The sequence below is a fragment of the Pinus tabuliformis genome, chromosome 2_2, assembly GCF_031772625.1.
Source record: "Pinus tabuliformis cultivar Carrire ecotype Pingquan chromosome 2_2, CPIR1, whole genome shotgun sequence".
In the NCBI taxonomy this organism is placed as follows: Eukaryota; Viridiplantae; Streptophyta; class Pinopsida; order Pinales; family Pinaceae; genus Pinus; species Pinus tabuliformis.
Window position 1 is genome coordinate 642,500,236 of NC_142300.1, and position 72,089 is coordinate 642,572,324.

Here is a 72,089-nt window from a genome sequence, read left to right on the forward strand (position 1 = left end):
AGGGATCCATTTTTAGCAGCTAGAGGTTACATGTAAAAATCATTTTACAAACCTCCCGTCAAGTGTTGCTTTTTTCCTAGATTTGTGGCATGCACGTCATAAGCCTTGATATTATCAAAACTATTTATTCGACACTTCAGAGCTCATTCCTCACATCAATATTGGAGTTTTGGCATCCAACATCGCTTCTAGGACCATTCAGTACACTAAGCTCAACTTTTTCCGAGTAAGTCTTCTTTTCATGTCTTTTGCTGCTTTTCTATCACATTTTGCATTTCGGTGTGTGTGAATGTTGTTGACTTGGTTTTGTTAGACGCTTACTATTGTTTTAATACATGTTAGCTTGTAGAAGCACTGTTTCAATTTTTTCATTGCATCTCACTATTGTCGCATGCATGACACTATTTCTACACTGACAGTTGTTATTTGCAGCGACTCGCTTGACACACTTGCTTGTTTTCCCATTTTTTGAATCTTGCACTCACTATTTGTATGCATGATCATTCACTCTTGTCTGCAATTAGCTTCACCATGCATTTAGACTTTACATGTTTTCAGTCGCCGATCAGTGGGTGTAGGTTGCCTTGCTCGGCTTGCACTGCGCATTTCTGAGAGGCAGTGCCTTGCTAGCCCCCAGAATTGCGCATATGCCATTTTCTGGGTTGCATTCATTGCTGACTAAAACTGTGCATTACGTAGTTTCAGTCCTCAGTAGGCCAAGATGGACTATGCATTATATAGTTTCAGTAGTTCATCAACCCACTGACTATCTAGACTGTGCCTTGCACAATTTTGGTAGTCAGTCTCCCAGCCTCCCGGTGAAAATTGTGTAATCTTTTCAGTCAATCACCTAGGTGTGTTTCATGTTAATCCTTAAGTTTCTTTTTGTTTTCTACTGACATTGTGCTTGCCATGAGTTTTTATCGATCTCCAGGTATCACATGTATTCATCCGTCTCTCAGCAGCATGTACAATGGCTTCCAAGAGAACGAGGTCAAAGGACACCGTTGAGAGTGCAATTGGAGATGCAGTCAAGCAAGTGTCTATGAGCTTGCCTATATATGAGGACACTAAGATTTTCATAGTCAAGGAGATCAACATGAAATGGAAGGACATCAATGAAACATTTTTAGGCACATTTGAGGAGAAGTTGGAAGACCGCAGGGTCTATGTCAACATACACAAGTCTGACTTGTACCAGATTGCATGCAGGTATCTCACGTTTTCATGTGCGGACATGATCCACTGGATCCTCTCACATACTGATTCAGAGACGATGGTGTTGAGCAGTATCAGTGGAACACAACTTTCTACCTTCAGGGTGGAGGACTTTCAGGAGATGTATCACTTACCACAACCGGTGATCACGATGGATACACCCTTCACCAGACCCCCCAGCATTGAAAACTAAAGAGACATCTTGAAGAGTTAGGTGAAAGAGCCATCCAAGTTCAGGACAACACCCAACTAGGTTTACAAGATGAGGGTGCTGTAGAAGGCATATCAGCTCTTGGTCATATTTGCATGTCCCTTATACGGCCAAGAGAAAATAGAGACCTTCCCGTAGAGTTGAGTGATTATGTTGGATTAGTTTGTGAACGAAGAAATGCCTTTTAACTGGTCCGACATGTCCGCTTACATACTTGATGCAGTCTGTGCCTGTCAACAGTTCCCAGGCTTGGGTTGGACATGGACATCTTTGAAAACCTCTGTTCACAGTTATTGCAGGTTGTTCTTCAAATGCAACTTATGAAATTTGTGCCCATCAACAGTGTCAGACCACTTCGTCACCCTAGTGTAGAGGATGATCTTTGAGCTGGATCCACCTTGCATGTCGCAGGCAAAAATGGAGGCATTAATCGACATAGCAGATTGGTATGCCTCGCCCCTTGGAACCTTCATACAGATCTACAACAAGGATAAGGCTCCACATGTTTCATCGAAGTTGGCCATGGATAAGATCATCATGCAAGAAGTGTCATATCACATCTCGATAGGGTCGTCAGCAAGACTGCATAGGAAGAAGACAACACCTTGGCCTACTTTTCCTTTGCGGATTAGATTGTATGAGATACAGAATCTCAAGCATGTTGAGGCTGAGATGAAGGAGTTCACGAGATTCACCTTCGACACTAGAAGTTTCAATCTATATGACCCACATTTCTTAATGAAGGACCACTGTACAAGAGTGCAACATCCTTGGATCCACAGGGCATGTCATTGGCTTGAGGAAGACCCATGGAGAAACTTCCATCACTTCTCAAGGCTTAATGAACCGGTCAACATAGCTGTAGAGTGGTTAGCAATGAAGAAGGAAACAAAATCTCAGAGAGCAACATTATCAACAGTAGTAGAGGGTAGCAAACCTGCACATGACAAAGGTAAGAGGAAGGTTGCAGATAACGCAGAGACGGAGAAAAGTTACAAGTTCAAAGCAGACCCACTTGTGTTGAGAGCGGCTTTGGGGATTGAGGCTAAGAGGCAAAAAAATGATCGCGCAAAGGTAGAGGGAGAAGCAGAAGTCGGAGGAAGCAGAATAGGAGTTGCAAGTGTTGAAGAAAAAACTCAGGGAAGAATAGGAGCTGCGCAGAAGAGAGAAGGAAGTGCAACAGGAACATGAACAGCAGGAGGTGCAACATGCACATGTTGACGAAACTGTGCCCATACAGGTGATTGACTCATCCAGACAGCTAGCACAAAGAAGACATGGTGAGCAGTTGCAGGAGTAGGACTTTGCTAAAGAGATTGAATAGATGCTTGAACAGATGGACACAGATATGGTTCAACAAGAGTCAGATCAGGATATTGACCTCAGGAGCAGACGAAAGTGATTGTAATGTTTTGCTATCGGGGCTAGTGGAAGTCATGGTTGTAGGTATGATTGGATCTTTCACTCTTCTAATATAACATAGCCATGACGTTTCATGCATACGTTGTTATTCTAGTTTGGTTATCTTGGTTACTTTAGTGATGTATATAGTTCTTATTTACACATGTATGTAAGGACTATTCCATATGTGTTTGTATGAATCTTATCAAAGTGTGTTGTTGATATAATCCATCACTTTGGATCATCAACTATCCTGCTTTCCATCTCGTGATGTCTTTTTGCTCATGTGTTCCCTTTCAAGCTATGTGCTATCATAGGTTTCTAAGGGGTGCACTCACTCCCCCTTCCGTGTGTTAGAGCCTTTCATGCACCTTCCTTGACTTGATGCAAGGTCACACCCTTGCTACCAACAAGTACATCTTGCCTACCTCTACGCACAATCGCAATCAAGGCGATACCGTACTACCCACTGTTGGGACTCCTACTCCAAACGATCTAAGGTCTAGTTGAGACTTTTTATCAGGGAGATCCCCTGACATGTTGGCGGGTCCAACACCGTCAACAGATCCTTAGTTAAGATGAATATCTACTAGTTCTTAATAATATTATTTATATTATATAAATTTCACATATTTATATGTAAAAGTATTCTCTTTTTAATTTTATTAAAACATTGATTTAATTTCTATGGCAATTTTTTTAGTAGTCATGAGAATATAGCATTTAGATATATCTCAAAAGTAATTATAACATTTTTCCTTTTAGATTTAACTAAATAAAGTTTAAAATTTAAATTAAAATAAATTATTTTTAAAATATTTTGATTGTGAAATCAGTTATTTTTTTTTGGGCATGTGGTATAATTTTTAGGCATGTGGTGTTGATAAGCCATGGTATTCGCCTATGGTATTGTAACAAAACCTATTCACAAATTAATAACAAAATCAAAATATAACAAATTGACTTTTTATTATTAATTGAGCCAACATTTAATTCTGTAAACTTATCACATGCTAAGTAATATTTTTTTATTTATTATTGTTTTTAATATATATATATATATATATATATATATATATATATAAAATTGAATAGACATATTAAACATTTACACTTACATATCTACCTATATTAAGTAAATATTAACATTAAATTAAATTTATTAAATATTGAACATATAACCTTACATTTACACTAGCCCCTCTCAGCTCAACAAATATTAAATATTGACCCAACCCCTTAATTTACCAGCCATGACATCCTACACATCCTATATAGGTAGTGACTATTAAAATCCAAATTTTCAATTGAAATAAAATAAAGACATTGAATCTAGAAGATAAAATTGGCTGAGAGAGCCACGCAGTATATAAACCTGACTTGGGTATGAAAAGTAAAATCTATTTTTTTAATCAAAATAAAATAAAGACTTTGAACATAGAATATAAAATTGGTTCATTGAGAATATAAACCTGACTGGGAGTATGAAAAGTAAAATCTATTTTTTTGTCAAAATAAAATAAAGACTTTGAACATAGAATATAAAATTGGTTCACAGAGTCTCACACAGAATATAAAGTTGACATTTAGAAGGTATGATATACGTTTTGATATGCAGCTTGCCATATCTCGTACGCTTTACCTTACGTCGACCACCCACAGAGGAACTGCCATTTGGCTTTCTAGATTTTGCCATCACGCGTTGAAGACTCTCCCAAGTCAATTCAATATGTTTTTCTACCCATCTCTGTTTTTTTAAAAGGATTTTGAGCGAGATCAATACGTCTATGGCTGCTCAATTCAAGTAGTCTCCATTACCTCAGTCTGGTCAAATATGCGAACGTTTTCTACATTCTAATTTTCGATGTGTTTGCTTTTCAGTTTTTCAAGTCATTCTTGATTTTTCCATGTTTGGACTCTATATGGCATCTTGCTTTTATATATATAGATATATTTATATAGATAGATATAGACAATTAATAACAAAACTCAGCGCACGCACTACTACGTGTAAGGGGGTTTTAAGACAATATTTAAGACAATATTTGAGTCAATTGTCTTAACTTGAGACAAAAAGAAAGTTGTATATTGTCTTAACTATTCTCTCTAAATGGGTGTCTCAAAATATAATGTCTCAAAAATTTGTCTCTATAAAGACAATATAGAACACATATTATTATTGTCTCTATAAAGACAAGAATTATTGTCTATTAAGAGACAATTTGATTTGTCTCTCTAGATACAATTTCATTTGTCTCTCTAGAGACAACTTCATTTGTGTCTCTTTAGAGACAATTACATTTTTGTCTTTTTAGAGACAATAGCTGAGATTAAAAACAAATTGTCTCTATAGAGACAATATGTCCATAATTCAAACTATTTTCTCTCTAGAGACAATATAAAAAATTATTTAAAAAAAATAAATGTCCATAATTCAAACTATTGTCTCTCTAGAGACAATATAAAAAATTATTTAAAAAAATAAAATAAAATCATTTTGAATCTCTGCCGGCCTGTATCGTTCTCACCTCGAACATATTCATAAGATAATAAGCAGGAATCTTGCACACAGTACATACATATAATTTCAGTTCCCCATTAATGATCTTTAAAGGGGAAGTATAAAGCAAGGGGGAGAATATTTGCAAATCTATTCCAAACATTAAAATTCAGGCTAGAGTTGGGACTTACATTTATAATACATTTTTGCAATTTCCAAAGACTTAAATTTTAGGAAACAAAGAATGTGTGCTAAAAAAAAATTTATACCTTCGTCTTTGGCAGAGCGAAAGTTAGAAAGGACGCGAGATAAAATGTTTCCAGAACAAAGCCTGCACTGTTGATTGTGAGGATCATGACACTGCGGGGTTTGACAAAGGGGCTCCCATAGAGCAACCCAACACAACAATTGAATAGGGTGAACACATAAGGAAGGCCAGAGTTCTCTTTCGTGGACTTGACTTGTATATTCTCCATAATGTTGACCTGCAATTCAGAATTTCAGTATCAGGCCTGTCAAATCAATCATAACTGCATAGAATTACACTCAGAAATAAAGTAAACATTCAAAAAGGAAGCAACATGCCACAAGTAAAAACAAAGAAAAGAAACAATAGCACTAGTAGCAAAGGGTGCCCTATGCTTACATAGGGGATAAGTAGAGTGCTAGAGGTTTTACATTTCCTGTTATAAACATCACCAACAATTTAAGCATTATTTTTCTCATTCCAGCACAATATAGAAAAAATTAGCTCTCAGATACTCAATTTCAATGCAAGGTGCACCTTTTATTTCTCAACATAATACCAATTTATGTAGCAAAACTGAGATTTGCAAAGACAGAATCATTTGTATAAGAAAACTACAAACTGAACAACATGATGGACTGGGTTTTCTATAGGAACTTATTATAAACCCGCCATCCTTCACACAAAAAAAATACTTTTTCTATTGATTATATAAAGTGTAGTTAGGTGCATTTGTAGTTTACTAGATGGAACAGATTTATAATATTAGGGAAACATAGAATTATAAACAGAAACATAATAATAATAAATAAATCAAAATTATGATAATATTATATTTTTTTAAAACATCTCTATTTCTTTTAATACTTTGCTTATTAAACCTAGATTCATAAAATTAAGTTTTTAATTCCTTTAATACTTTTAATTACCAATTATGTCTATCGATCCGAATAATTTTCTTAGCCTGAATAGAAGATTCTTCAACCACGCTTTTGTATTCTGCTCTATAACCATGAGGCCTCTTGTTTTGGCCCCATTGTAGGAGAAGATCTCCTCGTTCTGCAACGCAATGCCTTGAGGGCTGGTTTTCTTGGCTAGTCTTTCTATCTTCACTCTTCTCACAAAACGGTTCTGGAATGGAGTTTACGTATTCGAGAGCTTTCTGGTGGTTCCCGTTGCTGCTTGTCGATGACCCTCCTTTCGTCAAAGAGAAAGAAGAAACAAAATTTAGGAAAAACTTTCTTCTATAATGGTAATTGTGTCCTCCATCTCTAGGTAACAAGATACTAGAAATAAAAGAGAAGAGTGGGGCATCAAACTAGATAACAATAGTTCTTGCCAACACCAAGGCTGGCACTACCAAGAAAATACAATTTTTCATTACCCATGTCTTCTCAGAAAGACCGGTTGGGCTTTGGGGATGATAATAGAGGTCTTTAACAACAAGTCACTAGATAGAATCCAAATGCAACAATCATGCACAAAACAAGTAAAACAAAACAGTTCAACATGCTCAAACTTATATGCATCACTAGTAGTGAAGCAACATCTCAATTTAAACATACCAGCCCTTTAACAAGCTCCATTTGACCCCTCTTGAACTTATTCTCCAACATCCACTGTAGGTTCACAAAGGAAATGAAGATACCATAAGGGAGAAAATATATTGCTCCTCAACAAATCATTAACACACAAGCTAAAATCAACAATATGATTTTGCATAATTAACTTCTTGTATTTTATTGAAGTGAACACCATTCAATCAGTGATTTTTACCTCAGTGATAAATACATGAACTCACTGGCCATCAATAGTCCTCTTAAACTCACCATTCGAACCACCATATAAAATGCAGTTCATACCACAACTTGGCATACCATGGCTAGCTACATCTGGACGCCTCATGCCTTGGGGTTGGTATTGCTAGTTTAAAGCTTCACATGGTTGACAATACCATCCTCCAAAAGAATTCCTTAAAATACCATAGTAATCTTGGTGAACTGCTACCTACAATATAATGTTGACATGAAAATTTTAGGATACCTACTATAATCCACTGTAACAATACTGTAGGAAATAGAAAAATAAAGTTAAAATAGAGGAAGGAATAACTAGATTACCGAGTAGTAATTGGAAACACAAATCATGTTTGATCGAGTAGATTTTGGCAATCTACAAATATCGCACAAAAGATATTATTCTCTTGTTGAGATAGATGACACCTCGTAACAATCAAAATTCCTTTCCAATGGAAGTTTTGCAACAAGGGACCGTGACATTGTCTCTTTAGCTCACAACATTGTCTGAGAAGAAGAGCTTGGGCATCCAGCAGTAATGTTCTCTTTATACAATCAGAGAAATATTACCAGACAACTAAATGTATCAAAAGAAAGATGATGAATCGTGTGCTAAGAAATTTTTGTGATAGAAAAGTTTAACAAAGTTAAAACTACCATTCACTGAAATTTAAATAGAAACCTAGAACAAAGACTTCTAAAAAAAATCTCAAATTTAGATGATTCAGGGTTAGGTCAAAACACGCATGTTATTTAACACATTGTAGAACTAACATTTTGGATGAAATGGAGTCATCAAAGATGGGGTCAATGATTTCTGAACATAGTTATAATTGTAATCTATGAAACAAACAAACAACGCATATTTAATATTTTCCTAGGCACTTATAATTGTATTTTATGAAAGAAACAAATAACATACATTTACCATTTTCATAGGCACTGATATGCCTAAAATCTTAATAACTACCAGTGCTCCTACATGACACAATTATTTGATATTGACCACTTCACATTTTAAAAAATATGAGATTCAATTAAGACGTGCCATAATTTTGTCCATGACAGGAATGCCACTTAAAAATGAATAAATATTTGAAAAATACATTCTTCAATATCAAACCATATAATCCATTGCCCACTATTCTATGGCATCAGATCAGTTCTAGAACAAAGATGAATCCAAGTAAACCTCAGCTGTCTTGGTTGAAACAGAGAACCAACTACACCGTACAATCTTAACTATCAATCAAAGATAATGTACAAGGTTTAGACCCTATGTTGGAACTAGCTAGAAAACAATATGCTTAAAGCCCCTCCCTCTCAAATATTATTATCTACAGATGATACAAACTAATTTGAGATATTCTTGGCCCTCAGATGTGTTTTTAGTTCCACATTTGCTGCGAACGAACACTAATAGGGGTTTTAGCAATTTACACCACATTGTTGTGTGTTTGATGATGATCATGTGTTTGATGTGAAAGGATCTATCCTCACCCAAAGCAGGGAGAATATGGACGCAAGAAGAATTGAACAAATAATAACTATTGTTGTTTTCTGGTTCTGGTGACCCATTAATCCCTTGAGGAATGGATAAAGATGGACAATCACCCACAAAGAGAAATTTTTTTTCCAAACAATGCACCCTAAGATTGATAACCACTATTGATAGCTTGGTAAACACCTGCTACTACACCAACAAGATTTTCCACAAGAAAAGTAGTTGGAGGGATGAGAAGACCACTCACCAGGAAATTCACCGTCTTCGTCTGAAGACTTTGATGTGACAGTAAATTTTGGGTCAATCCCTGTTAGAACTTCCAGTAACTCTTGAAATATGGAAAATATACGTGCTAATACACCTTCAATAATCCAAAATTGATCATTCCTCCAGCATTCATCGATGCCAAATGTACTCCAGTGTAGCTCTAGAATAACAGTTTTAAAAGAAGGAAATAAAATATGAAGAACACACTTGCAAAGTTGCTAATCTGCATATCAAAATAAATATAAAAATTAGGGGAAAAATGTGAAGAATTGTATGAGAACAAAATCCAAAAAAAATCTAAACTACAGGTTGCATTAGAGGTGAGTAAATCTTGACAAGATTAAGGTCAGTAAGGGTTGACAATCTTACCTCATGAATGATAAACTTCCCTGTAAGAAGACAAATAGCTGGCAAGGTACAATATGCAACCAGTGGGAGGGATGTGAGAGGATAAACTATGGTATTGATGTATGCTAGCCTCTGCAATTGGTGTAGCCATACCAAATTGGACAATGCCTGCTCAGTAAAATTTCAACAGAACCAAGGGCCCATCGGAGAACTTGATTCGAACGATCTGAAAGATTGATTGGTGCAAATCCCTTTAATGCAAGACGTGCAGGCATGCAGTATATTGAAATCCAGCCTTGAGCATGCATTTTAAACCCAATCAAAATATCTTCTGTGACAGAACCATAAATCCACCCACTCTGCACAAAATATGAGAACCCATTCATATTAGATATTTTCTTCAAGAACAGTTTCCTGGTGCTTGGTTTCCTAAATAAAATGTTGCTTATTCTGAAGAGAATTTATGCACATTCACGAAAAATGTTTATACAACTTTACTATAGAAAAAACTAATTTGTTGAACTAAAAAAAGAAAATCAACAGCATCATCAAATAGATGCAGATCCACCTCTACTCATACCTCTTTTCCCCATTCCGAATTGTCTTCATATCCACAACGGATAACTTTAATGACTTCTTTCAATAAAGAAGCAAGATTTGCAGATTGTGGAAGACCACCATTTTCCATGAGGGTAGATTGACAAAATCTTTTCTCTAAGCTCCTTTGGGACATGAGAAATGATTTCTCATCATCAAATCCTGCATTATGCAATTTCAAAGAAGGGTGAGGGCAAAGGGTAAATGAGTTGTCAAAAAATACAAATCACTGGTTTGGACTTGGACTCATCTTCAATAACCTCTTCTATGTCTTCCAAACTAAACTTGGGTATAGTAGATTCAGTTCACTTGGTTCTCTTCTTATCATCATCATACCTTTTGTTTGCTTTTCTGCTCTTCTTTCTAGATCCCTAGCAACATCTCAGGAAGCATGTTGGTTCAAGATCCTTCTCAATGAGAACTAGATCATAACCATAGAGTGATTGTCTATTAAAACAACACCTTGTACCCACATAAACAGGCCCTTGGATACCATCGAAACATCTCAAGTTGATCTACAAAGATTTCAAAATTAATATGCCAAGCTGAAATTATATGAAAATTGCATAATTGCATATAAGAAAACATTTTGGGTGTTCATAATTTCTTACATCAAAGAACACAGTGTTACGATCGATCGTGTCGATCAATGCCATCAAATCTCGAAGGAAACTGTACATAGCAAGTTTTCTTCCCAAGAACTCAATCCATTAGAAAACACATTGCCTAACGAATAGCTTTGTTGTTGTTTATATAATGAAGGTTCAATAGAAAGAGGCCATTTGTGAGGACAATAGACACTCGGTCCTAAGTGGAGCAATGGATAGCAATCATTAGCGTTAGCATAATAATTAATGAATTTGATATGAGGAAATCAGAAGAAAAAGAGAGATGTGTACAGAGCTAGGAATATACCAATGCATTAGTTCAACGAATTTCTTGTGGTGTTGGAAACCAGGCCTCTTTTCATGGGATACATAAACTAACCATGGAAATTCATTACCATCATTTTCAACTCCCCGACTGTGACCTAATAATACCTGAAGCTGAAAGTGAAAAATTCAGTAGTAGTAATTTCCGTTACTTGCAACATATTTATAAGCATGTTAACAAAAGGGAGAGAAAATTATGATACTGCATATAGACTACAAAGGAAAGATAAAACTCTGGGGTAAAATATGAGTATCTCATAATTGGATCATCCCATGATGGTCTCCAGTGTTGTTTCCTGGCCATGGAGTTCCATCTTGCATGGTCCATCCCTCTTCTGGCACTTTTTGTGCTTTGGCCACAAGTGTATTTATCCGGATCTTGTACTCTTCATATTCCCTCTGATATTGGCACAAAGATGGAAGATGTCAAGGGAAAGAAAAACCAATAAACCAACAGAAGTAGCTCTTACATTTGGATACTTTAATGTGCACTTTCCTTCATTGCTCTCCGCTCTTTAACAAAGGAAGGTTGTACTTTATCCTTCAAATAATCAATCTTTTGGGCAAAGTAGAATTCTGGAGCCTTGAGCTCGATACTGTATCTTTTGTAAAATGGCACCCACTTCCTTGTGAATTCTGAAGTTTCTGAAATGGCTTCAAAAGTCAACATTGATGCTCCATCATTAGAAACATAGCTTTAAACTTTATCGACAGGATAATTCACGATAAGGATAGAAAGAACAATATTTACTGTGACAAGAGGAGGCTCCTTTAGAGGGTCCACTATACTGACAAAAATATCAACACCAGTCAACTGAGATGGCTCTCCTTCTCTATCAAACCAGTCAAATCTTCAAAATTCCATATTCCTATTGTATACTTTTACTATGCAGAATTTACGAATCTGTGTTCATTTCTTTTATTTAACATCCTCACTAAAAAGACTCAGAAAAATTCCTTCAGAATTCTATATTTCTACTGGAGACTTTTAATACGCAGTATGTAGGCAAGAAAGATAAAAAATTCTTGTAGGAAAGAAAAATAAAACCAAGGGAAAGGGATTGAGCAGCTCCACACGCCCTCTTGGCTTCAATGTGGTAATGATTCGTTGCAAAGACATAGCTCGGCAGCAGATTCAGAAATCACTTCTACTAGCTTCTTATCACTTATCACTTAATGTGTATAGCTCAAAACACAGGAAATAATAAAAAATTGTGAAACATATCTATTAAGATCAGCAGAGATTACAAATTTTTGAAACAACATTTTATTAATTTCACCACAGAATACAATTTTTTGGCTCTGGTTGGGAAAAGACTTGGTGAGTAGGAAGGGGCTAGAAGTTAAAATCGAAATTGTCTTTTGTTAATATATATATATATATCTATATATATATATATCTATATCTATATCTATATCTATATATCTATATATATATATATATATATATATATATATATATATATATATATATATATATATATATATATATATATATATATATATATATATATATATATATATCAAAGTGAATCTATGTGCACTGGAGAAGGTTGTACTTTATCCTTCAAATAATCAATCTTCTGGGCAAAGTAGAATTCTGGAGCTCTGGGCTTGATACTGTAGTTTTTGTAAAATGGCACCCACTTCCTTGCGAATTATGAAGTTTCTAAAATGGTTTCAAAAGTCAACATTGCTGCTCCATCATCAGAAACATAGCTTGAAACTTTATAGATAGGGTAATCCACGACAAGGATAGATAGAACAATATTTGTTGTGACAAGAGGAGGCTCCTTTAGAGGGTACATTGTACTGACAAAAATATCAATTTCGGCCAACTGCTCCTTCTCTGTCAAACCTGTCAAAGCTTCAAAATTCCATATTTCTACTATATAATTTTACTATGTAGAATTTACGAATCTGTGTTCATTTCTCTTGTTTAACATCCTCACTAAAAGGACTCAGAAAAAGTCCTTCAAAATTCCATATTTCTTCTGTAGACTTTTACTATGCAGCATGTAGACAAGCAAGATAAAAAATGCTTAAAGAAAAGAAAAAGAAAACCAAGGGAAAGGTATTAAGCATCTCCACACACCCTCTTGGCTTCAATGCGGTAATGATTCATTGCAAATACAAAGCTCTGCAGGAGATTCAACAATCACTTCTACTAGCTTCTTATCACTTCTCACTTACTGTGTATAGCTCAAAATAGAGGAAATGATTAAAGATTGTGAAACATCTTTATTATTTTAAGCAGAGATTACAAATTTTTGAAACAACATTTAATTAATTTCACCATAGATTACAATTTTTTGGCTCTGGTTGGGAAAAGACTTGGTGAGTAGGAGGGGCCTAGAAGTTAAAATTGAAATTGTCTTTTGTTTATATATATATATATCAAAGTGTGTCTATGTGCACTGGAGAATTTTTGTGGTGTAATAAACCATTTTTACATAATTTCTATGAAACTTTTCATACAAATGATTTGATTATTTTTTTTAATTGTAAATGTGAAATACCTAATCTTTTAATAATATTACAATCAAACCCTATTAAGACAGCAAAATTATTAAAAATATTAACTAAATAGCATGAAATTTAATGTAACATGTTAAAATTTAAGTAATATAACATGAATCTAATGAATGGCTGTCTCTAGACTTTAGCGTTGCTTATTTTTTTTTTTTTTTAATTTTGATTTTTATTATGTAAAATTAGTTTTTAATTTTATATATGGATTTATATTTTAGAAAATCTTCTAAATTTCCAGAGCACTTGAATTTTAGAGAATTTTCAACTCAAACATGTGATTTTAATAAATTTCCAAAAAATTATAAACAACTTAAACCAATCAAATATGCAAGAAAAATCTAAAAACAAATATGCATAAAAAAAATTACAAGGCTTAATAAATTAATCAACTATAAAAAAAAAATTTAACTAAACTAAACCAAAATATATTTTATATTTATATTTGTTATGAAGTTTAAAACTAGTTTCCTCAGCGTCTAAGGCCTAATAAATTAATCAACTATATAAAAAAAGTTAGTAAACTAAACCGAAATATATTTTGTATTTATATGTGTTATGTATTAACTAAACCAAGATATATTTATATTTATATTTGTTATGAATTTTAAAACTAGTGATGGATATTGACACTACAATGAGGGTGGTAGAATTTGTAAATCAGCTAACCACTAAGGGAATTAGTAAAAAATAATTAACTTAGTTGTTTTCGGAATTTAGTGGAGTCCCTGAATTTATAGAAGCAGCCTCGGTAATTCTCTTTTACTGGAAAGTTGACAGTTAAAGCAGTTATACCTACCTGTTTGTTTTCGAAAAGAAAAAAAAGATAGGATGCTGTCAAAAAGGGGGAAGGAAAAAGATTTCTTGAGCTGGAGAGACTAGTGGAAATCTATAAAGAAAAATGCAGAGGGATTTTGTGAATAATTCTGGGTTGGACCAAGAGTCTTATTGTGAAAAATTGTTGACTCTGTGACTGCTCTAGAATTGAGGAGCACGGTGGAGAAGACTGGGCGTAATAGTTAGTTTCTTGTTGGAAGGGTAGAGTGGTCCCTTTTGTAAATTTGTGGTCAAGATAACAACAGATAACAAAAAATAACAGCAGATAAAATATATGCGAATATTTTCTCAGATGAAGATAGATTAAATATTTCTCGAGGAAATTTCTTATGTCTATGTATTTGATAGATTAAATATTTCTTGAGGAAATTTATTATGTCTATGTACTTGATATAATTTTTAAAACAACAAACTTTCCAAAAGATTGAAAATCTAGTTAAATTTTCTAGAAGTTTAACTAGCTGAAATGTTATTCTGTGTTTTTTTCTTGAAAATAAATGTTTATCAATGATTGATGATATTTTAAATAAATAATAATAACAAATATAAATTAAAAAAAAAAAATTGCAACTCTCATAGCTTAGAAAAAATAATATCCCTAATCAAAACATGTAGAAACATTCGTTTTACTGAATTGGCCACTATGGTTATGCTGGAGTTTCAGTAGAAAGCCACGCCATTTTTCACCACACACATGAAAGAGGTTTGAAATGAGATACTATATAATTACTTACAATTGGTTGGATTTTATCAACACAGTCAAACTCATCAGATACTCACCAACATCTTTTTAAATCTTAAAATTACAAAAAAATAATTTAGAATTTAGAAATATATATATTCTCAATATAACCTGCATTTCAACTGACCTGATCCTGTTGCAGACACTCCAAATTCAGTCTATATAGTTTAATGTATTTTCTTCGAGCATTCCTGTACTTAGACAACCCATTGTCAAACTCAATCCTACAAGCAAAGAAAATGATAAGCAAGTAAAATTAGAACGGTCTCCATAGTCATTCTCAGTGCTCCAGAATTCAAATAAGAAGGGAAAATTAACAATTTCCTTAGAAATGGTATTAAATAAGGGAGAAATATAACAACAGACACATGAAAGAATGGAATAGAATAAACATGATTATCATTTAAAATCTAGACATGCAAAATCTGGAATAACCCGACAGCCAGATGATGATAACTGTGTCTATGAGTAGTAATTCACCATGTATCAGTAAATAAGTATGTTAAAATTTTGAAACCTTATGGTCAGCACAGTGTGCTTATTCTTTCTGATAATTTTAGCCTCTGTGTTTAGACTCATAGAAGAAGCATATCCAACCAATATCCAACCAATAACTATAGCACATAAAATGTGGCATTCTAGAAATCAAAATAAGCCACCAAGACCATTGGGTTTCAAACAAACAACTTCCATAAGTAGAACAAAAGATGAATTTATTGATCCATACAGGCGTGATCCAAAGTAAATCCAAGAAGTGCGACACAGAAAGCACATCAGCGAGGACTGCATTTATAGCATACTTCCACCACATTCTTTGCCAGTGAACACCAGTTATAGCCAAAATATATTGAGTCCAAGGTCTAAACGGGCCATACCTAACAAGTACACAACCAACTAATATTCTTTAGCCAAAAATAGACATTTTGTGAACATAAACAATCCCAACAATCCCTTTCCGAGAATGCAAGCATTCTTTTAATCATACTTTACTAAACTGAAAACGAAAAACAAAAAGAATTAGAAAGATTGGTTACAAGATAAATGACTTGTGGAAGAAAGCAACCAACGCATTACCATGTATCCATGAAGCCTAAAATATGTGTATTATATTTAGATGTAAGAAAACAATAATCGTATATCACAAACTAGTAAAGCCACATATGAAAATATCATACCAACATCGGTACCAAAGATAACAATAAGTAAGTTTAGAGTAGATCAGAATAATATATCCATATTAATTAAAGAAGATAGTAATATAGTTCAAACAAACTACAACTACTCGCAGCCTACAAAACCCTTTTCTAGAATGGGATCTAGAACCGCACAAGAAACAGTTCTAGTTGCTGCCATTGTTAGTCAAAGTGATGCAGAGGAGCTCAGACAATGCATCAGCCTATAGGCCATGAGCTCCTCTGTATAGAAAATAGTAATTTCATCACAAGTTCTTAAAAATGATTCTTTGCTACAAAATTCAACTGGACAAAAGCTCAATTTGTCAAACGAGAATCTAGTTAAATTTTCAAGAAGTTTAACTAGCTGAAATGTTATTTGTGTTCTTTTATTGAAAATAAATGTTTATTTATGATTGATTGTATTTTAAATTCATTTAGTCAAAAAATTATCATACTTAGGAATGATTTGTAGCGGCACCGAGTACCTGAGGAAAGGGGTTTATGGGAGACTGTAAACAACAAAGATCCAAAAGTTTTGTTGAAACAATGAAGTTGGTAGACTCCCTGTAAGTAAGCCTCTATAGTACCATAAACTCACAAAGTGCATTGGATGACCAGAAAAAAATTACCTGTGGGTAATTTACACCAAATTAGTCATCAATCCGGGTCAGTTACTGACAGCCGAAGGAATAGTCCAGAGACAGGGGAAAATAAACATAGATGAATAACTTATTTATGGTGGAAGGATGGAAAAAGGAAACTACTAGTTGTTAAAGCCAAAATGAAGATGTGTTTAAGCCTTCAAAATGATTAACTTGAGAATAAAAAACACACATTTTTTGTGGTTTATTTATTTATGATAAATTAATTTCAAACAGAAAATAAGGGTTATCAAAACATAATCTTGCCCTCCTTGTATCCTGAAATTGAAAAAAGAATATACAACTGAACTCGTAATTCTATATACATGGGGTCTTGAGAAAAGAAACTTGTAACTCACACAAACAAAAGAAAATAGAACCAATTATAAAAAATATATATAAAACTTGGATTGAAACAAAAAAGAATTACAACAAAATTTGAAGGAATGCACAGTTTTAGCCTTAGTACCAGAAAACTTAACAGAACGCTTACATTTGCTAAAACCCACATCTTTATGATTGTAGATAAAATTGTTACACCAAAACAAGCCAAAATGTGCCATGCAACAAATTCAGGGAGCAAATTTCTCTAGAAAGATCTGATCAACTTATAGTATACATTAATAATACCAGTCGTAGATATTAAGGGATACCTCGTACTCAGATAGAAGAACAAAGGAGGAAAATAAAAATAAAACCGTAAGGGCAAGATGAAACCCTAATATGTAGCCTAGCAAATTTAACAACGTTTGGCATTACAAACAACAGAGTGTGGCTGAATAGGTAAGAATAAGAAATACTAGGGAGCTGAAATAATAGCATCGAACCCTACCTCCTCCCAGTCCCACCGAACTTAGTCCAAGAGAACCTGCAATTCAAAGGAATGAAAATAAAATGAGTAAGGAATATTTAATGGAAGTATATGAGCGAAATCATGGAGAAAAGCAGAAAAAGGGATTTACTTGAGGGGAGTCGGCTATGTTGCCATAGCAGAGGAAGCACTTTTCATTCCAACTGAACATAGCCCAAACTCAAATCTAGGAAGAACATATCATAAGGAATTGGGTTATTGTTGTAACCAAACTGGAACACATTCTACTAAATTTATTGTAGAAACATTGTACCTCTTCCATTCGACTCAATGTAAAGGAGATAGCAAGGCCAAAGAAATATACCTGCGTGATGAATTGCATAACTTTCTATGTAAAAACCAGGAAACCAAACCCTCGACAGTGGAACCTCCTCCTTCAAACAAATGGAGTGCAAATGACTGACTGTAGCGGGGAATGGGGTAGTTAGTTACCCTAAATCCCCTCCCATGCATCCAAACTATGTGATTAAGGGTATGGAAATAAAAAACAATGATTGTGACCAGGTGGAAGGGTTGTAGGTCACCTCGGTTCCATCAAAACTAAGAACGGGTAATGGTACACCCACGCATAATATTATGTAAATGAATTAGTGTTGTTGGGAAAAGTATCCAATACGAAATGACCCTATCCCACTCTAAGGGTGATAGTACCTCAACAACAATCAAAGCAAAGCTATTCGAGATTACTTCTTTATGAGATGTAAGAGAGAGGAGAAAGAGATCCACTAACCGTTGTCTTCCCCTAATGATTGATCCAATCTTCCCTCTCTGCTACTTGCTCCCAGCTCCTTGCTCTTTCACTGGCCCAACTACACCAAGATCCTGCAAAATCACAAGAAAGGGAAACTACAAGAAGCATACATTCATAATTGATTCAAGGATTAGAATAAATCAAATATACAAGTATCAATACGCCATTGAGACACATGCATATAGAAGAACCTCAAATGCTTTATTAATGGAAGAAGTAAAGTTCAGGAAGTGATACAACCATAAAAGGCCCAATCCAGCATCACCTCCCAGCAAAAAGAAATCTCCTCTTCACCTCCTTCAAGCAAATCACCCAATAGTTCTATACTCAAACCAACAGCACTTCCTTACAGTCACAAGATTCCAGCCTCCTTAGACCTCATGAGAGAGCTCTACATATAGGAGATTTGGAGAAAGGATGAGTCAGCTTGAGCTTGGCATGGAGCTGATTAGTGTCCTCTCCCACTTCAGTTATTCTTCAGTTCTTGAGTCCACTTGGAAGTTCTTGCTTCCACTTGGAGATCTAGACCCTCTTACTCATCACTAGGCGAATTCCTTGATCCAAGTGTCATTTTGGAAGCTTCCTGGGCATTGACACCTTGAGGAATGACTGTACCACTTGGCCAAACTCGCCCAGCGCAGGTAGCGTTTATTGGAGTTGACATTCAGCGCAGGTACCGAGTGGAGCAGTTGACATTCAGTGCAGATGCTCAGTGGAGCAGCTGACATGATCCAGAAATAGCTTGTTTTTGAGTGTTTTCAGGTGGAGAACTGATTTTCAGTGCTGTGGTTTGCTGACCTTGTTCCTCTAGGGGTAGGAACAACATGTTTAGGGACTTTGGATCCCTTAGATTATTGACATTTCATGCTTCATGATGTAAGGCACAAAAATGTCTATAACAGTTGCCCCCTAAAGTATGAGGTCGTTTATCGGGTGAAATGCTTTATCAGGAGGATCCGAAGTTCATTCAATCGCTGAGAGGTGACCTGTAATAAAATACAATACAATACATTATTTTTCATTCTGCTTTCATGATCTAGCTGAGGCTGGCATTCCCATGCTCAGCTTTATAAATTCATTTTGGTACATAGAACAGACGATCGTCTGATGATAGACTGATAATTCTCTGCTGAAATTATCATCCTTTGAGTAGGATGATCATCTGCTGCAATGATGTACATGTCAAATGTCTTTATGTTTCCTGAATATATATCGCAGCCCGGATGGATGAAACTAGATCCGGGGTCTTCGAACTCGTTCGATATTCACTCTAAGTACAAGTCGATCCATGTGAGAATTGCGCTGAAGTCGAAAATGGAAAGACATCGCTTGATTACCGGTCAATGATGTAAACCGTTAACAAGCGCGAGAGGAATCACCGATAATGATAATGACCCTCAAGGTACTGCAGTACAATTCACGTGGTGTGAATATAGGACTTGCCGTCGAACACCACGCAAAATCTTCTGGTCGAAGGTCATTGATGTATACATGTCGCCGGAAGTGAGAAACTTGCCATTGAGGCATGCAAGCTTCAAAGTACTGAGGGGGTTGTTCCTAGATCAACTTCTTGGATAATGAGCTGAAGTCGACAAGAAGCGATTCGTCAAAGGAGGGCCTTAATGAATCCCACATCAGTGACACGGAACGGAGCTAATGATTTTAGTGGAGGTGAAAACAATCTGTGAAATATGATTCAGGGTGGCGATCATGGGTGGATGAAAGATGATGTATGGCAGTGGATGGGACACGGTTCACTCTTTCTGAATAACATCTCTTGAACATATAACGACACTGATACGATGGATCGGTAGCATTACCCCAAATGTGGATGGTTTGGCGGAGACCATGGTGATGAGACCGGTGAATGAAACAACCCAACTCGATGTGATACGGAGGAAAAGTGTCATGTTCAAGAGCGACTTGCTACCATTAAAGCTTTGAGGTTCTCCCAATTTTTCCCCAGTCATTTCTGACCAGTACCTCTTTATTTTTGTCAAGCTTGAGGAGGATAACATATGCTTGTTCTATAACCTGCCCTTCGGGCAAGCCCATCGCTATGTTTTAACGAGCCTAGCGATAGGGAAACTCGTTCTCGTCTAAAGACAAGTTTATCGCTATTTAATCATTTTAACGAGTCTAACGACAAGGAAAACTCGGTCCTTTTCATTTTTAGAGAGTCTAAAAAGGTACAGAAAGTTAACTCCAAAATTCCTTTTTCGTCATCTAATCCCTTAAGTCCGAAAAAGTATAAAACACTACAGAAGGGATGAATTTTCGATAACTTTAACGAGCCGAATAAAACAAGCGCTCGACCTTTTTGTGCAATAATCCCTCAGGTCCAAAAAGATTAAAATATAGAGGAGGGATAGCTCTTCCAGTCACTTTAACGAGCTGGAAGGCCAAAACTCGACAAACTTTTCATATTTTACGAGTCAGTTGAAAAGAGCTCAAAGAAGACTCGTCTTTTTGAGGAACGAGTGATAAATAGGGATAGCAGTAGATTCCAGGTACAGGTTGGAATTTTCCAATCACGGCAGTGTCACAAGGATGGCTAGGTGAAATCACTCTTCGCAGCTGTTCCTCAAAATGGGTAAACAATCATATGGGGGCGAACGATCGGCCAAATGGAATGGAGGTGGAAGGTGCAAACACGACCAAGGCTTTTTATGGCTAATAAATTTACGATCACAATGGTTATTTACCGAAATAGGTTCATTTTTTAATGAGCTTAAACTCTGGAGGAAACTCTTGCTCACGCTTTTCTATTTTTTAACGAGCATAAATTCCACGGTAAAACTGCTCGATCTTATGTTTATTTTTTAACGAGCATGAACTATGTGCTAAAACTGCTCGGATCTCGCTTTTCTATTTTTTAACGAGCATAAATTCTGCGGTAAAACTGCTCGATATACCAGTCATAAGATAAGAAATGTCTCCTGTAAGACTCCATTTTTTATAGAGCTTGCGCCTCACATAAGCTATGCTCCCTCTCATCCTTTCTTTATGCAAGTTCGGAAACATCTAATCCCAAAAACAAATAAATAACCGCTCCTAGCTTGTACTCCAAAAGGTTTGCATGCCCCCAGGTATAAAATACAATTTCAAGGCTGCCCCTCCTCTCCCCCACCTCTATTTTTCTTTGGGTGTTCACAGCTACTTGTCGTCTTGCCAGTCTAATGTTAACGATACTTGTCTTCTCGTTATTTTTAACGGGTCTTATGCGGTACTTGTCTTCCCGTCGGCCCAACTTTTGACAGCTCTTTTGCAAGATCGCAAGAGAACAGCTACTTGCGACAAGAGAGCAGCTACTTGCGACAAGAGAAGAACACTACTCAAAGACAAAACATATGTGTTATTGAGGGAGGCTTGCCTCTTTCTGGTTACCCAAAGATTGTCTTGTTAACTTCTTCAAACGAAGACATTTCCTCGGCACTGTCTACCGAAGTAGACAATGGTGAATGACCTTTGTCAAACAAGTAACCTTGACAAAAGAATCCTATTCTAGAACAACCCCTCTTCCAACCACGGACGGGGTACGAACTAGTCATATTCTTTCGTGGAAATTCCACCTTATACCCAAGGTTTCCTCTGCCCGAAGCAGACCAGGATGCATGCCCCCTCGGTTCCAGTACCATCTTTCGAATCACTCGCACTCATCAGGAAGGAGGACTGGGGGTGGAGACATTTCTTGAGTGAATAGACCATTGAGGGTTGGTATGTGACTATTTGCGATGCGTGATCCCGGAAATGAAAGTTGGTCTACGAGCTTGACCATCCTTCCTTCGTGTGGAAAACACATTACTCTAAAGAGTGAGGAGACTATAGCTCCCATGCAATATATATAGTCTCGTCCAAGGAGTAGGTTATAATCCAAGGGTCCTTGAACGACCATCATGTTCATTTGAACGGTCTTCCCTTTCAATGTAACAGGCACATTGGGGAGGATCCCTAATGGTCGACTGGTTCCTTTATCAAAACCTGAGAGATTTCTTATCTCAGGCAAAAGCGCCGGGGAACCCAGTGCTTTCCAAGCAACAGAGGAAAGGATACTCACAGATGCCCCTTCATCAATGATAGTGCCAGCCATTATCATTCTATAAATTTGGACTATGATTCTGAATGGTATACTGGCTGGCAACCGGGGTCTGCCTAGTTGGTTCCAATCAAAGGACACAACCAGGTTGCTTGGTGGTGGGACCGAATACACGGCCGGATATGACCCTGACGATGTTCCTTCCTGCGATAAAGGAATGGGCGCATTGCCCTGATGCTCATCAGAATCTGTGTTGATGAAAAGAATCTGGATGGTGTCATCCTTATTCTCTTCAGTGAGGGTGTCATTTGAAGATGAATCTTTAGTGACGGTGTCATTTGAGGATGAAACCTCCGAAGGAAGAACCGGGTCAACTGCCGTATCGACCTTTAGGCTTTCGTCTGGTCTGGATTCAGTAGGTTCATTTTCAATGACTGACGCTTCAGCTGACCACTTGAGCAGGCCAACTGTATTTTCAACCAACGAAGGACTTGGCACGAGTTTTTTGTATCCAGGAGGAAGTCTCAATGGTGAAACCGGGCGATCTTCCAAAACTCTCTTCACCTCGTCTAAAAAGGGACAACGGTGGATGGCGTGATCGCCTTCACACAGTCTACAGGGGGATCTTTCTCCCCCCTTTTGTCTTGAACCTTCACTTTCGCTGGTTGACGGTAAGCATTCAACATGGCTATCAGAGGTTGATGCTCCCGAATTGTGCAACCGAGGGGACCAGTCCCTTAGTATCCGGGGAATACAGGGACAATCTCTATGGAAGTGGTCTCCTCTACATATGACACATGGCGATTTAGGCCCGGTCTGTGCTGTGTGTGGATTTTTGTCAGATGTCTTTTGCTTGCCCCCAGTCGCCTTAGGCTCCTTCTTCTTCTTCTCTCTCTTCTTCTTCTCCTTCTTCTCCATGGGAGCTTGGCTTTTGCCGGCTCTACCTTGCGAAGACGAAGGATTGGAGAAAGAGTTATAGGAAGTTGAAGGCTGGTGGGCAGCTCTAGACTGATCTAACTGTTGACTCGACTGTTCAGGAACCATGGTGTTCTGAACTACATTGGTTGAGAATAGCCAAATAGGGAGGCCAATTGTCAGTCCTGGAAGCGGCAATGTGGCCATGTGGGGCGCACCAACTTCTCCCCAAGAGGAGAAAGGACTAGGATTTCCATCATGTGGAATTCCTTGGTTGGGGCGTTCCATGTTCTCAACCTACAGATCAATGCGGGAATAGGAGGTGATTATGTTCCGTTTAAAATAAATTTTATAACGACGCTTTAGACACAACTTGCTTTTTCACTTTTTAAGAGTCGAGAAAAAGCTAAAGATGACTCTAGTCTCCTTCGATGTTTTAACGAGCCCGAAGTGACAAATGCTCGGTTGGACTTTTTCAGTTATAGAGTTTGAAAAAGGCCAAAAGAAACTGCTCTGGAGTTCTAGGCAGAGGGTGTGCCAAACTTTTCGCAAAACCACAGAATACGTTTTACGGTACGAGTGGTCGATCTTCGTGAATGTTGTGTTCACTGCATTGCGATCAGTAGGGCGGCCGACACAGTTTCCTATGGATAAAGGCTTTGATCCTATAGGGGTCTCCCAATATATACGCGACGGTACATGGGAGCACAAGTCCGTATTGATACTTATCGCTTCACCGTGGAGGAATCACCCAACCACTCAACGCTAAGATATCACGTTTAACGACGCCGGAACACGTCTCTAGCTTAGACCTCTATGTGTTTGCGTTATGTTTCAATGTGTTGTTATGTAAATTCAATTTATTTTAAGGTTGATCTTGTTTAGCAGTTTGCCTTTATGGATCACCACGAGATGTATAGTAACACTCCTAAATGCAGTCTAAGATGATAAGCAAGCTTTTCAATCTTTCAACTTTGAAAATCTTAACTACTGAGGGAAAAGAAAGACATCATCTTTTCACACAGATCATAGAGCACACACTAATGCACTTTTTCCTAAATCAACATGCAAACTGTCATAATGCACATGCACAATGCAAGTATTTCTTTTCTCCTTCTTAATGTTGATGCGATACAAAAAGAAAGCTGTTGTATAACTTTGAATTCAATTTCAAGTGAAAGCAAACAAGCTTGTCCAAAATCAAATGACACCTTAAGATTTACTTGTTTCGACACTAGAAATATATAAATTCAAACCATATGACGAAAGCAAAAGCTCAATCAGCTATGAACAGCAAACAAACTAACTCTTAAGATCAAAACGACACTTTATCACAGGTCTAGATCTAAGAGGCCACAGCAAGACTAGTTCACTTTCGTTATGGGAAACTGCAAATGATACAAGAAATACACAAAGAACAAACACAATTTCTTTATACAACCGAGGCGGAATAGTGGCAAGGAAAGTTGGTTTCAGATAGGTACATTGACTGGTAACAGGCTGCAAAAACAAGAGTGAAAACAGGAAGGAAACCCAGTAGCACTAGGTAAAACTAGTCCAGCGCAGGTAGTACACTGGAAATTTGACCTTCAGCGCAGGTAGCCCCTTCGGGAACTGCGCTGAAATGCAGACTGCCTTCACAGTGCCTGCACTGAAGATTCAAACTTTCGTTTTTCTCAGTTTCCGGGTCGCAGATTGCTCAAAAATTCACAGTTTTTGGCCAAATCAGAAGCTATCAGTCAAGTACACACTAAGGGATGAAAAGGAGGATGAAAAGCTATCACTAAGAGCTATTTATATTCCTTGTGAATCATCTCTTCAAATCATAAACATGCCCAGAAACTGAGCTAGAGTAGCTGCCCTCTACTTTGCATTTGAAAGATCCAAATGCAGTTCGATTCGGTACTCCCTGTGTTTATGAAATGAATAGAAAAAACACAAACAACCAACAAGATACGATCCCCAGCGAAGTCGCCAATTTTTTGTTGGGAAAAGTATCCAATACGGAATGACCCTATCCCACTCTAAGGGTGATAGTACCTCAGCAACAATCAAAGCAAAGCTATTCGAGATTACTTCTTTATGAGATGTAAGAGAGAGGAGAAAGAGATCCACTAACTGTTGTCTTCCGCTAATGATTGATCCAATCTTCCCTCTCTGCTGCTTGCTCCCAGCTCCTTGCTCTTTCACTGGCCCAGCTACACCAAGATCCTACAAAATCACAAGAAAGGGAAACTACAAGAAGCATACATTCATAATTGATTCAAGGATTAGAATAAATCAAATATACAAGTATCAATACGCCATTGAGACACATGCATATAGAAGAACCTCAAATGCTTTATTAATGGAAGAAGTAAAGTTCAGGAAGTGATACAACCATAAAAGGCCCAATCCAGCATCACCTCCCAGCAGAAAGAAATCTCCTCTTCACCTCCTTCAAGCAAATCACCCAATAGTTCTATACTCAAACCAACAGCACTTCCTTACAGTCACAAGATTCCAGCCTCCTTAGACCTCATGAGAGAGCTCTATATATAGGAGATTTGGAGAAAGGATGAGTCAGCTTGAGCTTGGCATGGAGCTGACTAGTGTCCTCTCCCACTTCAGTTATTCTTCAGTTCTTGAGTCCACTTGGAGGTTCTTGCTTCCACTTGGAGATCTAGACCCTCTTACTCATCACTAGGTGAATTCCTTGATCCAAGTGTCATTTTGGAAGCTTCCTGGGCATTGACAACTTGAGGAATGACTGTGCCACTTGGCCAAACTCGCCCAGCGCAGGTAGCCTTTATTGGAGTTGACATTCAGCGCAGGTACCGAGTGGAGCAGTTGACATTCAGCGCAGATGCTCAGTGGAGCAGCTGACATGATCCAGAAATAACTTGTTTTTGAGTGTTTTCAGGTGGAGAACTGATTTTCAGTGCTGTGGTTTGCTGACCTTGTTCCTCTAGGGGTAGGAACAACATGTTTAGGGACTTTGGATCCCTTAGATTATTGACATTTCATGCTTCATGCTATAAGGCACAAAAATGTCTATAACAATTAGATCCAAGTTGGGTTGGAAAAACACAGATCACCAACAAGAAAAAATAATCCAAGTTCCAAACACAAAGTTACAAATTGTCAAGTTCAAGGCTATGCATTCAATATCACCAGGACCGAGACCTTAGGGAAAAATTCACATCATTTAATCAAATCCAAGTACTTGATATAATAATTATTAATGTGTGGTAGTGGTTACGGAATATTGGAATATGTAATGTTGTGTTAATTTTATTTCATGATTTTTTTCTTGTGGTATTCCAAGTGGATGTTATAGCGAGGTTTGAGATGATGGTCAATATTTATGTTGTTTTATATCATGTGTTAAGTTGATATTTTTGAGGTGGAGTTTCTTGTGCGAAAGTAATTGCATGTTTATTTAAACACATGATTCAAATCAAATTTAAAGAAATAATGTTAGTATGTATTGAAGATGTTTTTAAAAGCAAACATGACAAAAAAATAATTAAAGAAATGATATTAGTATTCATTTAAGATGTTTTAAAAAACTAAATAGGAGGAAAATAATAATTTAAAAATTGTAAGCCTTATCAAAATAATATTTTGAAAATAATATTTATTTTTTATTATGAGCAAAAAGAATAATTAAAAAAATGATATTACTATTTATGCCTTAGCAAAAGAATACTTAAAAAATAATATTTATTTATTATTATGAGAAAAACGAATAATGAAAGACCCTTCATAGTTAAAGAAAAAAATGATATTAATATTTATTTATGAGTTTTTTTTTATATTTATTTATGACCTTCAAAAAAAACCATGAGAAGAAGAATAATTATCATGAAAAGGGAAAAATTAATAAACCAAAAAGATAAAAAGTTAAAATATTTGTGTGGAAAATTCAAAATTATATATCTAAATTTCTATTTGAAATTTATAATATTTAATATTTAATAAATAAAAAAATTGTTGAGTCTATATGCTCATTCGATACTCCAATATCCAATGTGAAGGCAATGTATAAGTATATCCATTCCTAAATAGAAAAACAATGTCGGCTATAATAAAAATGAAAAAGTTGTTATGCTTATTTAATTAATTGTCCATATAACCTAATATAATTTCATGTAAAGTAATTAGAAGTACAAAAAAATTATGCAAAATATTTAATACGTGATATCAACTTCATATATATCTATATATATAAAAAAAATTGTTAAAAGAAAATATTTTAATGTTGTATAGAATGAAATATCCAATGTAGGTTATCAACAAAATATTTTAATATTAATTAATATTGACATATATTTAAAAATATATCAATAACAAAATATGAATTAGGTTTTTTTTGCACTCTCAAATAACTTTACGCAATATGAAATTTGATCCTTATCTACTCAGGTTAGATCTGTGGTTAAGATGGATTTGTGCTAGTATAATTAGTCATATGAAATTTGATCCTTCTCTTCTCAAGTTAGATTTGTGGTTAAGATGGATCTATGCTGGTATAATTAGTCTTGAGTGAGAGAGAAATGGAATAATTAGGTATCAATGGAAAAACGGGCTAGGGATTTGGGTGAAAATTCATGATGGTTAGGGATTTGGCTGAAAAATATGAGGTCTCTCGGTAAGGAATGCATCACCAAATGAAACACGTAAAAATATATTGTAAATTTTGAAACACATTTGGTGTTAGTTACTTCACAATGGCACTAGGAATTTGTACTTTAAAAAATTGTATAAATAGAATTTTCCTAATCTTTAATGGGAAAACATTACTAAAATGATAGATAGATACTAATATACGAAAATTTAGCATTCGAATATAACACATTTAAATACATGTTTTTTACATTTACATATAATGTGGAAAATATGCACCCTTTGCATCTTCAACAATGAAACAACTTATTTCCCATACATCGCCCATACATCCACATGATCAACAATGTGACACATCAACATGGGTATTCGGTAAGCTAGAATAGTGTTTTTCTTTTCACATGAAAAACCATCTTGTATCCTACATCTAGGGGAGAGATGTCTAATGTTGTGCAGGGACCAGTAATTGATATAGTACTAGCCCCACCAAACCACAAGTTGAAACTTGTGCCACCAATATTTAAACAAAAGTAAATAATGTTAAGTGCAAATATGTTTTAATTTATGTCCAAAATTTCCCCAAACACTGACTGGGCCCACAACTATCCATAAATAGTATCTTGATACTTAAGAGTACAAATCATATTGACCAAACTAGAGAATAGATAAAACCATAAATCCTTCCAAAATGGTCTATTCTAGAAGTAAAAAGTAGCAGTCACGTCAACCGCCACTCATGAGAACTGAAGCTATGTATCCCAAATAAATGTCCATACCTGCACATAATAAAAGTGAATTTATGTCAACCATAATTCCTATTTTGTTCAACATTTAAACTCATTGTATTCAATAAATGACACCCAACCCAATAACATTTAAACCCACTGTGTTCAATAAATGACACCCAACTCAATAACTTCAATAAATGACACCCGACCCATTCTATTTCCCATTAAAATAGATCAAAGCACATGGATCAACAAAAAAAAAATTCCTAGCCATTGGATCACATCTAATTAAATCCATATCACACATTCTAAAGGAAGCCTTTGCAATCCATGTCCTTCCTTGCCACCAATTAAATTCAAGTGCAAAAAACTATAAAAGAAGTTCAACCACTATTGAAGTTGCATGTTTAACATTCAAACTATTCATCGGCCCTGGAGACAGATCATCACAGAACATTTGACAGTATATTAGAATATCATAGTTAGTTTATCTATATGTCTTTACTTTTAAATCATGCATATGATATCTTGGGAAAGACACAACATTGTTTGATCACAATTGCAACCTAAAAAGTTTCAAAATGCAGTAGATTTCCTAGTGTTCACAAATATGTATGTTTATTACTTCATCTCATAACTAAAATCTCGCAAGAAAACATGACACATATGTATCTAAGTTGGGGCAAGAGGAAATAAAGAAATTGAATTAGCCAAGAGTAAAAAAATTGCAACGATATAGTAGCAATAAAGGTTATTTTAGTGAACAATATAGTATCAATACCAACATCGTTCGACAACCTGGTAATTGGGTATTTTGGCTGAAGTCTGAAAGAAGGAACCCGTGAAGTACGTTGATCAATTGGAGGAGCACTAAGGACCACACTTTTTGTCAATGGCACCAAAACTACCATTGAAAGTACATCCAAGAGAAACCAGCATACCATGGGGAAATAAAATTTCCATCTTGCATATAAATAATATGTCCAGTAAAGATAAATAACATAGTGTGGAAGACAAATATCCACACAATCAAGTTAATCTATTGCGATAATTTGATAGTCATCCATATAGTCATCCAATATATTTCATAGACTTGTGAGTAGAAATTGCATTAAAGGAGTCGAGAGGGGTCTCCCTTTGTAAGCAAGCATCTGTAAGACAAGTCATGACCCTATGTCTAGCATGATTGAGTGGGTCATTGCACAAATCAGGACAAAATTTTCTTACATGACGAAGTGGAGATAAGTTCTAATTAGTTGGAGGAAATTATAAGCATGCAAACATAAGACAAATAAATACACAAGCTTCTACTTGAATAAAGGATTTATATTATGTAATGCCCTCCTCCCACATTTACCTGTGATAATTGGTCCACCGGGGTAAACATGTGATGAAGAGTTACTATGATATGATTAAACTCCCTAAGTGCAGTTAAGGAAGTGGAATCGACTAACCAACTCTTTACAGACCTCCCTCAGGTGCTACAAGACCCCCAGGAACCAATCCATTAATCTCAGTGCCCAACCCTTGAGTTAACCTAGCCTTTCAACCCTATCCTACATCACTTGGTCTATGTGACACTATACCTTACATCACTACATAAATGACACTTCAAGTGATACCTGTAGCCATTATTGTAGGGAAGTTAACTTTTAAAGTGATAATATCTCTCTCTCTCTTTGTGTGTTTTGAGATAAGTTGACCGTATCGCTTCGATAACACTCAAGGTGTTGGGTTCATCTCAAGTGATACCCATAGCCATTATCGTAAGGAAGTTAACTTTTGAAGTGATAATATCTCTCTCTCTCTTTGTGTGTTTCAAAAGAAGTTGACCCCATCGCTTGGATAACACTCAAGGTGTTGGGTTTATTACAGATGATATTAGATCAAATTAAAACATTATCCTAGTGTTGAAAATAATTAGGCTTAAAGGTTAAAAGTTGCTATGGTTTTTGTTATGGTGATGACTTGTAACTAAACACTAAATTGATTGCATTACAACAATGAAGAAAAGACATAAGCATGTGATAAGAGTACAAATGAAGTTATAATATTGACAAGGTTGACATCGCAAATGGTTATTTTGATTATTTGAAGGTTAGTGTTTCATTTCATTAAAATGATACTGCAAGTACCAAAAACAACAACATGAGATAGGATTGGTGCATGGAATCCACCATCCAAGACACCTTCATTTCAACATTTGCATGACCTCTAGTCTATTCCAATTCGCTTGCATGAGGATAAGTTTGATATATCAGTGGACTAATCAATATGTGAGCTAGTCTTGAGTCCAATAGATGCATGAAATCAGGATTGACACCTCCAATGGGGTGGGTTTAGAGATTCCCATATAGGCTATGATGCCTTATGGGAGTGGATTAGGTCTAGCTTTGTTTTAAAGCTTTATTGCACGAAGACAAGATTGAAGGGTTAATAAAACTGGAGAGTTGATAAGTGTGAAAAAGCTTTCGTTTTCTCTATTTTGATAGTTCCACATCATATAACTTGTTGAACTAGAATGGAATATCCCCATAATGGTATTTTGTTCCAGTAAGTGCTCTACTTAATGGATAAGTTTTACAAGAATCAAAATATGACATTTTCTCAGCATACTTGGTTGAAGTTGGGTTGTCAAGCTAAAGTAGAGGAGAGGTTGTGCACCCTGCTAAGAAGTCTGAAGTCGCAACTAAATCTGAAGGTAGTTACTGATTTTTCTCAGGAGAAGAATAAGAAGACTAACAAGTGTCTTGTTCCTTATACACCACACCAACATGCACACAACCATATGGCCCTCTTCAGTGTTTCCATGGTTATGGTCAATGTTTTCATGGTTATAGGTAGCATTTAATGTTTATAAACTAATGCTAGCATTAGTTTCAAATCTTGGAAATATGAATCAAATAAATGAATGGAAAAAAGATATAGTATGAATAATATCAATTTTATGGTTTCTCTACCTTGGGAAGAGGCCAAATAAGACCATCAATTATCTTATTGGTCCTCAAAGTTAAATTTATAAATTGATAGGTTGAGAACAACAATCATTTTATGAACATGGTAAAGTTCATAAGAACTTTGGATTAATATGCACAACTACATTCTATGTTGTACCACATTCTTTAGAATTAGTTAGTTTAGTAGAGAACTAGTCACTTTGGTGTTTTAAGTTCAGTTCAATACAATACCAACTTTAGCCAATCTGAACCACCAAATTAGACTAGTACAACTCTAAAACCATTGGGACCAACCAATTCCACTAGTTCTAGGTTAGTTCCAATAAGAGTGTGCCCTTCTCATCTTCCTCTCAAGTCATTTTGTTGGATCCTTCCAAGAATGGTGATTTGGAGAGTGCCGTAAACTATTCGACTGTTGTGAGCACCTAAGATCATAAGTAGTTAAGCCTTGACAAACAGGAATTTTCAAGGAACTAGTACAGACATCCCAAAACATATTTAGTGAGGATGTGCATGCAAGGAACTATTACAGACCTCCCAAGATAGTTAGTGAGGACGTGCATGACCAAAAAGTAACAAAAAAAATTATCCACCCTCAAAAACATTGCCCAAAACATTGAAGTGTGGTGCAAAAAAAACTGATGGTAGGCTATTAATTCTACCAACAATCATTCCCTCTCCAATTTCACAAGAAGCTCCTGCTCAAACTACCTCCTCCACTATAGTTATAGTAAGTTTTTGCAACTGTGTGAGCTACAAGAAATTAAGACTTCCTCGGAATCTCCACCAACGGTAGGGAGCTCGACTTATCTGCATGCCCTAACTATCTTGGGTAGATTGATCAGTTAACTAGATGATCACTAAGTTTGACTGTAGTCCCACTGCTTAAATGACCTTCCACTAGTTCCTCCAAAAGTTAGAACTAGTTTAACTGACAACAACCTGAGATAATTGACCTTTATTGCTACAAACTAGCAATCACATATGGAGAACTAAAATCTAACTCCAACTCGAATTTACTGAGTAAACTACGTGACACAAGCCATGTCACACAAGTTAACATCATTCAATTTGTTTGTTGATGTGGAAATTTGGATTTTTTCAATTTAATCAAGGAAAAATCAAATTGAGAATTTCTTGCAGCATTTTTCAACACATAGTTCACTAGAATGTATTACTTTCACTATGAACTTGGCATAGTTCACATGTTAAGTTCATAAGGTTTTGGGCTGATGTGGTTCTATGTGTTGTGTATATAAATAATAGGTGTCCATCTCATGCTATCAGAAACAAGGCTCCCTATGAAATGTGGTATGGCCACATTCCTTCAGTGAGGCATCTCAGGGTTTTTAGTTCCTCCTATTATGCCTTGATACCTAAGGAACAGATAAAAAACTTAGTGCAAGGAGTCACAAATGTATCTTATTTGGATACTCATACCTCCAAAGAATACCATCTCTATGACAAAGTGAATAAGAAGTTTATAATATCTAGAGATGACAATGTTGTTGAATGGCAGCGTAATCGTTTGGATAGATTTGAACATGAAAAGTATTTTCAAGAGTTTTATAGTGAGATTATACATCTCCTTCTCTTAGCTCTATACTTTCTATGAAGAGCCTTGAATAAATCAGGTTGAAGGAAATTCCTTCCCCTGCTTTGTCAGGAAAGAGCTAAGAGACTGCTGGCAGCAGGTAGCCAAATCTGACAAGTAGTGAGGGTACATGTAAGATACAAAGCAAGGATTAATGCAAAGGAGTGTACTGACTATATACATATCATCAAACATATTTCATCCCACTTAGGATTCCTTGCATCATGCCTAGTTAGTCATAAGATCATGTTGGTCACAACCTTCGTAGCTTAGCTCCTTGAGAGTCATCTATCATGTCATCATTCTTCATGGCCCCTGAGAGACATAATTGTGTAGTTTTAGCGGGCAATGACTGTTGTGGGATGAGGCCCTGGGGGGACACATTTACATAGTTTTAGGATGCAAGCCACTGCTATGGGATGAGGCCCTAGGAGGACACATCTACGTAGTTTTAGGATGCAAGGTAGACTAGGTAGTCAAGGGACAAAACTACATAATTTCTTGAGACAGTGGGTTCCGACTGAGGGAAGGAGATTGGAGGAAATCACTTTGCAGTTTTGAATGCTAAGGGAGGTTGGAATTTCTACACATTTCACAGTTCCAATAGGCAAGGGAAAGTCTTGAGGGTTACATATGTGAAGTGCAGAGTTCAGGAAAGTTGGATGAGGCTAGGTTGCTAAGGAAACTCCGAAATTTGGCTAAGTGTGGGATTAATGAAACTGATGTGAACAGTGATAAAACTTGACTATAATCACACACTTGAAAACTTAGGGATACAACATAGACGATCCAGAACATATAACGCATACTTCTCTTAATGCAACAACCTTTGTGGTAGCTTACAACAAGTGTGACTCTGATGATAGACTTTGGGAGGATAAAGGCAACACTTGTGTAAGAGTGTGTGAAATGAGTGTGAAACATGTCTATGTGGTGAGGACAACCCATTCTCATAAATATTTCCCCTTGAAGAAAAGCAAACCTCCCTTTGCGTGACAAGCGATAACTCCCATGCCCAAAGATGACACATTCTATGTAAATATAAAAGCATGAACGACTCTTAAGATCGAAAAGGGGAGCTTGAGATCATAAACTTACCAATAAGTGACTAAGGAACAATCGATCACAATATCCATAGTAGGTTCCTATATTTAAGTGCAGGCCAAAGTTTTGGAGGGTGTTGCAGCTGCTACAATAGAGCCTTCACCTTCTTGCTAGCTTCTTTTTTAACCAATGCCTTGAATTATATGAACTTGGATAATGTGTCATCTTTCTTCCACATGAAGAAGATCCAACACTTCCGTGAGAAGTCATCAATAAAAATGACAAAATATTTGTATATGGCATTGGAGGTTGTTGAGAAAGGTCCATAAACATGATAGTGGATCCTTTCTAGGATTGCATGTGCTTTGTTGTACCGATCATGGAATGTGGATTTTATGTACTTCCGCAACGTACATCCTTTGCATACTGTTGGGTTGTGTTATATTCTTTCCACGACTAGCCCACGTAGTTAATCGGGGGGTTAGAGGGAGGGCGGAGCCTGCCTTCGTTGCGCTGATTGTGTAGTGGGGGTGTCACAGGGGGTTTGAGGCATACCCTAACCCCACTTTATGGGGTCCAGGGTAGCGCCCTGGAAAATTTTGGTTTTCGACCCTATGTTAGGATGGGCGGGCCCACCTATGGTTTTGTGCATGATTTTTGCACATGTTTTTGGACGTGATGGTTTTCGGTCCATGGTATTAGATGCTTCGGCATGTATAAATATGTATTATAACATTGAAAGGAACATAATGAAAAATAAAGCTGCTAGTCCCGGTTTTGGGATCCAGGGGAAAATCTATGTGTATATGTGTTTTATGTGTTATTCTCTCGCATTGTTTATTTTCTATGTTTTAGAATTCGTATGTAGGTAATTTCTGTATGGGATTAAAACCTACACATACACCGTACTACTTAAGTGCTCATTTAGGGAGGCTAGTGGTTATTTGTGGTATAATATTCGAGGTACCATGATGCAAATGGCCAAGTATTTTGTGCCAAAGTTCATCGACATCGCGCCCTGCACTTTCTCTACCTTAGTGCTTAATGCAACATAGTCTTCCACATCTAGATTATACAGGTTCTTCACACGAAACCCGATCTGCTTCACCCATGGTCTTCCAAAATTGCAACAAAGATGAGATTTTTCTTTAGGCCTAGAACAAACATGACATCCTTGAGCCTAATTTAGGAGCATTCGGCACTCTTAATCAAACAAGGAATCCAAAGCACAGCAAGGAGGATGACGTGGACCATCGGAGTAAACATGGGATATTTCTATTAAAATAGAGCTAGTTTGATGGAATGGATAAAGTCTCTAGAAGACTTATTTAATGTAATCTTCCATATGTATGTATGCATGTAGAGAGAATTAGGGACAATTGAGTGATTCATGGAGAGGATTTGATCAGATCTTTTCAGTGATCCAATCCAATGTGTTTATAAATGATGAACCTGCGTGTTCAATAGGAAAGAGTGAGAACAAAGTAAATTTCTGAGAACAGAGTGATCAAAATGTAGTTGAAGGGGAATTTTCTCCCAAGGCTGAAATGCCTTAGATCTGTAATCCTATCGTGTATAATATAAAGTGTGTTCAGTGTTGATATTGTGTGGATTTCTGTGTGTGTATATGTAATAATGCCTTTTCGTGTTATCTGTATATATATGCGATGATGGCTTAATTCCTGTGTTACGATATTGTTGATCGACCATCGATCACTATAACGATCAATGGCGATCCATTGATTAACGAAAATATTATTATATATGGTGTGTCATGTGTAGACAGATTCAGTGGCAGAACTGTGTTTTAAGCGCAGAATCCATCAAATGGCATATGAATGAGAGAATGCACAGGATCCGTTGGATCTTAGAGATCAACGGTCCAGATCAAAATACAAAGGAACCTGAAGGAACCATCAGAACCATCCTATGGAACAGATCGATGGTCATCGCATGGTGGAAGAGCACAAAAGTTAATTCGCGAAAAAAAGTTGTTTCGCAACAATGGAAGTGGTATTTTGGGTGAGTTAAAAGTGGTAAGTGATATTGAAGGGTCCAAAATTTTTATATTCAATAATCTAGTTTCGAATACAATCAACCACAAAAGAGTAGTTATAATCTACCTGTAAATGCAACATATTAAATACACCATTCCAAAATTAATTTTCTGAGGAGAATCAAAGAAATAGATGAGTCTGGCTATCAATCTCCTCCATACATAGTAAACAACAACCAGGCCCACTATGTCCTTTACGAGACATTTTCTCATGCCAAGATGAAGCCAAAAATATACATTTACTGATATTCTTAAGCAGAGCGAAAATATGAAGCCAATATACAGAGATTCTCTAAAGGACTTCTTGAACTAGAGTCAACTTGCCTCCTAGGGAGAGCCACCTCTCTGCCCATGATAAAAGTTTACAGTGGATTTTCTCTATAAGTAAACTCCAATCCTTAATTCCATAACAATTAGGTTGGAGCATAAATATAAGATTTTCAAAATCTGCATCGAGTGCAGTGGAGATAACACCAAAATTATGACAAATCTCCAGTACTAATGCATCATCTCGGTAAGCAGAAATCATATGAGATTTATTATTATTCATAAGGAGTGTAGATACCGATCAAAAGAGGTCAATCTACCAAATAGTAACACATCATCGACAAATATCAAAGGAGTAGCTGTGACTTGTCTACTACACAATTACATTTAATGCATCTACCTCCACACCTGCAACCAAAATTACTGCCCGTGTGAATTTTGTAACTAATTCTTCCAAAATCCAATATTTTATCCTCAACGTCTTCTTCTCGCAAAAGTTGTCATAGATAGTTTTAAGTAGGGATATTGTCTACCAACAAATATTCTGTAATTTGCCTCCACCATCCTTGTAGAAATTATGGTGTAGAGTTGCAACTACTTATAAAGTCTTAATCAAAATCACAAGACACAAACCTACTCTTTTGCTCTCTCGAAGTTAATTCACACAAGTTAACATCATCCAAGTTGTCTGTTGATGTGGAAATTTGAATTTTTTCAATTTAATCAAGGAAAAATCAAATTGAGAATTTCTTGCTACATTTTTCAACACATAGTTCATTGGAATGTATTACTTTCACTATGAACTTGGCATAGTTCACATGTTAAGTTCATAAGGTTTTGGGCTGATGTGGTTCTATGTGTTGTGTAGATAAATAATAGGTGTCCAACTCTTGCTATTAGAAACAAGACTCCCTATGAAATGTGGTATGGCAACATTCCTTTGGTGAGGCATCTCAGGGTTTTTGGTTCCTCATATTATGCCTTCATACCTAAGGAATAGATAAAAAGAACTGAATGCAAGGAATCACAAATGTATCTTCTTTGGGTACTCGTACCTCCAAAGCATACCATCTCTATGATGAAGTGAATAAGAACTTTATAATATCTAGAGATGTGATCTTTCTTGAGTCTTCCAAGATTGACAATGTTGCTGAGTGGTAGCTTAATTGTTTGGATATATTCGAACATGAAAAGTATTTTCAAGAGTTTGATAGTGAGATTCCACATCTCCTTTTCTTAGCTCTATAATTTCTATGAAGAGACTTGAAAAAATCAGGTTGAAGGAAATTCCTTCACCTTCTTTGTCAGGAAAGAGCTAAGAGACTATTGGTAGCAGATTGCCAAATCTGACAAGCGGTGAGGGTACATGCAAGATACAAAGTAAGGATTAATCCAAAGGAGTAATGCAAAGGAGTGTACTGACTACATACATATCATCAAACATCTTTCATCCCACTTAGGATGACTTGCATCATGCCTGGTTAGTCATAAGATCATGTTGGTCACAACCTCAGTAGCTTAAATAAACAAGTGGTAATACTCTTCATCTTCTAAGCTATGTAATAAACAAGTGAAAGGGAGCAAGACACGTAGATAAAACACATGGAATGAATTTCAGTTCTTGTAACCATGAATGTCATTGAAGACGGAATGATACGAAAATGATAAGCAAACTTTTAAGCTACATTAAGAGGTGTATTTCAAAAGACATGCTTTGTTTTCCATACCTAGCCTCCAAAGGGTTATGCATCAGATGGCGTCTTAATGTAGTCCTAATATTCTATCATACCTTTGGTTTCTTGGTCTACGTATTTTTCTCCTCAGCTCCTTGAGAGTCATCTATCATCTCATCTTTCTTCGTGGCCCGTGAGAGACATAATTGTGTAGTTTCAACGAGCAGTGACTATTGCGGGATGAGGCCTTGGGAGGACACATTTACATAGTTTTAGGATGTAAGGCACTACTTTGGACGAGGCCTTGGGAGGACACATCTATGCAATTTTAGGATGCAAGGCAGACTGGGTAGTCAAGCGACAAAACTACATAGTTTTTGGAGACAGTGGGTTCTGGTTGAGGGAAGGACACTAGAGGAAACCACTACGCATTTTTGAATGGTAAGGGAGGTTGGGATTTCTGCACATCGCATGATTCAAACAAGCAACAGAAAAGCTTGAGGGTTACATATGTGGAGTTTGTAGTTCAGGAAAGTTGGATGAGGCTAGGTTGCTAAGGAAACTCTGAAATTTAACTAAGTGTGGGATCAGTGGAACTTATGTGAATAGTGATAAAACTTCACTACGATCACACACTTGAAAACTTATCGATACAACATAGACCATCCAGAACATATAACACATACTTCACTTAATGCAACAACCTTTGTGGCAGCTTACGGCAAGTGCGGCTTCGATTATAGACTTTGGGAGGATAAAGGCGACACTTGTCTAGACTGTCTTTTATATCATGCCAACAACTATCCTTATCTCTGTAGTGATTCAGCACATAGATGTTGTAGATAATGGCTTGCTGATCTGCTTTATTTTCCAGAGTTGTTTTGATCCTGTTTTGATTTATTGTTTCCAAAATACAGTTCCATATACCTTGATTCCAAATTGTTGCTATTCCTCTTGAGGCTCATCTTGCCTCACTAATGCTTCCTCTATACTGTCTCCACTGCTCAATGACTTTATTCATTTCCTTGTGGTTTTGTTTTGTTTCTTGTAACATAATAAGTCCTAGCTTCTCAGAAATGATAAGATCCCTTAGGGCTGCTACCTTAGAGTGGTGCCCAAGTCCTCTGATGTTCCAAGATAATATTTTCATCATTAGATATGTGGTATGTGGGGAGGTGCTCGCCCCCCTTGGTCCTTGTTGATTGCTTTTTTGTCATGCTACCCCAGGATATAAGTTTCTATGGGTGTCTGCGTTCCCATTACTATTTCCTTTTGCGCGTTCTCATCCTTGTGCTGCTTAGCAGATTTCCTACCTGGGCTAGGTTTCTTGGAGGGTTCACTAGAACCCCTGTGATCTTTAGATGAGCTTTTGGTGATTCTGTTGAGGGGAGGATCAAGAAGAGGCTGAGAGGAAATAGTAAGAGGCAATGAAGATTCGATAGTGTCTTGGCGTTGGCTTTCAGGGAGAGGGGGCTCCTGGGGATCAGGAGGAGAGTGGGGGGATGAGGGGTCTTCATCCTCCAAAGATTCGAAGGGGTTTGATGTAGAGGGTAATGGCTAAGTCAAGATGGGAGGGGGGGAGAAGGATGCAGCTTGGATTTCTGGGGGAGGCTTTGGTTTTGGGCCATACTGTTTGGGGTTTGATTTCTTTTTTTTTACTTGTTCCCATGTGTCTTCACTGGCTTCAACATTTTCATTCATTTCATTTTCTTTTCTTTTACTACGCCTATTAGCAAAATGACCATATTCATGGCATACCTTACATTTGAACGGGATTTGTTTGTAGTACAGTTGCTGAATATGGGTCCATTGGTCCACTTTGATCTTGATTTTTTCTAGAATGCCCTTTCCTAAGTCAACTTCAACACAGATCCTTGCACATACGTGCATGTTGTCCTTTGGTTCGCATCTGTCGATGTATTTTTCGACAACGTTCCCAATGGCTTTGACCGATTCATCTCCCCAGCAATGAAGAGGGAGATGGGGCAAGCGAACCCAAACCAGGACTGCATTAGGTATATCCATTTCTGGGTTGAAGTCAGGGGACCATTTGTTCAGATAGAGACCTCTCAAATCCATGAAGTAGGGACCATTTCTGAAGATGAGATTCCGGTCTTCTTTGGTTTCAAATAGGAATGTGTAGTAACTCCTTCCACAGAATCTTATTGCGATTTTTCCTTGGATGTTCATGTTCCAGTTGTGCTCCACCCATTTCTGTATAGCTCTGGGAGAGGGCCACAGGCCAGTAAATTGTCCAACCAGACCTCTCTCTGCTAGAGAGATCACTGCCTTCCTTGGGAGACTAGGAGGAAGGGAGATTTTTGGGATGTCAACTAGTTTCTTGATGAACTTTGAAGCTGTGGGTTTGTTTCGGATGGTAGCATTTTTACAAATGAGAGAGGCGAAGATCTCAGCCTGGTCTTCATTATCTTGCATCTGGGAGGGGTCAATCCTAGCCATAGAAAGGCCAGAAGGGAGCTAGTCGCAGCACTGGCTGGAGGAGGAGGGCAGAGACCGACTGCGGGGGTGCCGAGGAGGAAGACTGGAGGCCCAGCAGCAGGGGCTGCCAGGCGGAGGCCTACGGAGGGTTGCAGGAGGCGAGGTTGTAGGGGCGTGGGAGGTCCAGTTCAAAATCTCGCACGCGATCAAAAGGTTGACATTGGAGCTTGTAAATTTTTGCGCCTTCTGGTGGTGTGAAATTTCTCCATGTCTCTGTTATCAAGTTATGAAAATCAGGGTGATTTAGCCAAAAGGCTTCAAAGCAAAAGGGCCTGTGAACATTGTCTCCCAGTATTTGCTAGTGAAGCCTAATAGACTAATGGTCCGAGCTAGAGAGTGGCAATATAGAGGCTAAGAGATCCCCACCAAGATGTATTGCATTATCAGAGATCAGGAATCTGTCTAACCGAGATGCAATTTGGTGGGCTTTTGCATGCTTGTTGTTCCAAGTATAAACGCCATTGTTGAATTCCATATCTATAAGCTTGTTGTTATGAATGTAGTTTTTGAAATGCGTGCTTTCACAATCCAGCTTGATCTGTCCTCCTCTTTTTTCCTCCAATCTTGTAATCATGTTGAAGTCCCCTCCTGTGATCCAAAGTGGGTAGGATCTTTCTGAGTTGATCTGAGTTAGGGTGTTCAGTGTGTCTACTTTGTTTGTTGCCTCTAGGGGGAGGTAGACACTAGTTAAGTGTCCATGAACATTTTTCCATGTTAAATGAAACTTGGCATGAATAAAGTACTTACTGACATATATGTTGGTAAGTGTTATAGCTCTATCATCCCAAACGATGGCTAGCCCTCCTGAGTCTCCCACGGCTTCCATTGCCACTTCTTTACTTCCTAGCCACACTTTGGAAAGGATCTGATCCAACGTTGTGGAATTACACTTGGTCTCCTGCAAGAAGAGAATTTGAGGCTTTTCCTATTGTAGTGTGTTCTTTATTAATCGTCCCTTCCCCAGGCTATTGAGCCCTCTGATGTTCCATGAGATGAGATTCATGATTCATGATTGGGAAAGGGATTATAGTATTTGGTGAGCTTGGAGTATCTTCAAGATTCCACCAGCATCTCCCCTATGTGGATGGTTCTCTGAAGATCAGTTTTTCATCCTCATTTCTTGTTGTCTCTGAAGATATTTCTTCCATCCCACTGACTACTAGTTTGGATGCCTAATTTTTGTGCTCTTGAGAGAATAACTTCTAAGTTCTCTAGCTGTCGCTCAGGAATTTTGTCATATTCCTTTTTCTTACAAGCCTGTTCAAGTCCCAGTATATCTAGATCTCCGATGTCGAAGCTCTCTGGTTCCTCTTCCATGTGTTGTACTATTTCCTACTCTGCCTCTATATCATCTACAATCGTGAGCTGCATCTGAGTGCTATCTACCTCCATACCTTGAGCAGTCCTTTTCTGCATGTTACTGGGAGAGGGCGTTTTGGTGTCTGTGGGTTGCTTAGAAGTGAGGGCTTTCTTTGAGCTTGATGGAGCAGAATGGGCGGAAGTCTTAGGAATGGCTTCAGGTTGTTTCTGATTATCTAAAATATGAACCTTTGGCTGGAGCAGGATTTCAAAGTTGTTGCTTGTTGAAGGCAAGGAGGTGCTAGTGACAGGTTTTTTGACTGAGGTAGAGGGCTTTTTATGGGTCTTTTTGCGATTGGGAACTTTTGTGAACCCATCCGGGTCGGATTTGTCCATTGAATGGGTGGTTGTGGATTTCATATTGGAGGGATAGTCTCAGAATAAATGGCCCAGGGCGTGGCATTTTCGACAACGGAATGGTACATGCTCGTAATCTATTGTTTGTAACCATTCATAACCATCATGGTAGAGGCTTACCTTGTCCAGGAGAGCTTTACTGAGGTGCATGTATACACAGATCCACGCATAGGAGGTGTATCGATTCAGCTTTGTCTCCTCTGCCACTTTGATGAATTTGCCTAAACCATTCCCAATGTCTCACAAAGAGCCTTCGTCCCAATACTCCAGACGGAGAGAATAAAGGCGCAACCACACTGGGGCCTAGCTTAGATCTTCTTTGTCCGAGTTAAAGCATTCGATCCATCCTCTTAGGTACAACCCTGCTACGTTGAAGAAATATGGTCCTCCATCCAATTACCTGTTTCGGTCCTCCAGACAATTGAGAATGGCAGTAAAGAAGCCCTTAGGCCCTAACTGCAGTGTTATATGCCCTTTTGGCTTCCATTTGGCTGTGATCCAGCCGTGCAAAGCTTTCTCCATTGGCCAAAGGCCTATGAAATTTCCTATCAAATCATGATCCCTCATAAAATGGATCTGAGTGTTGATGCGCTGACTTGGGAGCTCGATTTTGGGTCTGTCAACTGCTACGGGCTTGCAGGTGTTTGACGTCACTCGTGGTTCTTCATTTGTGTGGTTATTCATTGGCGTATTTTCATTCTCTGTTGCTGTATCTTCTGGATGGTTCATCCTTGCATTTTCAGTCTGTCACAAGCCGTTTTCTGTATCAGCAGGGGGAGGCATCATGTCCTCCCCCTGAGGGGATTCCATTGCGCGATAGTTGTTCCTTATTGTGTTGTAGCGGCCTTATGGCTGAAGGTTAATGGTAGAATGGCGTAGTCTATGAAGGTCTGCTAGTTGCAGAGTAGTGTCAAACCCTAAGCACTCTACTCTCCATTTTCTTTTTTTTTGACATAAACAGTTAGCTTTTATTTAAAATTTGGAAAATTAGCTACTGAGGACTTTAACACTGGAACCCTATATTTCCTTGTTACAGTCAGCAGGAAAGAAGATTTTGCTTTTGAGTAGTCCAATGAATGAGTTACACTGTGAATGCAGATAGAGACTTGAAAAAGAACTTGATTTGGTTTTAGAATAGTGTCTTGAAATTCCACTACTTTTGCTTTCTATGATGTAGCTCTGCTTCCTAGCTTGCAGAGAGGAGATCCAACGCACCGGAGTGTCGGATCATCCCAAGAATCATTGCATTTTATTTTTGAAATGTCTGGCAGAGTGTTATATAGTGTTCAAGAATGCCAAGAGCGGTAAATTGGCCTTGAAGAGGCCCTCGTGAACTCCCCAGAACCTACCCAGACATAGCAGTGAGTTCCAACGATGAACAAATATCGAAAATGCCACGGTTGTGTTCTGAATTTTCCCTTGTGGATGAGTCCACATTTCCTAACAGCAGCCAACTCAAAATGGTTCGGTCCCAAAGTCTGGAGAATCTAAATCAGTGAAATTCTCAAAGGAATAGAGGCCTAAATAACTCCAAAATTAAGGAATGCTACAGTTCGATTCAACATCATTTACTAACAAAGATCTCCTGCTCCTGAGAGAGCCTAGGTTGGCTGATAAGTCCGTCTGTGAGTTTAACTTCCTTAGAACATGATAGAAGGAGATTTTGTGGAACTTGGGCAATAGTAGTCTGACTTTTTTTAGGATGGGGGCTAACTGCACCTGAGAAGGGATCTTTTGAGATTCATAGCCTGTATAATTAGTCTGGAGTCTCCAATGACTGAGATGGAGAGGAGATTCCTCTTGATAGCTAGATTTAGACCTTGCCACAGAGCAAGAGCCTCTGCTTTGTTGTTTTTTTCATGCCCCAGACCCCAAGCAAAGCATAGCTCAATTGAGCCACCTAGGTTTAAGATAAATCCTCCACCACCCACCTTTCCTGGGTTATCTTTAGAGGCCCCATCGAAGAATAGGCAGTGATCATCCAAAGCAGATCTCCATTTGATGAATTCCTGTTCTTCCAGATGAATTTCCCAATGAGAAGGGGCTTTAGCAGGAGGAATGGATCTATTATGATGATTTGGAACAAGCTCTTTTAACCATTGATCTTCCTCACCATCCAGAATCATGCCATTTCTTATGGTGGGTTTGGTTTCTAAGGCCTCCCCCAACAGAGCTTTGATCTTAGTGATAATTCTGACCGGGTTACAACTCTCCTCCCTAAATATTCTGTTGTTCCTCTCCAACCACAGTTTCCAGCATGTGAATTTGGGGATCCACATCTAGCCAGTCTTGAGAAGGCTTTTTTTGGAGAGACAGAATGGGGATAACTTGGCTCAGTTTCTTAGTAGGTCCTGAATATTTCCTAGAAGCTCTATTTTGTCATGTCCTAACATCAGGACACCCTTCCAAACTTCTTGAGCAAAGGGGCACAATAAGAACAGGGGGTTAGCCGTTTCTTCATTCGATGCACAAAGAGGGCACCTAGAGGGACCTTCCATTCCATGCTTCCTCAGGTTATCTCTAGTGAGGATACTTTTATGCACCAGAGTCCAACAAAAGAAGTCAATTTTGGGGAGAGTAGGAAAAGACCAAATAAATTTCCATTGAGTTGGCTTTGGGGGGATGCTAGGGACAGCCATCATACTTTTGTAACCTTCTGCTACTGAGTAAGAGCCTAAAAGAGAACCCGACCCTCTTTTGTCCTTAGAAGAGACCTTTAAGGGAGATTTTCCTTGGAGTAAATCCAACAATAAATTGGCTTCACCATCCAGCCAATGAGGGACCTCCCCGAAATTCCAACCATCCCATAGACTTCCTACATCATTTTTCCAATTGGAGATGTCCCAAAGGGTTTCCAGATTGCTGGCTTGAAGCCAAGCTCTGATATTTTCTAGTTCTACCATCTAATTCAAGGGTTGATCTCCAAGAATCAAATCTTCCCAAATTTTTATTTTTTTTCCCATTACCTAGGGTCGAATAAAACTTATGATTGAAAAGTTTCAAAGCTGTGAGACAGAATTTGAAAACTGGTGATCCTTTGGAAATTCTATGAGGCTAGTCCAAGCACCTCAAATGCTTCCCATGAAAATATTTTTTCCATAGAACTCTCTTGCTCCAACTAGGATTCCCAGAAACAATGTTCCAAAGGAGCTTGGAGCCCAGAGCAAGATTTTGGGCTGCGAGATTCCGCATTTGGAGACCTCCTTCCAAGAATGGCTTCTTAATAGTGTCCTAATTAACTAAATGGAGCCTTCTTTCATTATTTTTCCCTCCCTCCCACAGAAATATTCTCAGGAGACCATCCACTTTACTAATAAAGGTTTTAGGGGCTAGTAGAATGGAGTTCTGATAAACTGGGAGACTTATGAGAACAGATTTCATAAGGATTACCTTCCCAACATTATTTAACCATGAGGCTCCCCAAGCTTGTATTCTGAGTTTTAGCTTGTCTAGCAGGGGCATCCAGTGAGCTACCTTAGGATTTGATTTGAAGATTGGGACCCCAAGATTCTTAAATGACTCCCAAGTCAGGGTTCTTTCCATTTCTAATAGCCTTGCTATGTATATCAAATCTTTGATCGAGCAATTCCAATCATAGATCGTGCTTTTTAGATAGTTAATCTTGCTGCCTGAAACCTCCCTATAAATGTCAAACTCCTTCTTGAAGGTTCTAGAAAAATTTATGCTAGCTCCTCCAAGCAATAATGTATCATCAACAAACTGGGCATGATTTATGTCTTTAACTTTGTGAGCCATTCTCAGGCCTGGCAGAGTTTGGATCTGTTGACAGTAGTCTAGTTGGAAGCTGAGCACCGAAGCTTGAATGGCGTAAAGAAGTGGGGACAAAGGGAAAACTTGTCTAACCCCCTCGAGGCCTGGAAACATTATGTTGAATGACCATTAACCAGAGGCGCTATCCGAGGGGAGGCAATGCAGGCTTTCATCCAAGTTATGAGAACTTTTGAGAAGCCAAATTTCTTGATCACAGAAAATAGGAAATCATGTCTCACCCTATCAAAGGCATTTGTCAAATCTAGCTTAATCACCATGCCTTTCTCTTTTCGATGATAGCTTGAATGAATTTCTTCTTGCACCAACACAATATTGTCAAGAATCTTTCTCCCTTTTATGAATCCTCCTTGGTTTCCAGGGATGATGACCGGAAGAATTTTCATAATATTGTTGGCTATTATTTTTGTAATCAGCTTATAACTTGTATTACACAAAGAGATGTTCCTGAATCTGCTGAAATCGATGGCGCCTTTGTCTTTTGGAATCAAGGCAAGGAAGGTCGAGTTGGTACTGCCTCCAATCTTGGTGTAGGTCTGAGACTTACGGATCATTCTCAGAAGGTCTTTTTTAATTGTAGGCCAGCAAGTAAGGTAGAACCTTGTAGTGAACCCATCAGGGCCCGGGGCTTTATCTGGATCCATGCAATCCAAAGCTTCTTTAATCTCATTCATACTAATCGGAGCAGTCAGCATAATATTGTCAGAATCTTGAACACAGTGAGGAATAAGATCAATCAAATAGGCTTGAGAATCAATAAGAGGGTCTTCAGGGTAGAGTAAAGATCTCTGAAGAAGGAGTGGGTTGCTCGCTTTATGTCTTCAGAATCTTTAACCACAGTGTTTTGATAGTGAATTTCATTTACTGTTTTGAAGTGCTTGCGTGCTTCAGCTTGCTTATGGAAGCAGCTTGTATTTTTGTCTCCAGCCTGTAACCAAATATTTCTGGACTTCTGTCTCCAGAACTCTTCTTCATCCCTACTTGCTTTATGGAGATCTTTTCGCAGCTCTACTTCTTTTTGAAGAAGGATTTGAATTACATCGGAATTCTCCATTGTTAATTGATGGCCTGCTAAACTATCACGCATCTTCTTTCTTTTGGTTATGGGCATTTTCAACCTTTTAGCCCACTCCTTGAGCTCCCTTTTAAGTCTCCTCATTTTTTCTTCCCACATAAAGAAAGGAGATCCTTCATGAACTTGCTGGTTCCAGGCCTCGGAGACCACCTCCAGGAATCCTTCTTGATGAATCCATAGAGAACTGAATCTAAAGGGAACGGGGCCAAGATTTCCATCCAAGGAGAGCTCAAGCAGAATGGGTTTATGGTCAGAGGCGTAGTTCAACAAAATTTTAGAGGTGGTCATTAGACCACAAGTCAAGAAGGAGGATTGGACTAGAAATCTGTCCAGATGAGCAGCAATGTGGTCGGGGCCTATCCTTTTGTTTGACCAGGTGAATTTCCTATATGTGGGCTTGATATCCTCCAATTCCCAATCTAAAATGAGGTCTTCAACCCATTCTCTAGCCGGGTCCCTGACCAGCGAGCCCCCCTTTTTCTCTTTTGCAGCTAATGTAACATTCAGATCACCTGCAATAATAATATTTTCTTGGTTGTGCAAGAAAAGATAGGAGTGGAGCGAGTCCCAACAAATATTTTTCTCAGATGGTAAGACCGAAGCATAAATATTGAACATACTTACTTGGTAGCTAGATTCTTTATGGAGGAGCTTAGTGAGAAGCCAATGGGGGCAACATTCTTCGTGAATCAGATCATATTTGGAGCTGGCCCAAAAGGAGGCAATCCCTCTAGAGGCACCTCTAGTGCTAACTGATCTCCCTTGGCCTTTATGCCAGAATGCTTTGCTTGCTTGGAGGAGTAGAAGGTCCTCCAGTTTTGTCTCCTAGACGAGAAGGATTTCAGGCGAGTACATCCTTACAATGTCTTTCAAAGCTTCTTCTTTCAAACTGCTGCCTAACCCTCTGTAATTCTAGGAGACGTATTTCATTATTCACTGACTTGGAAGGTTGTGGCTCCTTTTGGAGCCTGACTATGCTTGCGCCTAGATCTGGTATTCATCATTCCTTTGAGATTTTTCTGAGAGCCTTAGAGAACATCCAGATAGATTTGTTCCTCTCTCTGTTTCTTCTTAGACTTTCGACTCTTGGCCGACTTGATAGGAGTGACTTGCGAGCTATCTAAATCTGAGACTCCATCTTCTGAATCTCCCTCTGAATCGGAGCCCAAACTGATGCGCTCCTCGTTTTCTTATTTTTCCCCTTGTTCATCCTCTGATGGAGGAAGAGTTGACTTTGACTCTGCTTCTTTCACTTTCTTCGACGAGTCTTCTGGTTCCTCTTGGGTTCCAATGGCATCTATCTTTACCCCAGAGGAAGAACCCTCTTTTGGAACTTCTTTGGCTTTTGGTTTAGGCCGGGGCTTCACCAATGGCCCTGAATTTTTATTCTCAGTTGGTTTTGGGACTACCTTTCCCTTTTTTATTTATTTCCATCCTTCTTGATCCACTTTGTCCTCGATTGGAGCTTTTGGGCAATTTCATTGGAAGTGTCCATGTTCGTGGCAGGTTCTGCATTTGAAAGGCAGTTGCTCGTAATCCAATTTTTTGATAGTGATGCCATTCTCTGACTGTAAGTTTTACTGCCTCAGGCAGTCCAGCTTCCAGATCAACTTCCACACAGATTCTTACACAACTATATTGGCCCTTGTTATCTGCTTTGTCAATGAAACGGCCTAGGCCATTTCCAATCTTCTGCAAGGTGTGATAGCTCCAACAATGGATTGGAAGATTGGGAATCCAGACCCAGACTGGGACCTATTTAGGGGTATTGATTGAGGGATTGAAGTTGGGGGTCCACTTATTAAGATACAGACCCTGATTTCCCATAAAATACGGATCGTTTATGAAAACCAAATTTCGATCTTCTTTGGAGGTGAACTAGAAAATGAAATACCCTCTTCCGACAACATAGCAGATCACATTGTTTTCCAGCTGGGGCATCCAGTTGTTTTGGATCCAGTCATCTGTTGTTTTTGTAGAGGGCCAGCATCTCATAAATTGTCCTACCAACCCTCTGTCAGCCAGGGCTAGGGCAATTTTTATCAGTTGGTCTTCTGGCAGGGCGATCTTAAGAAATTTCCTCCAGTTTTTTGATGAATTTCGAGACTTCTGGAATCAAAAATTTCTTGCCTTTCTATGAGAGTAATCTTCTGAATGCTTCTTCTGAAGAGATTGGTGGGGTGGGAGAAGGCTCCCCACCCCCAGGTGCACTCATGGCAGCGGCTTTGCTCCCCTGCTATCGCAAAACCCAGACACGGACGTTGTGCCAGTAGTAGCACTGGCCGTAGGAGGGAGGTAGAGGCCAATTGCAGGGATGCCAGGAAGGATTGAAAGCCCAGCAGCAGGGACTACTAGGCAGGGGGCATGCGGAGGGCTGCAGGGGCGCGGGAGCTCCAGTTCAAAACGCATGCGTAGATCACCCTGAAACTCAGTGCTACCCTCCATTTTCATTCGAAGTGAAATATCTTATTAAACATAGGTTTGATCTAAAGTGTTCATTGTATTAAATATAAAGTTTTGTCTTAAAATATTTTTGTCTCAAAATGATTTTGTCTTAAATATAATGTTTTGTCTTAAAATAATTTTGTCTTAAACTATTTTGTCTTAAATATAATGTTTTGTCTTTAAATTTTTGTCTCAAACTACTTTTGCCTTAAATATAAAGTTTTGTCTCAAAATATTTTCGTCTTAAATCATTTTTGTCTCAAACTACTTTTGTCTTAAAATATTTTTGTCTTAAACTATTTTTGTCTTAAATATAAAGTTTTGTCTTAAAATATTTTTGTCTCAACCTATTTTTGTCTTAAAGCCTATATTTAAGACAAATCAATTGATATTAATTTTTAATGTAAAATAACTAAAATAAAAAATGAGTTTTTGAGACAAAAGATTCCTTTTGTCTTAAAAAAATGTCTGAAAAGTGCCCTCGGTGTAGTAATTAGGGTTGCTGCAGAAATTAGAGTCTTTAAATCTCAAGTCTAACAATTTGGAAAACGCTATCCCTTCATCTTTAGGAAATTGTTCTTCACTAAAGCATTTATATCTGGGGAACAACCGATTAACAAGGAGTATACCATCTTAGTTTGGTAATTTGAGAGAACTCACTGAGCTGTCAATTTACAGTTCATTTGGACATCCAGGGAATATTTCAGGTTCTATCCCTTCTGAAATAGGAAACTGCAGAAATCTTAGAGCACTGCATTTAAGTGGGAACAGAATTCATGGCTTATTGCCCACGAGTATATTCAAGCCTTCCCTATCCTACCTATTACTGGACGGAAATAGCCTCACAGGAAGCATACTTGAAGCCATTATGAACATGAGTAATTTGGAATACCTAGGTCTTGGTACCAACAAGCTCAGCGGGAGTATACCTGAAGCCATGATCAATTTGAATCCATTAAACACACTACATCTTGGTACAAATGGGTTGACTGGTAAGGTCCCTAAAGACATCACAAATTTGCCCCAGTTGAGTGAACTAGATCTTGGTACAAATAGGCTCAATGGAACAATTCCTACAACCATAGGAAAGTTCCCCCTCAGATCCTTGATTTTAAATTCAAACAAATTCACTGGGTGTATTCCTTGTAGTGTTGGCGATTTGGGTCCACTTCAGTATTTAGATTTATCAGACAATAAATTGGAGGGACCAATTCCACAAAATATTGGTAATTATGTGAATATGACAGACTTGATGTTCAGTGGTAACTATTTGTCAGGCAGAATACCACTGACCTTATATAAGTGTGTTTCCTTAAGGAGGTTTGAAGTGTCCAGGAACTTATTGAGTGGAGATTTGGATATGGGTTTTCCATTTTCTTTGTTTATTTTCTCAGCTCACTCCAACAATTTCTCTAGAACCTTATCCACTTCATTGGTTAACTATACCCATCTCAGGCTATTAGATTTAAGGAAAAATGGATTTACAGGTGAACTTCCTCAAAATATCGCACTTTTTTGGTGATCTGAGAGTTTTAAGTGTTGGTTATAATTATTTTTATGGTGATATTCCTCAATGGATTACAAATTTCACCAAGTTGCAAGTGTTAGACTTATCCAACAATAAATTTAGTGGAAAAATACCATTCGATCTTAAGGGATTTACAGGATTTGCAATCAATGGATCTTTGCAATTTAATTTTTATACAATAAATGTTGTTTTGGAGATTGAGATGAAAGGAGCTCAGTATAGTCTGACATATGTGTTGGAGATAAACATGATATTTGACTTGTCAAACAACAATCTTATAGGAGAAATCCCTACAAGCATAGGGAATATGGGGATCTTGAGGTTGTTGAATTTATCTTGGAACCAATTGGAAGGAAAATACAGCATCACTCACTGAGATATCTATTCGAGAGCAGCTAGAGATGGCTAATAATTATTTTAGTGGCGGGATTCCTCAAGAGCTATCTCAATTATCAATGTTGGAAGTTCTTGACATTTCTTCTAACAATCTTTGTGGGTTAATCCCAAAAGGAACACAATTTTCCACTTTTAAGTGTATCGTCATTTCAAAGAAATAATTGTTTATGGGGATGTCCTTTAGATCCCTGTAATACAATGGAAAGACAAGCTAATGAAGACAATAATACTAATAAGAATGATAATCATAAAGTGAGATGGTTGAACAATGTGGATGAGCATATCTCATTGATAGCCTTAGGGATAGGAGTGGGACTTGGATTTGTGGTATTAATAGGAGTAGTAATTGTATGGAAAAGAGCTCGAGAATGGGTGGTACCCACCAATAAACCACGATCCTTTTATGGAGTGTATGGCTTACCTACATAAAAATGTTTGACAAAATTTTATATTTTTTATACAAAATGTATTATTTACCCCCTTAAAAATGTTTATTTTTTTGTTTACAGTTTTTTTTTTATAATTTCGGAAAATAATATTAGTATTTTTTGAATATAATATATAAAAATATAATTAAGACATAGATAAAAAAAAAATACATGTTAAATTTTTTAGAATAAGAATTAAAATACATAAAATTTTTACTCCATAATTTTAACTCTAACTGTACTCATAATTGTATTTTATAATTTATAATATTCTTTTTAATCACCCTTCATAAAGATACAAGTTTTTTTTCCTTAGGTCTAACATTATATAAAAAAATAAATACTATTTTTTAAAATGATTTAATATTTATAAATATTATATTTAATATTTTAATTAATATTTAATATTTTGGTACTTTTAATATTATTTTGGAAATTATTTAGTATAAAATGATTTAGAAACATTTAACACTTATTATTATTTAAAATTTTGAATAAAAATTTAATATTTAAATTTTTACAAATCAAACATATTAATGTTTATCTTTATGTTTGAAAACTTATAGAAAAAATCCTCAAACATTTTTTAAAATATATAATTTTTTATAATAATAAATAAAATATGTTTTTTCAAATTTTTTCATAAAAATAAATAAAATATATTAAATGTGAGATATTAAAAATATATAATAATCTTTACTTATTTTTAATAATTGTTATTTAATGCTATCACAATTTAAATGCTTTTAATATTGTTATGTAATTATAAAATATAGTTACATCATAAGTAATAATATTCCAAAATAATAACTTTATATTTTAATATTATAATAATAGAAAAAATTATTATACATATTTTTTAATAAAAGAGATTATACTTATTTCATAGGTTAAAATTATTGTTGTGAAACCATTTAAAAGGAATAAGAGTGGAGAGTCGCTTTTTTTTAAAATTTAAAGATTTTAATCTTTGAAATATAAATATTATAAATTTATTTTTCATGTACTCTTAATTGTTATATGTCCATTTATTTTTTAATATATTTTTATTATTGCAACGTTGTTAATCAATGTTTTTTAAAATAAGCTATTGATTTTTAATTAAATAAAATCCCCATATTCTAATATTTTTTTCCTTATAATATTAATAACATGTCTACATGATACCATGGTAAGTATTAAATTTATTGTATGATATTTTAGATAAGTCACTAAGATTTTGTACTTTTTAATAAGTGGTTTTCAACCTTTTGTATTATAGTTATAGTTATAACTATCATTGTTTTTTAACTTTGCAATTATGAATAGTAAATTTTCTTTCACAACTAGAGATTAAATACTTGTTTTTTTATTTTATTTTTTTTTACTCAATGTTAATGAAGGTGATGATGTTTTGACTATTATATATTCCTAAACATTTTGGATTACCTTTAGATACCCCACCTAAATTTTGTATGATTTCTAGTGTTTTTGGAGGCCATTAGGTTAATTACTATGAGACAATGATTTCCTTAATAAATTAGATTGCAAATATGATATTATTTTAAGATTAAGTCATTTATTTATACATTAATTAAACTGTTTTCTATTTTTGTCTAAATGAGACTGTGTACGACCATGATGCCATTAAGGATGACATTAGTGAGCTTGCATATGCATGTGTCATGATCACTACCAGATAAAATAAAGTGTTTTGCATATTTGAACATATTAAAATTAAAATGGCTAAAAAAAAGTCTTACAAATATTTTCCTGGCATGGATTTCTTTTTTAATTAAGATATCATAAGAAAATTCATATTTTTGCTCACATGTTTTGATTATTTCAATTATTTTTCCAAGATATATCAATTCTTCCAAGTTACATTTATGCACTTCTCTCTTTCTCTCTCCACACACACAATTATAAAAAGTTCAAGAACCCTTCCTTACCTACTACACTATTTCATGGGTGTTTTTGGATGATATGAACATGTTATAGTTCCTTCTGAAATCAATTCATGATATTTTCTAGATGTTATATAGCCCACAACTCCTTAGGTCTCAAAATTCCAAAAAACAATCTTTGTATTTTAGAATTTGATATGAGTGTGTGGGGGGTGGATTTCTTCCCTTTAAAATTGAAAATTTGTTACCTTTTCCCATTACTAATTCCAACCATGTAAGTAGAATCCTTTTGAGATTTATTCCCTTATCAAAGAGAGGAATTAGTTTCAAGAATTAGCCTAGAAGTAAGATAAAGCGATGTTCCTCCATCTTTCAAAACTAGCTACAATATTTTAATAACTATACATTCTCATATTTGTGACAAATATTTATATTTCTTTATTGGACACATTCCAAATAATATTTCAATTAAAAAAAATGAAATTTCTAGTACATTTCCATTAAAAATTCTTAATATAACACTAATTTTCATATTTAGATATATGGAAAACATGATAACTATTAGATTTACATAACTTACATGGGAATGGTGGAAGTGGTTTCCTCAACAAGTGTAAAAATACATGTTAAATGATACTAAAGCTGACAAATTTGTTTGCAAGCATTGGCTCACCTATCTTATAGGGCCAAAACTCCATCAAATTAAGATCATCACACCATGTCAATTTATGAAACAAAGATTATGCAATCTTGCATCTCGTTCATACAATTTTGCTATATTTTAAAATTGTTTTTTGGAGAAGGAAAAATGAATTTTCTTTCTTACATCAATTATTACATTCATAGCTTCTCTACTGCTCTTTCAAATGTTGTAGTATAATACTTCAACAATACAAAATTAATTATTACCCTCGAAGGTATGTATATAGCCATGGCTGATAAACATATTAGTATAGTAACTCAAAAATGTTGTCTTAATAAAAGAGTGAATAAAAGTTTTGAAATGTTTGAAAATATGTTTACTTCTTCTTTGATCAAAGATATTGACAAGATTCCAGAGTGAGGATGTGGTGCCTTTAATAGAGAACACTAGTGGATTAAGGGTTGTTTCCATTATAGGTCCAAAAAGCATGGTAAAGATGAATTCAAAGAACATATAAAGCCTAAGAAAATGTAAGGCATATAAAGCCTAAGAAAATGTATAAAATTTGATACCTTCAAAGAACAAAAGTTCCCTATTCTTTAGTCATATGTTTTATGTTGGAAACAGTGTTAATACTGGGGGGGCAGGTGAATCAATATTAAGGCTAATTTAAACATTTTTCCAATTTATCCTTACTTATTCAAACTTGGAATCCATTATGTGAGAGTAACCATTAAAAAATCATAACAACCACCATATGAATCAACACAAGCACACACATCATGAGAAAAACACACATGACACAAAGGTTTAACGTGGAAACCCTTCTAGGAGAAAAACCACCAAAGCGTGTTTGTTATTATGGTATAAATAAGAGCACATGCTCTATTACATCAAATTTTATTTGTGAGCCACCATTCACTGGAAGAATCAACTCACTTTAATTGTTTTCTAGCACTCACTAGAAGGAAGCAGCAAATCCCTGCTTTTGGAGGCATCTGATTAGCTTACCAGAAGCACCAACTTCATGGATTTGTTGCAAGAAACTTGTGTCTCCTTGGATTTATGCAAGCACCAACTTGCAAGAGGCACCAACCCCCAATATTTATTTAGACACCCACTAGAGATGGAAGCACCAAATTCTTGTATGCAGGATCCAACCCAAACTTAATAAGGAACCAATTTTCATTGTACATGGCAACCACTCTTCCTCATATCATCTTTGTTCTCCTCTACATCCTTTTTCCTACTCAACAACATCCACTAATACACAACACTCTCTTCAGTCATCTCACGCTACAACAACATACACTCACACAAGGCTCTTTGCTCTTGGCCTTCTTCTTCTACCCAGGAAATCTCACCCTCTTTCCTCTGCATAGGAACTTTGGGCCTCTCCTCTGTAGCACAGGCACACTTGGCCTCTTCTTAGCATCCCTCACGTAGACCCCTTTTTTTCATGGCTCTATTAATAATGTTTCTTACACACCCACTTTCTCAATGCAAATCCATGTTTTTATCCGTTGCTGCACAGGGAACGATGTTGTCTCTGTTGTCCTCCTGTTATATATGTTGTATCTGCAACAAAGTGCCTGAAGGCGTGCTTTTTCATGTGTAGTATACATAGTGGGGATAATATGGGGTATAGAGCGAGGTACCCAAGGTAATAATGAGATGTAAGGATAATAAATAAAGGGCTCATAGTTAATAAATAAAGTGGTTAACCCACATAATGTAAGGGACCAAAAGTATTTAGGAAATAATGTGGTAAGCCCATAGTATTGGATATATGGTATTAAGAGACCCATGGTATTGTATGTATGAAGCCTATAGAGAGGCTAGAGACTTTCCATTGAGGGATGTCAAGTATTGGTTTTGTATTGACAAGTGATGGCTTGTGGAGTGATATCCTTCCTTAACCGGTAATTGTATGGTGTTACCTTACCTCAAGGGTTTTGATATTAATAAAGATCTAAAGTTCTATCATCCATTGTGTTATTTCTTGGGCAAATACTTGCAGCACAAATTTGAATTTATAGAGTGCCCAGATCGAGATTTTTATCACACAAGAAGATGCAGAATGGTTGTTCCATTTCTGAAAACATGATATAATCAGGATTCTAAGCCATATTGAACAAGTTGTGGCCATTTTAAACTTTTTGCATCAAGTAGGTAATTTTTTTCAGATCCCACATTCTACTTCATGGCTTCTACTAAGATGATTTTTAAAGGACATGATGACGGTCCCACTATTGAAGAATTTATACAACATAACAAGTCTTGATTCAAATATGGGACAAAGGCCCTAGGGATAGAGTTGCACCATGAGGCTGCTAAATGGTGGTTCTCACTTGATAAGTCAGTGAGGCACCTTCCTAGTGAAGAAATTGAAAAACTCATTTTGGAAAAATGGTCTCATGCTAGAGAATAAGATAATGAGAAACATAAGGGCTTATTTCTATTGGTATCTCCTTATTACAAGTTCATGGATATATTCAGAAAGGGAATATCATTGTGTCTATCAATCCTAGTTGCAAACATAATTTTATTAAATTTCATTTGGCTAAAAGATTGCAAGTCCCAGCAAAACAAATGGAGCACACACATGTTGATAATGAGGAGGTGCAAGTCTATAAAGATTTGATGATTTCTATGGATAAGTATGTGTTGCATTTTGATTTTTATGCTTTAGATGTGGCTGATGTGAAAATTGTTTTGAAAAACCCTTGGATGGAATCCGTGGGTACTATCGATATTAATGCACAAAAAATATTCCTGAAGTTCTGGTATAAAAAGAAGAAAATTACATTACATGATATTTCCATTAGTAAATAGGTGGAGTCAAAGGAATACCAAGCAACGAACTCTATAGTTGTAGACACATCAAATTAGGAATAGATGGTGGAAGTAATACTGGAAGATAAGAAACATTAGAAGGTACCAAAAAAGGAACCTAATACCACTCAGGCTCCACGAGATGCTAAATAGAAGAAATATATTCTATTAGTTAAAGCTTCAACATATCACCACCCACATCACCAAACAAGGCAACAACCAACAAGGTGGAAACAAATTAGCAACAAGGAAAACAACCTCTGGGCAATTGATAGAGAGGTGTGACGATCCACCCACAACACATCAAAACAGAGGAACTGCTAGAACCAGCTTCCATCTCAAGCAAGCGAGGAAATGACTAGATCAAATGTTGACCTTTCTCCAGGATGGCTAGATGCATGTGCATGGTACTAGTGGACTACTCTTTTGTGTAGATCTTATTATTTGTGTCCTTCTCATGTTTTGTGGATGAAACATGTTTAATAATGTAGGGTACAAAGGTAGGTACCCAAGGTAATAATGAGATGTAAGGATAACAAATAAAATGGTCATACTTAATAAATAATGTGGTTAACCCACATAATGTAAGCGATCAAAAGTAGCTAGGAAATAATGTGATAAGAACATAGTATTAGATATATGGTATTGAGAGACACATGGTTACTACCCATTGTATTATATGTATGAAGCCTATATAGAGGCTAGAGACTCGCCATTTGTTGATTTGGGCTAGCATCAGATGTGCTCTAGCCACGAAATTTGGTGGAGAGGTTGGGACATATGAGATATCCAATACCCAGAAACAGTTTGGGAAGATTCTAAACGGATCAGGATATATTAAAATAATTAATATTTTTAATCGAGTCCCTAAGTCTAAACTTAGGGAAAATAAAATATTAATGTGTATTAGTATGAATCTATGTTAGATTGGTCCAAAAGACGTGGATCAAGACAGATATAATCTTAGTTGTTGATTAGGGACTTAATCTTGGTCGTTGATATGTCAATAGGAAAAGTATAAGAGGAGGCTTGAGGGTCACTTGGAGAATACACCAGATAACCAGTCATTCTATTCTCTAGAGCAGGGTTTGCTAAGAGAGATAGAATCAGTGATCAAGAGAGTAGATGAGGGGCATTGAGTATAGAGAAATAGAGAAGGTAGAGATTGTGCTAGGAGAGCAACATAGCAGCCAAGGAGAGTGATGCAGAGCTAGCAAGGGCTCACACAGGGCCACACAGAGGCATCCAAGTGTTGCATAGAGGACCAAAGAGGCTAGCGTGTCTGACACAGAGGATCAGAAAGCTGAGACAGGGCCTCCTAGGGCTAACGCGGGTCAAGAAAGGCTGACACAGGGCCAACATGAGACAAAGTGGGACTGACGTGTCCAGATTGGCCAGATGCTGGGGTGGCAGAGCAGTTTTGTGTTGAAGAGCTGCTGGAAGGATTTTCCGAGGTTTCAACTACGAGATTTATCTCAAACTGTGAGGTATAGCTGCTAAGGAAATTATCTATTGGGTAGGCTAGTTTCGGCACCCAGATTGTACTTTGATATTTCTTAATAAGAAAACCCTCAGATAGTTGCACCAGGTTTCCCGCATTGGGTTTTTCCGGGGACATTGGTCCAAAAATAATGGTGTCATGTGGTGTGCTTGTTCTTGTTTCTTTTAGTTGCTGATCTGTAATATGTTGAGAATTCACTGGTGTTTATTTTCAATATTTACTTTGTAAATAACTTGTTAAAGAAAAATAACAAGTAGGTAGGAATAAATCAGAAAAGGTGCATGAAGGGTTTCTAAACTAAGTAAACTTAGAAACTTCAACATGGTATCAGAGCGTGATTGCAGATCATAGGAGGACTAAAATACATCAGCCGGGTGGAGCAATAGCAAAAGAAAAACAGTTGTCCCGAGGTGACAGAAGTTGTTTCTAGTAGCACAGAAGCTAAGGAAGTGTGATGTAGAGCCAACCAGAGCCATGCTAAAGAAGCTGGGAACTACACAGAGCCTCAGAGAGGTGAGAATTGTTGATGCAGATGGCCAAAGGGCTAATGTGGACCTATTTGAGGTGACATAGAGACAACGTGAGGCAGAGAGGGTCTGACACAATTCACAGAAAGGTAGTTGCTGGGGTCTAGAAGGCTACATGAATATTGTAGAGTGGAGTTGGTGAGGTATTGTAGTCAGAACAATACCTGACAGAGCAGGGCCAGAGGAGTTGTTACCAAGGGTTTCTAGCCAAGGAACCCGGATCAGCAATGCAGTTGCACAAGATGATCAGAGTAGGGGGCATCTCGACAAGTGGCATAATGATTTCCAATAGGGAAATCAGGACTTAGAGGGAGTGCAGAAGAGAACTTCTAGATGGGAAGTAGAGACTTAGATGAGTCAAACATAGAACTTCCAGGAGGGAAGTAGAGGAGCATCATGGCACTACATGGGGTAAGAGACCAGGATAGACTAGATGGAGCATCGAACTTCATAGTCTTGAAGGCTAGAATCTTATCAGTGCTTGACAGGAATCATGTCAAGAACTTTCCTTTAAAGGCATTAGCTATCCCAGTTGACCCCAATGATAACGATAGGTATGAAGAGGCGATGGAAAGGGCCAAGTGCATTATCCTTGATGGGGTCAAGGATCATGTGGTACCACATATAGCCGAGAAGGAAATGGTATTTGAGATGTGGGAGGCTCTCAAGAACCTGTACCAGCATACTTTTGTGCAGAGAAGAATGTTGCTCGAGAACCAGATGAGGTCGAATAAGATGAAGAAGGGTTAATCGATTGACACCTTCCTTGGAAGACTGAATGAGATCCTAGACCAATTGACAGCTATAGGAATGACACTGGATCAGGAGCTTATGGTGAGGACAACCTTGAATGCTATCTCAGAAGATTGGGAAGTGTTTGTCCACAGCATCCTGAGCAGAGGAACTGTCCTACCTTGGGACGAGATGTGGGAAGCTCTTCGCTAGGAAGAGATCACACGATAGTCGAAGATAACTAGCAGTAGAAAAGGGATCAAGGTCAAGCAGGAGGAGGAGGATGTGGCCCTAGAACACGAGGGAAAGTAGGAGAAGTGGAAGAAGAAAGATCTCTCCACAATCAAGTGCTTCCACTGTGGGGAGATGGGTCATTATGTGTCCCAATGCCCAAGGAAGAAGATTAAAGGAGATTCTTCCGAGACTAAGGTAATGCCAGCACGGGAAGAGAAGGAAGTTTTGACAGACGATGATTGTGCCATGAATGCACACGCATCACTTGAGCGAAAGTGGGAAGACATCGAGCTGTAGTCAGGTGGACTACAGGCGATGAGTGGCAAGATCCTTGAGCTACCCAACCTCTTTGATTAGGCCTTGCTATGAGAGCTCCAACAAGGAGTAGCAGGACTGGTTTAGTGGGTAGAGACGGATGCAGATGGGGCGACAAAGAGAGCTACAGTGCAGGAGTCCCGAGACAGTACAGAGCTAGCAGGCTACGACAGAGCGAGAGACACAAGAGTGTTGCACCAGTGTAGGATGGCACAAAGAGGAGTGCAATGGTACAATATGCATGGATTTGTTGCAGCAGAGCAGAGGTTAGAGATAGGGAGCACTTGTCAGCAGCAGAGGGAGCTTCAACATCAGTGGATGTTTCTAGCCCAACAAGGAGGTCAGTTGGAGGATCAATTACTTACTTCTCAGTAACTTAGTTGTAGTGCAGTAGTGGGCAACATGATGCAACATGATGAGACGAGGTGCAGTGCGGATGTAGTGCTAGGAGAAAGGACCAACAATAGCATGGATGCAGAGGGAGCTGTTGTACAAATGTAACAGTGGCAGTGGTAGAACCATGGGTAGCAATACATGATGAAGCAGACAGAGGATGTTGGGTAGAAAGTCCTAGCATCAGCACAGGTACTGATGTTGGATGATCAGAGTAATACTCAGTGAGGAATATTGCTAGAGCACAGTCCTCGCTAAGAGGGATTGTATTTTTGGGGTAGCATCAGATGTGCTCTAGCAAAAAAATTTGGTGGAGAGATTGGGGCACATGAGATATTCAATACCTAGAAAGGGTTTGGGCAGATTCTAAATAAATCAGGAGATATTAAAATAATTAATATTTTTAATGGAGTCACTAAGTCTAAACCTAGGGAAAATAAAATATTAATGTGTATTAATATGAATATGTGTTAGAGTGGTCCAAAAGACATGGATCAAGCCAAATATAATCTTAGCCATTGATTAGGGACTTAATCTCGATTGTTGATATGTCAACAGGAAAAGTATAAGAGGAGGCTTGAGGGTCACTTGGAGAAAACACCAGATGGTTAGTCATTCTATTCTCTAGAGCGGGGTTTGCTAAGAGAGATAGAATCAGTGATCAGGAGAGTAGCTGAGGGGCATTGAGTACAGAGAAACAGAGAAGGGAAAGATTTTTCCAAGAGAGCAACACAGCAGCTAAGGAGAGTGACACAGAGCTAGCAAGGGCTCACACAAGGCCACATAGAGGTAACCAAGTGCTACACAGAGCACCATAGAGGCTAGTGTGTCTAATGTAGAGGCTCATAAAGCTTACGCAGAGCCTCTTGGGGATGACGCGGGCCAATAAAGGCTGATGCAGGGCCAACATGAGACAAAGAGGGATTGACATAGTCCATATTGGGTAGACGTTGGGGTTGCAGAGAGTTTTTGTGCTAAAGAGCTGCCGAAAGGATTTTCTGGGGTTTTAACCAAGAGATTTCTCTCAAACTATGAGGTATAGCTGCTAAGTAAATTCTTTGTTGGGTAGGCCAGTTTCGACACCCAAATTGTACTTTGATATTGCTTAATAAGAAAACCCTCAGATAGCTGCACCAATTTTCCCGCAATGAGTTTTTCCAGGGACATTGGTCCAAAAATAATGTTCTCATGTGGTGTGTTTGTTCTTGTTTCTTTTAGTTGTCGATCTGTAATATTTTGAGCATGCACTGGTGTTTATTTTCAGTATTTACTTTGTAAATAACTTGTTAAAGAAAAATAACAAGTAGGTAGGAATACATCAGAAAAGGTGCATGAAGAGTTTCTAAACTAAGTAAACTTAGAAACCTCAACACCATTGAGGGATGTCAAGTATTGGTTTTGTACTGACAAGAGATGGCTTGTGGAGTGATCTCCTTCCTTAAGGAGTAATTGTATGGTGTTACCCTACCTCAAGGGTTTTGATATTAATAAATATTTGAAGTTCTATCATCCATTATGTTATTTCTTGGGCATAATTTCCATTTTTATATATTTGCAAGTCAAATATACTAGAACATGGCTCTCCATGTTGGTGTTCCATCAAAGTGCCAGGATAATGTAACTACATTAGGCCACGTAATGGGCATCTATGCGTTCCCATACTGAGAAATAAATCATCAATCAAACTATGGGCTACAAGAACTCTCCATAATTGCTCACAAAGCTCAAGATGTAGTACAACATGGATTCTCTAATCTTGGTCTGATATTTTGTGATCAAGTCTTTTGTACACTACCATCTTTCACATTTGATCCTTTTAGCATACAAGGAAGATTAAAGATGACTTGTTTTAGATCGAGGCAGGATCCCTTAACTCATCTTGTAGGTCATGGTCCTTGCTTCCATGTTTTATGGTGTACTGCAAAAGATCTGTCGAATCATCCATGCTGTGTTGTATTTCCAAATATGGCACATAGACCAACTCTAGTGCACAATTCCAAAGATTTATTGACTCATCCAACTTACACACCTTTGAATATACACCCACAATGTTGCATAGATATGGCATATTTCCATGTTTGGAATCACCGCCAAAGATAGAGGACTTATCCCAAAGCTGTCGACTTATTGATATAATCAAACATATGCCCATAGTTCCATTTCTCTTTGTTCTTATCCTAAAGGTATATGATCACGAAAACATAGAAAACCAATGCAAAACAATCACTGGGCACCTTTTCCTTATTATAGCCTCGAGGGATTAAGGATCACATTTAAACTTATAGTTCCCATGGTCCTCTACTGCACGAATCCTTTTGTCAGCATTTAGCACGTAACATCTTGTAAAATGTATTTCATACATCATACGACCTTTTCGGTTTCCGACCTAGCCCACTTGTGCCTTAACACCTCTCCCCTGGCTCCTCTACTTATTCTCCTTCATAGGATTGGATGGTGTAACCTACGACTAGGCCTCTAGGTGTTAGACCTCTTTGTTTCCCTGTAGGGGCTAATTCTCTTTGTTAATATTTTGTGCCCTTGGTCACCAAACACATGTAAAACCTCCACTTACACATTCTTAGGGCCCCGCTTAATATGCATATGCCACAACTAATATAGAGCCTAAATTCCTTAGTGCCCATACATTTTTCTAAATTGAATTCCACATAACTTATGAGCTTTCGGGTATGGCCCACCTATGTGCATTATTGGCCACTGTCGCCTCTTCCTTCGCAGTCTATTATTGGAGAATCTAGGATTGACATACACTTAACGTATCGACCTATGGATCTCTGAAGACCTTCAGGTTGGCCCCCGCTCCTTTAACTACTTTCCCATGGCATTTAGCCTTATTCATGGCTTGAGGGTCCTTAGTCACTAGAACACAAAAAAAATTTACAACACCAAGTCTTGGGTGTTCCTTTTGATTTTTGATAGAATTTCAAATGTCGGAAAAATATCTATCAATTATTGTCCCCTGCTAGCCTGACTCCTTTTCATCATGTAACCCGTTTTAAATAAACCTCTAGGCACCAACCTTCTGGGCTTCTGATTTTCTGGGCCTTCCAGGGTTCCCGGTACCCTGGCTCACTATTATCTCATAGCCTTTTAAGTAAACCATCGGGATTCTAGACCCTCCTAGGTTCCGAGATTCTGAGACTCCTAAGGTTTCGACCCTCTGGGCTCTATTCCACTACCCTGACTCCATTCCATCTTGAGTCTCTTTTAAATAAGCCTCCAAGCTTCAGGGTTTCTGGACAGGTACTATAACTCTGCTTTTTGGATGACCTTACTTTGAAATTTAATAACTTTTGAACCAGAGGGGAATTTATAGACTTCCACATTCTATTAGAAATATCTTTCCAAGAACTTTCCAACCATGTCATTCCCAAAAATGTTTGAGAAATTTTCCTGATGGATAAATGCCATCAAAGCTTGGGACTCTTGTAACAACACTGAGTTAAAGTTCATGTAATAAAGTTAATAAAGGAAAAATAATACCAAGGTCATGAGACACATATTCCAAGTTGAATTTTAGGCAAAACATCCTAGTGGGTGTTCATTTGATTTATTTGGTTTAAGGATCGTAGTGTTGGACATTGGATGCAAAATTTGACTTTGGAAATGGATTCTAGACTTCCTGGGAAGGAGGTGAATCTTGGTATTACTTTGAGGGTGGAGATGTAAGCCTCTGGATTTCGTTGTTGTTGATGCGGGCATTGCATCCTTTTATTCGTTGGCTAGAGAAAATGTGCATAATTATATATGGTTTTTATTGTAAATACTGTAATAACTTCTGTTATAAATCTCCAATAAACGATATGATTGTCACATTTTCAACAGTGAGCATTGTAAATACTTTAATGAGCTAGGTTATGAAGGTCCATATGCAATATGTTTTATTTTAGCATTCTTGTTGGTCATAGGTGTCATAGAACATAGAGGACAGTGTTCCCCTAAGGGGGAGGTGTCTGAACAACCCTGGGTTAAAAGTTCATGTTATAAAGTTAATGAAGTAAAAATAAGACCAAGGTCACGAGACATGTATTCCAAGTTGAATGTTGGGAAAAACATCCTGGTGGGCATTCATTTGGTTTATTATGGCTAAGGAAATTGGAAAAGGAAAATATGAGAAAAAGAAGGTGAAAGGTCACAAGTTGCATGTGAGGAGGAAAATGGAGGAAATTGAAGAAAATAGAGGCCTCAATGATAAAACAGTTTCTTAGGATCAATTCATATTTGTTGTGGGTTAAGCATTTGTCAGTTCAGTTTTGAAGCTCTCTCTCTCTCTCTCTATATTCTCTCACTCACATACTCTTACACACTTGAAGCATTCTTGGAGCACTCTAGCATTGGAAAAAAGGAAGGAAAAAGCATTAGGGGATTTTTGAGGTTTAAAATGGGTCTCCTAAGGAAATTATAAAATAATAGTGGAAATAATAAAATAAGATTAGATGACGTCATTTAATTTTAGAGGGAAGAAAGAAAAACTATTTTTTCAACTCGTATTTTCAACTTATCTCCTATGGGTTTACTCAAATTTTGAGCAGAAACACTTGTTGGATGCATAATTTGATTCCTCATACAAGGAGTTCCCATGTTGCATACTTTCGATGGACCCTGCTATATGAAAACTGAGAAATACATGAAGAACGTGATTGCAATATTGTTTTTTCATGTATTTCTCATTTTTCGTGTAGTAGGGTCTGTTGAAAGTATGCAACATGGGTACCCTTTGGATGAAGAATTAATTTTTTCATCCAACAAGTACTCCTGCTCAAAATTTGAGTAAAACCTTAGGGATATAACTTGAAATTACGAGTTAAAAATGTAGTTTTATTAATTTATTATTTTTTAATCTTTTTACTTTTTTACTCCAAAAATGGTGAATCATCCCCCATGGTTGACATCATCATCCTGAATCCTATTGGTTCTTATAAAGTTTATTTTGGTTGTACATTTTTCTTAGGAGGCTCATTTTAGACCTCGAAAGTCCCCTAATGGAAGGACGGGGAAACAAAAGGAAACAAAGATCACGCAAGACATAGTTGGATCAAGTGGCTACAACATAATTACTTGCAGGTATCGAGTTGCACGTATGATTTCCTTTCTAGTTTTGGAATGCATAGTACATGCATGTGTGTATTTGGTTCTCTCGCTAGTCATTGGCATGGGATTTTCTAAGTTAGATAATGGTTTCAACTTTTCCTTTCTATTTTCGGATAGCCATTCTGTGATGGGGTTCTTTCATGTGGTTTTGATTCTCTTGTTGTCATTGGCATGGGATTTTCTAGGTTAGATAATAATTTCAACTTTTCCTTTCTATTTTCGGATATCCATTGTGTGTTGGGGTTCTTTCATGTGGTTTTGATTTGGATTTCCATATGTTTTTGGAATTGGGTGAGATGGTCTCAGGAAAATTCCCAAGGGCCTAGAAATCCCTTGGCCGGTAATGGTGAGATAGATGGTAAATCCTAAGGGTGGAGACGAGAAAATTACTCAGGATATTGGTGAACAAATACAAAGGTATCCAATCTTGTTTAAAGCCTAGTGATCCCTTGACCGTTTTTGGCGGGATTGTGGTAAAACCTGGTAGTGTATGTTGTTGGCATTATGTTTCTGGTATGGCTATATGTTACAGATGTTGTACTTGATGGAAACTCCCATGGCAAGGCTCTCAATTTATTGAAAATTAAGAAGTATGCAGGAAAGCAGTTCAGAAGGTGCGTACCCGCAGGTACACCATGCAGGGACCGCGTCCAGAGACGCAGGCCAACCGTTCAGGAGGTGCGTCCACCCAGTGCACACATTTCAAGGCAGAGAAAAGCACACGTGGGGGTTTCTTGTGTTTTACTCTTGGTATCTAGCCGACGGTATTGTGTTATTATGGTGTCGGCTCGTGGTATTGTTCCATGATTTGAGGAGGAGCTTGCCTATATAAAGCAAAGGAGATCACTTGGCTAAGTATCTTTTGCAATTGAATATCTTTAGATCTGAAATATTGGGTTATGGTCTTAAAAGCTTGATCTATATGAAAAGGAAGTTGAAGGCAAATCTGTGAAGGGTGATCTTTCGAGCGCATGATCAGATCTGAGTATCTGTGCCACTCTAGTGGACTGTCTATTCAGCCCTAATCAGAAGGTCGCAGGTGTCTAACAGGAGATCTGCATGGGGACGCAGAGCCGTAACTGGAGACCTGCGTGGGGACGCAGTGCAGTAACAGGAGACCTGCGTGGGAGACGCTGTACAATAACAGGAGACCTGCGTGGGGACGCAGAGCGACTAAAGTTCAGGTGCGTCACTGCAGCAAAAGGACGCGGCGCGATAGTATTTCTGGGTGCGTCCCTGCAGCAAAGTACGCGGCGCGATAGTACTTCTGGGTGCGTCCCTGAAGCAACAATACACAGTGCAGTTGAAGGAACAGTGCGTGGGCACGCAGTGCGGCAGAAGGATCTCTGCGGGTGTACGTAGGAAAGCAGAAGGTGAAACTACGTCGCGACGCAGGCCACAAAAGGGAAAACTGCGTCTCTGTCTTAAGATGTTCTGTTGATTAAATTTTTCTGTTGATCAGGTGTTCTGGGTTAGTTCTCTTATTGCTGATCTGATATCTGTAGTGGACTGTAACTTTTATGTACTTGATGATCATTTGATGCTTTATGAAAAGAAGTAGGGGGTTGTAGCTCCCTTCCAGGAGAGACTGGAAAACGAGAGAGAGAGAGAGTTGTAGCTCTCTGCAGGTTGCAACCTACGTATTGGTAAAGGACTGCACCAGTACAAAACCATTGTAAAAGAAGTTTCTAAGTTGAAAGAAGATAGAGACATATTGCAGCAGGTGGTTTTCACCCACATTGGGTTTCCACCTTACATCTTGTGTTCCTTGGTGTGACTATCTGTTTTTTTCTTTGTTCATGCTCATTATTTTTATGGTACTGACATGAAAAAATAATTCAAAGAACAAATAAGGAAGATTGTTTAAAAGAATTAGATAATACTGATTCACCCCCCTCTCAGTATTATTTCCAACAATTGGTATCAGAGCAGGTCCTTCAGAGAAGCTTGATCGCTTGAAGGTAGATCGTTCATCATGAGCAACTACGAGAGAGAAACATCAATCAGGCCACCGGTTTTTAATGGGACAAACTTCAATTATTGGAAGGTAAGAGTTACTGCCTATCTTCAATCTCTTGGTACAGAAGTTTGGGACATCGTAGAGACAGGCTATGTTTTTCCTTCAGCTACTCCTACAGATGCAGCCTAGAAAAAGAAGTATGAAACAAATGCAAAAGCAGTCAGTACTCTATTAGGATGTATATCTCAATCAGAATTCATGAAGGTAATGCACTATAAATCCGCAAAAGAGATATGGGACAAAATTGTCACGAGCTATGAAGGAGATGAACAGGTAAAGTGTGCTAAACTTCAAACTCTCAGAATTCAGTATGAGACTCTCAAAATGTATAATGATGAAAGTGTGGCTAACTATTTTCTTCGGGTAGATGAGGTTGTTAATTGTATGAAAAATTTGGGTGATGAAATAAAAGAGGCTATTGTGGTTGAAAAGGTTCTAAGATCATTGTCCCCCAAGTTTGAATCTAAAGTATCTGCAATAGAAGAAAAGGAAAATCTACGAATTCTTACTATGTCTCAGCTACATGGAATTCTAACTGCTTATGAAATGAGAAAGGGAGGTCCTTCAGACAGAAGAGAAGCTGCTTTCAAGGCATCAGGCAAAGGAGATTATTATGAAGCAAGCCACGTCCCAGAAGAAGAGGAAGAAGAATCAAATTTTGTCAGAAATCTTCAAAGGGGTTCTGGAAGGTTCAGAGGTAAGTTACCTTTTAAATGCTTTGCTTGTGGAAGAGTAGGTCATTATGCTGCAAAATGCCCTTATAAGGATAAAGGAAAGGAACCTGCTAGATGGAACAAGAAACAGAACGCAAATAAGAAAAGCTACTACATCATGAAGATAGTGATGGTCTATCAAACAGTGATGAAGATGAACAAGGTAATGAATATAAGTTGTTAATGGCATTTGAAGATGATGATTATATGGATGCTGTAAATGTGGATAACCTTTATGATGAAATTACTAGACTCAAGAGATGTATAGAAGAAAAGAACATGATCATTGATACTCTACAATTTCAAATTGATGAAAAGGAAAAACATCTTGAAAAATTAGAAGGTGAAATTGTTGATCTTAGAAAAGAGATTGAGAAAACAAAAGCTATTAATCTCAAGTTTGTCAAAGGATCTGAAACTTTGGATGAGATTATCAATGTGCAGTGGTCTCCTCTAAACAAGACAGGTCTGGGCTATAATGGAGAAACTTCTCAAGCATCCACCTCAAAAAGTTATCTTGATGCAGCAAGAAGAAATGAGCAAAAGCAAAATGAAGATCATCAGGTAAAGCAGGGATGAATTACAAACAAAAACTATCAGGGGCAATCCATCTTAAGGGTGAACAAAAGCTACAACCAGCCACAGGTAAAATCTTCTCAATTTGGTTCAAGAATGGATGACAATAGAAATTACAATCATTTGGCCGGTAGATTTGATAACCGCAGAAGTTTCTTCAATGGACAATGCTTTTCTTGCCATAACTTTGGTCACAAAGCAGCTCAATGTGTTGCATATAAAACAATCATGACTATGGAAGCTCAAAAACAAAGAAGTATGACAAGGATTACAAAAAGGACCTATAACAACTTTTCGGTTCTTGAAAATGAAGTTGAATGTTATATTTGCAATAACTTTGGTCATGAAGACTCTGAATGTAGGATCAGGTTTCAGCAGAAAAAGGAACAAGCCTCAAGCACCAAAACATGGAGAATAAAGGAACCTCAAACAGAAAGATGTGGGATAGCATTTTATGCAGAGGGACAGGAAAATCTATGGTACATTGACAGTGCATGTTCGAAGCATATGACAGGTGATAAAGAAAAACTTGAGTCTTATTCAACTCTAGAAAAGGGAAAGAAAGTCTCTTTTGGAAATGATACTCCTGCAACTATAAAAGGAAAGGGCATTGCTCAGTTAAAAGAAAAGGTCAAGGCTGGAAATGTTTTGTATGTTGATGGATTGAAGCATAATCTTCTAAGTGTCAACCAGATGTGTGATCAAAGAACCGAGGTTATATTCAGATCAAATGGATGTCTTGTTCGTGATCTTGATACAAGTAAAACAGTGATCAAAGGCAAAAGAACTCCAAATAATCTGTACATATTTGAAGAAGGACAACAACAATGCTATCTGAGCAAGGATGATGAACACTAGTTATGTCATCGAAGGTTGGGGCATCTAAGCTTTTCACAAATAAGAAAAGCATGCAAATATCAGGCAGTTCGCGATCTTCTAGATATCAAAATTCCTGACAACACCATATGCAAATCATGTCAGTTTGGAAAACAAACCAGAACTAACTTTCCAAAAAAGGAAGGATCAGCTAGCATGCCTCTTGAGATAGTACATACAGATACATGCAGTCCATTCAGGAAAAGAACACCTAGAGGAGAAGAATACTTGATACTATTCATTGACGATTTCTCCAGGTTTGTTTGGCTAGGACTTATGAAGCACAAAGATGAAGCATTCGAAAAATTCAAATCCTTCAAAGCCTTGGTTGAAAATGAATCAGGTCACAAAATTAAGTGCCTCAGATCTGACAGAGGTGGGGAGTTTACTTCAAATGAATTTTTCGATTTCTGTGAAGAACATGGGATAAGAAGAGAATTCTCTACAGCTAGAACTCCTCAGCAAAATGGAGTTGTGGAAAGAATGAACAGAATAGTCCAACAAATGGCTCGTGCTATGCTTGATGAATCAGGAACTCCCGCAACTTTCTGGGGTGAAGCTGCACATGCTGCGGTTGTTATTCTCAACAAGACAAATGTCCGGGTGAACAGCACTCAAACTCCTCATGAGCTTTGGAGTGGTAAGACTCCTTCGGTAAAGCACTTCAAAATCTTTGGGAGCAAATGCTATATCAAGAATACTGATGAGCAGCTTGGCAAACTTGAACCTAGAGCAGATGAAGGCATTCTTCTTGGTTACTCTCCACATAGCAAAGCATACAAATGTTACAATAAAAGACTTGGCAGAATTATTGACAGCATTGATGGAGTGGTTGATGAGAAGGGATACATTCCTAGTCAAGTACATCATGAAGACATCGAAGAAGATGAAGGCTACCCTCGAAGACAGAATGATGAAGAAGAAGAACCTCAAGAAGAACCTCAAGAAGAACCAGAGGAGCAGACAAGAATAGAAGAGAAAACCCCATCCAGATATGTTCAGAAGAATCATCCAGAATCTCAGATTGTGGGGCAGAAAGAAGCAGGTGTACAAACTAGAAGAACAGTTGTAGAAGCCTCAAGCTATTTGGCATTACTCTCCTCCACCGAACCACAAAATGTGAAAGAGGCATGCAAAGATGAATGTTGGGTGAAAGCAATGGATGAAGAACTTGAGCAAATAGAAAAGAACAACACTTGGGAGCTGGTTCCTAGACCAAAGGATAAGAATGTTATCGGAACAAAATGGGTCTTCAAAAATAAATTGAATGAAAATGGAGAAGTAATTAGAAACAAAGCCAGACTTGTTTGTAAAGGATATGTGTAGCAAGAAGGAATAGACTTTGAAGAAACCTTTGCTCCTGTTGCAAGACTTGAGGCCATCTGAATGTTCCTTGCTCTCTCAAGTT

General features: G+C 37.5%; 1 pseudogene; it reads right to left on the reverse strand.

Annotated features, from left to right (window-relative positions):
* Positions 1-8,801: 8,801 nt before the first annotated feature.
* On the reverse strand, positions 8,802-49,969 carry LOC149194268 (putative cellulose synthase A catalytic subunit 1 [UDP-forming]; annotated as a pseudogene).
* Between the last annotated feature and the right edge of the window lie 22,120 nt (positions 49,970-72,089).